The 72,089-nt window shown below is 37.9% G+C and overlaps 2 protein-coding genes across 3 annotated transcripts; both read left to right on the top strand.

The window, feature by feature from the left end:
* The first annotated feature begins 312 nt into the window (after positions 1–312).
* LOC149814876 (uncharacterized) lies at positions 313–32,117 on the top strand. Of its 2 annotated transcripts, none has more exons than XM_089988587.1 (4): positions 313–436; positions 19,957–20,014; positions 20,140–20,257; positions 31,665–32,117. In XM_089988587.1, exons 1-4 carry the CDS (start codon positions 357–359, stop codon positions 31,718–31,720), a joined length of 312 nt encoding a protein of 103 aa, XP_089844713.1. In that variant the 5' UTR covers positions 313–356; the 3' UTR covers positions 31,721–32,117. The 2 variants fall into 2 exon arrangements, with proteins under 2 accessions (XP_089844713.1, XP_089844712.1); XM_089988586.1 differs by having other exon boundaries at positions 20,159–20,257.
* Positions 32,118–49,711: 17,594 nt separating this feature from the next.
* Positions 49,712–56,496, top strand: LOC149814877 (hexokinase-1-like). The gene is made up of 9 exons (XM_089989019.1): positions 49,712–50,104; positions 50,950–51,100; positions 51,196–51,378; positions 53,765–53,839; positions 53,952–54,107; positions 54,320–54,418; positions 54,504–54,634; positions 55,684–55,765; positions 55,935–56,496. The coding sequence occupies exons 1-9, from the start codon at positions 49,851–49,853 to the stop codon at positions 56,280–56,282; spliced, it is 1,479 nt and encodes a 492-aa protein (XP_089845145.1). The 5' UTR covers positions 49,712–49,850; the 3' UTR covers positions 56,283–56,496.
* Positions 56,497–72,089: the final 15,593 nt, after the last annotated feature.

Here is a 72,089-nt window from a genome sequence, read left to right on the forward strand (position 1 = left end):
TGGCACTTTGTATAGGCCTTATGACCCTACTGGATCTCTATTGATCAAGCACTGGGCATGGTCTTTGACTACAGGAACCTGCCATAGACAGCTTAACATTAAATTTACACAAGGTCTTAGTCCAGTCAAACCAGACCGGCTCCCAATCTATGAGCCTGGGCTCGCTCGCCTTTGCCAACTCTTTTACCAAAGCGTGTTTTCACTCGACTGGGAAAATCACTAGATTTCCGAGTCGAATCGGGAAGCTTTGCTCGTTGAATCGGAGGACGTTTCGTTAAATGGAAGAGCGCTTCTCTGCACCCATTTCAGTGGGGGGAGGTGAGGAAGGTTGGTGTTGTGGGAGAGAGAAAGAGAGAATGGAAGGCAGAAGACCCACGAAAAAGGCAAGGCCTGCTCCTGCTCGATCCATAAATACAAAACCCAAAGCGCTTCAAAGGTCTCTCTCTCTCTCTCTCTCCCCATTTGATTGTTCCTTTTCTCTAAACTTGTTCCTCAGTTTTTATCGTTTCCGATACATCACATTTTAGTTGGTCTGTTGGTTTTAGGCAGAACAGAAGTTGAACTAAAGTGAATAGAAACTTGGTTTTATGGGTGAATGCCTTTTAGTGGGTTTTATGTTTGAGGAAAATCTGAACTTGTGGGTTTTGTATTTGGGGAAAATCTGATGTCGGTTTAATAGTTTAGAATGTGAGGGGATGCTTCAATTCAGTTTTGGAGGATGTGAATAAGATCCGGATCGGTGGAGAGTACTTTTGTGGATGGGAAGTACTTCTTGAAGTTAATAATCAGTTTTCTTAAGGGAAAAAAGAAGAAGAAGAAAAGATAAGAAACCTAAAATTCGCCAAGATTTTATTGGGATGAAATGGCAATTCCAACAGAAGGTTAATTAGATTTATTACAATGTAAATTTTGTTGGTACTACAGTTGTTAGTTATGGGCATTCAACTATTTAGAAGGCTTTAGAGGTCATCCAAGCGACTCTCGCTCATGAGACGAATGAGGGCGAGGATCGCTCACTTGCGGATAGTCAGAAGCAGGCAGCCTTACCCGCCATGGTTGCTCTTCGGCTTTCTTCCCTCCTGCACCCCTTTTCAAAGACTTGCAGGGCTCTAATAAGGATCTCACCCAACACATGCTCTGGCTTAGTGGTGGGTCACTTAATGAATGTTAAATGGGTTTGGGGATCGAATTCCACCTCCACAAAAATCTTTTTACAAGATTGTTTATGGAATACCATTGAAGCTCGACTCGGCCCGAGTTCGGAACAAAGCCGAGTCTGGACAATGCCATACAAGCTCAACTCCGAGCTCGAGCAAAGCTTGGACAAAGACATTTTGAACTGAGCTGAGTTCGAACAACCCAGGCTCGACTCATGTTCATCCCACACAAGACAACCCAATATGGCACAAGCACAACAAGGCACTAAGGGCTAGGAAAGAGAATTTAAAATAAATAAATTTATTATATGTAATATGCACATAAAATACATACCACAATAGGGTATAAGAAGTCCCCTATTTATACATGATATAAGGGAGAGAAAGAAGCTAAGTCACAGGGATTCGACCAACTAGGTGCCGCACCTGGTGCGGTCAACCCGACCCTGGGTGCGGTCAACGCACCCAAGGTAAAAAATGTCCAATGTTTGGACTTGAGAAAAAAAAAGGAAGCCCGATCAAAAAAAGGGCTGAGAGGAGGATTAGGGCAATTTTTTTTTGCCGTAATCCTCCTGACGACTCCTTCAGACCTCTCCTCTCGACCTCGACTGTGCGATGACCCGACCCTGACTCGACCCCGACGCCGGCGACGACCAGTCTTCCTACCCCGACGCCGGCGACGACCAGTCTTCCTACCCCGACGCCGGCGACGACCTTAAGCGACACCGTTCGGTACACATTCTCTCTCTCATTGTCTCCTTCAATCTCTCTCATTTAGATGATGCAAAATCTGTATTTTAAGATGATGCAATTTATAAGGATGATGGTAAAGAGATTTGGGCCTGTGACTTAGATTTGGTCTTATCGGTAGCTTTTGGGTATGCAAATCAGATGGATTCATGTCGTTTTTGAGTTAGTAAGCCTTTGAATGTGATTTGGGTGCCTAATATTGAGATTCAAGTGAGTTCTATTGATGGTTTGGGTGTTTTGTATTGGACGGTAACTGGTTCTTTATTCTATAGTCAAGTTTTGGTGTTGCTGGTGTCTTGATATTACTGTAGGTAGTAATAATTGCCTACTGGCACCGGTATTGTGATATTTCTGCTGGCATTACCTATTGTAGCATTTTGGGTGGTGACTCTTGTGTGGTTCTTGTGGGTATCAGTTTTGGCTTCCCATCGGTAGTGCTTATCCTTAAGTTTTGCGGTGTTTGCTTGCTGTAACTATGATTCAATTTTCTGTACTTTGTGCCTTGTGCAAGATTTTTGAATATTGTTGTTGGTTGTTTGGTGAGTTATGGAGAAGAAGGAAACCATTCAAATCATTCCCATCAAACTTGATGGCACAAATTATGGCTGTTTGCTTGTTTTTTTTTTCTATTAGCTATGTATATCTGCTGTTATGCAAACCTGTATGTGAAGAGGTATATGCGTTTCCTCTAAAAAGCCTATGTACCTGCATCATTGTTGTTGCATATTTCCATACAATTTTTATGATGTATGTGTTTTAATGAAGCGGTACATGCATTTTCTTTTTGTTGTGCACATGTATATGTGTTTTGGATGATGCCATGTACATGCAGTTTTTAGTGCCTATGTACATACGGTTTTGGTAACACTTATACACGCAGTTTTTAATGCCATGTACATTGTCATGCAGTTTTTATTTAAGAAACCTTTTGGTATTTATTTATACGTACTACTACTATATTTTTTAGAACTTATTGTATATGTTATTGACCTTGCACTCAATATTTTTAATCTTGATCCTGTGCATAATTGATTTTAATATAACAAATTTTTTTGTTTTCAGGGCAAAAATGTCAGATAAAGGGAAAGGACTTACGTCATCCTCATCCCCACACGTGAGTTCTGCTGCTAGTGTTGCTGGTAGTTGTAGTGGGAGTGTTGATTCAAGTTCTTTAGCTGCAACATGTGATGATGGGGGCCCACTATGGGCACATGTAGATAAGCTTGCAAAAACTGGAGGAGGTGGTGGAAACAAGAGATTTCGATGCAAGCTCTGTGAAAGAGATTTTGTTGGGTCTTACACAAGAGTTAAGGCTCATTTGTTGAAGATACCAAGACATGGCATTTCAGGATGCAAAAGAGTTGATGAGGCAATGCGAAAACAATACAAGAAAATACAAGAAAAATATGAGAAGAGAAAGACAATGAGTGATTCTTGTGAAATTAGTGTACCATTTTTAAGCCACCAAGAAGATGCTAAAAAGAAAAGAAAAGTGAATATAGGTGGTAGAGGAAGAGAAACGATACAAACAACATTCAATACATATGGAAGAGAGGAGAAGGATAAAAAAGTAGGGAGGTATTTTTATTCTAGTTTACTCCCATTTAATGCAGCTAGAAATCCTTATTGGAAGGATTTAGTTACTTCTCTGGCAAATTGTAATTTGAGTGACTATGTACCTCCAAGCTCAGAAAAACTACGAACCACACTTCTTGCAGAAGAGAGGGCAAATGTTGAGAGATTGCTAGAGATTAAAAAATATTCATGGGAGCAAAATGGAATTTCTATTGTTTCTGATGGGTGGACAAATATTCAAAGGCGTCCACTAATCAATTTTATTGCGTCTTCGCTTAGTGGCCCAATATTTTTGAAAGCAATTGATGCATCTGGAGAATATAAAAATACTGAGTATTTGAAAGGGTTATTTATAGAAGTAATAAAAGAAGTGGGTGATCAGAAAGTAGTACAAATCATCACAGACAATACTCCAGTTTGTAAAAGTGCCGCATTGAGTTTGGAGAGCGAGTATCCTCATATTTTTTGGACTCCTTGTGTAACACACAGCTTGAATCTGGCCCTCAAGAACATCTGCAACCCCAAAGAAGAAGAAAATTCACCAGCATATGCTCTATGTTCATGGATTGAGGAATTAGAAAAAAATGTCAAAAGCATTAGGAATTTTGTTGTCAACCATCATCATGCTAATGCTATATTTAATAGGTATTCTGACATGAAATTGTTGAAGGTCGCTGAAACACGTTTTGCGTCCATCATTGTGATGGTAAAGAGGATTAAGGAAGTGAAGAATGCTTTGATTAACATGGTGACTGATGAGAATTGGACATTCTATTGTGCTGATGATGATGTCAAGGCTCAAGAAATTAAGAAATTCATTGTTGATGATGAGTTTTGGGATAAAGTCTTATATTTTCTTCAATTTACGCAACCTATTTGGGAAATGTTGAGAGAAGTTGATAAGGATGAGCCCATGCTTCATAAAGTCTATGAAATGTGGGATAATATGATTGAAAACATACAAGTTATAGTTTTCAAGCATGAAGAAAAAAATCTTGCATTGGATGATTCAGAATTTTTTAACCATATTCATTCAATTTTAGTCAGAAGATGGGATAAGAGCAACACTCCTTTACATTGCATGACACATTCTCTTAATCCAAAATATTATGCAAAACAGTGGCAGGAAGGTGGTATTGGTCGTGTCCCTCCACATTTAGACCCAGAGCTATCAAGCTATAGAAATATGTGTATGACAAGACTTTATCCAGAATCACATATTTTAAATCAAGTCATACAAGAGTTTGGAAAATTTGCATCTTCGAGATTACATGAACAAGCATTACTCGCGAGAGAGGATGATAATATAGATCCTATTACATGGTGGTCAACATTTGGATCAGAAACACCTCTTCTCCAACGTCTTTCATTGAGATTGCTATCCCAACCTGCTAGTTCATCCTGTTGTGAAAGAAATTGGAGCACATATTCTCAATTCCACAACATTAAGAAAAACAAACTCACCAGCAAGCGTGCAGAGGATTTGGTGTATGTTCATTCAAATCTTCGATTACTTTCGCAAACCAATGATGAATACAGGTACTAATTTGCTCTTTTCGTTATTTGACTATTTCTTAGTTTTTTCTTTTAAATATACTTGTATTTAACATTTTCAAATTGGGTTTGTAATGCAGACAAGGATCGTCCAAATTTTGGGATGTAAACACAGAAGAGTGTGACTTAGAGGGAGAACATGATTTCAACATTGCAAACATGGATTTATCTGAGCCCAGTCTTCTTTCTGATGATGCATTTGATGATGAAGAAGACAATTATTAGGATCCATTACCTCATCGTCATATACATTGTGTAGGATATACTTTTGGTATGTAATTATGCATTTTTTGCTTCTTTTGTTAGTATACTATATAATTTACTTCTTTTCTGCTTTACTTATTTGATTGTTTTTATAATTGTGGTGTTGGTTTTTATGATGTAGAATGAAATTGTAGATTGTTTATTTGATTTATTACATGCATGATGATGAATTGATTTGATGATATTGTGATAATTATTTTTTATTTCATTAGTGTTACTGTTGTTAACTGTTAAAACTTAAAAATTATATATATATATATATATATATATATATATATAGTTTTTTATATTTTTGCCGCACCCCCACATCCAAGTTTTTTGAAAGTGCTGCACCCGCACCCATGTGACATAGGAAAGAAGCCAATATAGCTCTTGGGAGGCTCCCAACGACTATATTTTCAATGGCTCTTGCCAATGTAGTCGTTGAGAGCTCTCCAACAACTATAATGGCAAATTATAATTATACTCCTTATAATATAAGGAATTACAAAAACCTAGATATATTCTAAAAGATATATAAAATATATAATTATATATATACAACAACAACAACAACAACTACGCCTTCATCCCAAAACAATTGGGGTCGGCGATATGAAAAAAAAAAAAATCACTCTGGGTCTTCCACATGAATCCTTCTCCTTCAATCATTTCTATCCAATGTCATGTCCTCGGTGAGGTTCAAAGCATTCATATCCTTTCCTTTCACCTCCATCCATGTCTTCCTAGGCCTACCCTGACCTCTTTTAACTAATATATTTTCCCATTTCTCCATCCTTCTAACTGGAGCATTGTTAGGCCTTCGTCAAATATGTCCAAACCACCGTAAACGAGTCTCTCTCATCTTATTTTCAATGGGTGCAACACCTACCTTCTTACGTATCTCCTCGTTCCGAATTTTATCTTTTATTGTATTTCCACACATCCATCTCAGCATACGCATCTCAGCTAAACTCATTTTTTGAATATGATGTCTCTTGGTAGCCCAACATTCCGTACCATATAGTAAAACGGGTCTAATCGTCGTCCTATAAAACTTTCCCTTCAACCGCAATGACATTCTACGATCGCACAACACTCCAATTGCACTCTTCCATTTCATTCACCCAACCTTTATCATATGATTTACATCTCCATCAATTTCTCCATACTTTTGAATGATAGATCCCAAATATTTGAAACAATCGGTATTTCTTGCTCACCAAGCTTCACTACACTCCCATCACTACTTCGTTGCTTACTAAACCGACATTCCATGTATTCTGTGTTACTCTTACCCAACTTAAAACCTCTTGCTTCCAATGTCTGTCTCAGGGTTACCGGAAGCGCCTAGCTAAAAGGGGAAGCGCGGAACGTCGCGCTTCCGAAGCGTGGGGGGAAGCGCCCCCCTTTTTTGGGAAGCGCGTTTCCCTTTAATGGGGGACTCACTTCCCTTTAATGGGAAGCACGCTTCCCCCTCGCTTCCCCCTCGCTTTCCCTGTTTTTTTCAATTTTTTTGTATTTTTTATTTTTATTTTTTTTGCTTCCCCCTCGCTTTCGAGACACTTCCTAGGTCGCTTCCGAGACACTTCCCGAATCGCTCCTAAGTGGTCCCACGCTTCCCCGCTTTCTAAAATTTTGAAAGTGCCTCGCTTCCCGCTCCCGCTTCCCGTATCGCTTCCCGCTCCCGCTTCCTCAACTGGCAACCACTCTGTCTCCATAATTCTAACTTAGCATTAACCCCAGCTCTAGACTCATCAATCAAAACAATATCATCAGGAAACAACGTACACCACAACACATTTTCTTGAATTGATCTCGTAAGCTCATCCATCACTATAGCAAATAGGAAAGGGCTTAAAGCAGATCCTTGATGTAACCCAACCGTTATAGGAAAATTGGTTGTCACCCCTCCACAAGTGCGGACATTGGTTACTACTCCTTCATACATATCTTTAATTATACTAATGTACTTGAGAGAAACACTTTTCTTCATCATTGTCTACCAGAGAACGTCCCTAGGTACTCTATCGTATGCCTTCTCCAAATCAATAAAAAACATATGCAAATCTTTGTTCCTCTCTCTATTCCTCTCAATAAGTTGTCTAAGAAGATGTATAGCTTCCACAGTTGATCTTCCAGGCATAAAACCAAATCGATTCTCCGATATCATGACAACCTTCCTCAACCTAGACTCAATCACCCTCTCCCAAAGTTTCATAGTATGACTCATGAGTTTTATACCACGCTAGTTTGTGCAATCTTGTATATCACCCTTATTCTTATATAGAGGCACCAAAGTACTCTTCCTCCACTCATTAGGCATTTTATTTGTCCGCCAAATATTGTTAAAAAGATTTGTCAACCATACATATATATGTGTATATATAATTACGTATATATTTATGTCACAGGGACTCAGCCAATCGGGTGCCGCACCCGCATCGACGTGACGCAGGTGCGCATGCGGGTGCGGCACCCTGTGTAGTCAACCTGACCCTAGGTGCGGTCAACGTACCCAGGGTCATTTGTGTCCAATTTTTGGACAAAAAATGCCCGATGAAAAGGGCTTAGGGGAGGAGGATTAGGGCAATTTTTTGCCCTAATTTTCCTCATGCCTGAGTTTTTCTCTCGACGCCGACGCCGACGCCTTCCGATCTCTCCTCCTCACTCCTCAGGTACTCTGTCTCTCTCTTCTCGCTCATTCGCTCTCTCGCTCTCACTCGCTCTTCGTCACTCTCACTCGCTCTCTCTTCTCTCTGTCACTCTCACTCGCTTTCTTTCTCACTCTCACTCGCTCTCTTTCTCACTCTCACTCTCACTCTCACTCGCTCTCCGTCTCTCACTCTCTTCTCTCTGTCTCTCTCACTCGACCTCTGTCTCTCACTCTCTCTCTCTCTCACTTTTTAAAAATTTCATAGCCTATTTCGATACATTATGAAGAAGATGAATGATGAAGCCTGCAATGCTTTTCCATGGTCTCTCTTCAAACAGACTGATCAATCCCATCAAAATCTGCCATTCTCTGCAATGTTACACATATTTAAAAATTCTTCTATGAGATGGGAATTTACAAATTATTTTGTATATGCTCGTTTTTTCCCGACCTACTGAAATTAGGCGTGAAGTTCTTTTTTCTTGCATGTCTACCATCATCAATACACCCTTATGAAAATCATTCTCTCATTTTTGATAGGATGATTCCCAGGGGACCCATTCTCTCACGTGACTGCAAACGTGTGAAATGATTCCCCAACTCAGAGAGAAAGGGAGCCACGGGGTCGGGACTGATTCTCAGAGTGGTTCAAAATCACATTTGCAAAGTGCTTGAAGACGTGTCCTAAGGATCCGAATTGCTTTTCTCACGAGTTATTAATGTTCATCGAAACTTGCAATCTACACGATCTCTGTTTTACTCTTCAATAAGAGAAATTTTACTTGGATCCTTATTTTTACACGACTCTCTTTTGCTCAATTTCCTTTCTCCGTGGAGGTCTCTCAGAGTGATTCCCTTTGCTTTTTTGCGTTTCTTGTGTTTTCTTTTTCTCTCTTTTTTTTTCCTTTTTTACATTTGCGCTTGATGTTAGTTGCGAATGATGAATCCCTAAGAAATTTCTCAATTGTCTTCACGAGTTATTTGTGCTTTTGCTTCGAACTGATTGGCCTAAAAGTTTCAATCCTCCACACTTTGAACATTTTAACCTGCATGTTGCTTTTTTGAACATTTTAACCTACTTGTTTTTTATTTCACCAGTGTTACTGTTGTTAACTATTAAAACTTCAAAATTATATATATATATATATATATATATATAATTTTTTATATTTTTGCCCTCCCAGACCCCTGTACCCGAGGTTTTTTAAAGTGTCGCATCCCCGCACCCATGTGACACAGGTATATATACTAAATACATATTTTAACACCTTCCCTTAAACTCATGGTGTCATCAATGAGAGTTTGCCAATGAGAAAGTAAAATCTGGGAAAGAGAAGAGCTTTGGTGAAAAAGTCTGCCAATTGATACTGAGATGTTACATATGACAAGGTAATGTCGAAGACAATGACAGTTCATTTCAAGGTAATGGTCTTCTTCAAAAACTCTTATCGAAGACAATGACAGTTCATTTCTATGTGTTTGGTTATATCATGGAAGATATGATTGCTTGCAATGTAGATTGCACTTTTGTTATCACAATATAGTCTTGAGGGTGCTACTATGTGAACTCCCAAGTCCTCTAGCAATTGCTTCAACCACACCAACTCAAAGGTAGTAGTTGTCATAGCTCAATATTTTGCTTTTGTAAAGGATAAAGATACCTTTTATTGTTTTTTGCATTTTCACGGTATCAAGGAGTCACTTAAAAAAACATAAAAACTTGTGGTTGAGCGATGGTCATTCACATCCCCTCCTTAATCAAAATTGAATAAATAATTACTTCTAATGGGGAGAAAGATGATAAAATAATCCATGATTAATTGTATTCTTAATATATCTAGTAATCTTCATTACAACACACTCATATGCACTATAGTGGGAGAATGTTGAAATTAACTAACAAAATGAATTGTAATTGCAATATCAGGTCTAATAATAAAAGGATAAGTTAATGCTCCAATCATTTGTTTGTATTGAGTTGGATCTTTCAAAGGTTCTCCATCATCCTTTTTTATTTTTTGCATTTATGACAACTGAAGTATCAACTCTATTGCCATCAGAGATTCCTGATCGGACAATTATCTCTGCAACATACTTTGTTTGTAACAACAAACAATCACGAGGTGAGTATGTCACTTCTATATCAAGAAAATAACGAAGAAAACCAATATCTGTCATATGAAAATTAGTTTTAAGAAGATTTTTAATATGATCAACCCCTGTCTGTCACCACCTATGATGATCATGTCATCAACATAAAGAAGTAAAACCACCATTCCTGCATTAGAAGACTTAACAAACAGAGTTGTGTCAGTATAACATGATTTAAATCCTAATTGAATCAACACACTGCTAAACCAATCATATCAGGCTTTAGGAGCTTGTTTCAAGCCATATAAGGCCTTAAACAAACAAAAGACCTTTTTATGTGCCAATTCTAAGTATGGAGGAGGTTCCATATAAATTTCTTTATTAATGTGTCATTTAAAAAATGCATTTTTATAACCATGTGATAGATAAGTCATTTCCTAATTGATGCTAGGGCTATAAGTGTTTTAACCATAGCCATCCTACCAACCAAAGCAAATGATTCTTCAGTCTATTCCATATTCTTGACTATATCCTTTGGCTAGTAACCTAATTTTGTATCTTTCTAATGATCCCATTTGCTCTTAACTTTATAAACCCTATATACATCCTGATGGTTTCTTTCCTAATGATAATGTTTGAACTTTCTAAGTTTTAGTCTTTTTTAAGGCTTCCAATTCATTATTTATAGCTTCAATCTATTCATCATGATTTTTAGCTTCATTAAAAAAGATGGTTTTACGTAAAAGTGAATGACTACAAGGCATACTCAATACTCAGGTTCAAAAGATTCATAGGACACAAATCTACTAGGTGCTTTGGATATTTTCACCGATTTTCTAATGCTGGATTAATTTACATTTAGATTTTGTGAATATTTCTCTAAGGCACGTGGAGGATGATCATCAATGCGACTCCTATAAATGTAACACCCCAAAATTTATCCATTTTTTTTAAAATACACAGCGGAAGTAAATGAGGCGAAGTTGGAAAATCTTGGGCAATTACAGGTAAGTGCATATAGGTTAAAGTTATCGAAAAATAAAGATCATCTCATTAAGTTTCAAAAGTTAATACATTAAGCAATTCTTAATTTAACAAGAACATTAAATTAAATAAAAATGGATCCCAGATCAACAAGGAAGAGGTGAATACCACGAGTCCAGTCCTACCATCTCGCAACAACTCCCCATCATTTATGCTTTCAATGTGGGAATGAAAACCGAGAACCGAGATGTGGGTAGAGGGTTTAAACCATATTAAAAAAGAAGTGGCGGTCAATGTAGGGTGGAGGTGTTGAAGGAGAGCAAAAATGAAGAGGAAGATAGGGACCCACCTAATCAAGGTCCGACTGTGGTGGTTGGAAGCAGAGGAGATAAGGTTACTAGCTCAAGGCATGGTAAGGACATAGGTCCACCTGCAGGAAAGAAAGACGATGGGGCGGCTGAACAGGCCCCAGATAATACTCCCTTAAATGTTTCGCATGCAGATCATGAGTTAGAATGTTAGAGGGCTGGGGAGTAAATGGGCCCACAAAGCTATATCGGAGTCATTCAAGAACATAAGGTCGATGTGATCTTTATGTTAGAAACTAAGATCCCTGAAGGGATCATGTCAGGGATGCAGAAGGAATTTGCAGACATGTGTATCGTGGGTTATTTTGAGGCAACTGAGAACAGTCGCATCATATGCATGTGGGATCTGCAGAAAGTATCAGTAGAGGTCCTATTGATTATGGATCGGATTATGACAGTCATGGTGGAAACAGAGCATGAATTAATCATGGTGTCTGCAGTGTACAAGCAGAATAAAGTTAATCTCAGGAAGCACTTATGGGACTCATTAAAGCAACACCCCAGAGAGGAGCCATGGCTTATTTTGGGGGATTGGAATACCACCCGGGGTGTGGGAGAAAGGCTCCGCTCCCATATCGGCCACCAGGACTCGCATGCTTTCAATGAGATGATTAGCGGATGTGAACTCACAGAAGCGGTTCATGCGGGCCCCTCAATTCACTTGGCAGAATGGGCAACAAGGCTTAGGCTTCCGTGTGGGCCGTCTCAATAGGGCTCTAGTTAATGGAAATTGGATACAAAAGTTCCCCAATACTGTGGTGTCCATCTTACCTCGCATGATTTTGGATCATAATGGCCTGTTGCTTTGTAGTCATGCCCGAAGTTTGGTAGCTTCCTCCTTCAAATTCTTTGGATTATGGACTTTCAAAGATGGATGTAGGGAAATCATTAAATCATGCTGGGATAAGAGTGTACATGGATGCCCGATGTATAGACTTGTCAGGAAACTAGAGGCGGTCAAGAAAGGGCTTAAGGAGTGGAACAGGAACAACATTGGCCATCTTTCGATGATGATTAAAGATATATGAGGGGAACTGAAGGGGTGCCAACAGAGCTTAGAAGAGGGGGACCATAATCAAGTTGCCATTAGAGCTTCAGCTAAGAGATTGGCTACAAAACCTGATGCAAATGAAAGAAGATATGTGGAAACAAAAGACTAGATGCAAATGGCTGAAGGAGGGGGACACAAACACTAGATTTTTCTATGCTATTGCCAATAAAAACATCATGCGTCAGAATATATCTTTCCTCATTAGAGAGGATGACACGGAGGTCAGAGGGAATGAGGAGATAAATATAGAGGAGGTAGAATACTTTCAAATTTTGTTTATAGTGGATGCTCAAAGTGAAGAGGGTGGAGGAGAGATGGATGAACCAGTGGTATCACCAGAGGATAATTGGGATATGAATGTTGAAGTGAGGGAGATGGAGATTAGAAAGGTGTGTTTTGAGTTAGATCCCAATAGTGCTCCGGGCTCAGATGGTTTCTCAAAGGTTTTCTTCCAGAAATACTGGGACAGTTGGAAACGATGTGTGCAAGGCGGTTTTCAACGTCTTCCTAACTGGCAAAATGCTTAAACAAATAAACTTGTCCAATATCGTCCTCATTCTTAAGGTAGAAAGTGCGAGGAGGCTTAGCCAGTTTAAACCCATCAGTCTCCGCAACTTTGTGTACAAAGTCATCACCAAGATTATAGTGAACAGACTGAGCAGGGTTCTTGAGAGGTTCAATAGCTATAATCAGATGGCCTTTTTGAAAGGAAGATCGATCCAGGATAGCATCCTCTTAGCCCATGTAATGGTGGACTCCATGGCAACAGGTAAACGAAAGTGAGTATTATTTAAAACAGATTTGGTGAAAATGTATGACAGGGTGGAATGGAGTTTCCTATCTGACACAATGAAATGGTTTGGCTTTAGTCACAGTTGGGTTGAGATCGTTATGCAGTGTGTCAGCACTCCTCAGTTTGCAGTTATAATTAAGTGGTTTGTTCCCTAGACAAGGGGACCCCATGTCACCGTACCTCTTCCTGATGGTCATGGAAATATTGACCTGGCACATGAATCAAGAGACAAGAGAAGGTCGAATAACCCCTGTGAAAGTTAAAAATTTCAAATGGCACCTTCTATGCAGATGATGCTCTTTTTTTTGTCCAGGATAAGAGTTACTCCCTTCCAAATTTCTTGGCCTTATTGGAGAATTTTGAATAGCAATCAGGCCTGCAGATCAGCAAGGGTAAGTCCATCTTCATCCCCTTTAATTTATCTCGGGCTCTGGCCTCACAAATCCAGCAATGGACAGCTTGGCAGGCTGTCTTCTCATCTCTTATTTGGGTCTTTCACTTTTCAAAGGGATGCTTAAAAAAAGTGTGTGGGAAGCTAATAGAGAAATTTCGAACACAGGTGGAATCATGGCATGGTAGACTCTTAGTTATGGCAGCGAGGATTGTTCTGATTCGGTCAGTCCTTAGCTCTTTCCCTATTTTCATAAGGAGCATTGAGGAGACAAACAGAGTGGCTCTTGCAAAGCTTGCAAAGCTTGCATGGAGAATCTATCAAAACGCGAATAGTCTGTGGGTGAGTTTAGTGAACATCAAATACATGCAAAAGGAGTCGATGTGGACACCGAAGAAACACCTAGCAGTGTCGCATGGATGGAGGGGGATTCAATGTGGGGCGGGGGCCTTAGTGGAAGGATTACATTGTTAGGTGGGAGATGGAAGAACTGAATTCTGGTTCGATCCATGGACGGGGAAGAGACCTATTATGCGTCAACTGCCGATTAACTCCCAACAGATTTTATACAATGAATTGCATCATATTATGGTGGGAGAGGTGGTAAACGTCAATCACTACCCAGACATCAAAATAGCTGGCACTAGAGTCAAGTTGCCACAGCAGGTCATGAAGGAGGTGGAGGAACATATATGGAATCCTAGTAGCAGGGATGAAATTCTATGGAAAGCGAAGGAAGGTTTCTCTTAGAAGAGTGTATGGGATTTACACTAGACAAAAGGACAAAAGAAGGATTTTTTAAAAAAAGTGTCGCATAAAAGAGCTCCCCCTCGAGCAGCTATCACTGTTAGATTGGCCTTAGAGGGCAAGCTACTCACACAGAGTCGTCTAAAGAAATTGGACTTCCAGTTGCCAAGTAGGTGTGAGTTGTGCAAAAAATATGAAGAATCTGAGAATCATCTGTTCCAACGATGTTCATGGATAAAACAAGTATGGAGAAAGGTATCTAATATGTTTGGTGTGCAATGGAAACCCGCTGAGGGCGTGGATCAGGGTCTAAAAAGGTGGTCAAGCAGGAAGTTTAGAGAGAAAAAGGTCATAGAAAGCTGGGACATAACATACCACGTGGTGATATGGCACATATGGATGGAAAGGATTGAAGCTATTTTTGGGGAGAGAGCCAAATCTCAGAATCAGATAGGCAGGGATATGATTTATGGCGTGCGAGAACAGGTGACGTATTCTTAAAAGTCACTCTCACCCGGTGGCATATATATTGCGATTTATGTGCCAATGCCCCCCCCCCCCCCCCCCCCCCCCGATGGATGGGTGAAATTAAACATTTACGGCATCTATAATCATGGTTGGCACATGGGATATACATTGCGAAACAGTTTAGGTGACATCTTAAAGGCAGACTGTTTTACCAAGAGAGGAAGCTTGAAAGACAGGGAATGGGGGGCATGGGGAGAAATTATAAAGAGGGCTAACAGGAAAGGTAATGGTAGAGACGGGTCGGGCTGACCTGGTTGGTGCTATACACTGGGTTATGGAAGGAAGGGGACCCACTGTCGGAACTCCCCTCCCTCATTGATACTTTGTACAGTTTTGATCGATTCAAAATTAACTATAGATATTGTAGAAATGATTTTTTGGGGCAGGAATTTAGCTAGAATTGCTATTAGGGGCAGTCAACATGATGTGGAAAGATAAACCCCTGGATTGGCACCCAATGATAAATGGGTGAATTTTGTAAGTACTTCAGTGCTTTCAATGAAATTGGTAGGTGTCTGCCTAACCCCAGCTTAACTATCCAAAAAAGAATATAGGTAAGAAACTATCAGAGAAAAAAAATCTTTTTAATCCCTTAAAATCAGGATTAATCACCTTTCAATAAAAAATGTACTATTTTTCATGTGGTAAATTTAGATTAAAAAACTATCAAAAGAATAATCCCATTAAGCTAGCTGTTTTCAAGTAGTGAAGGAGATGTGCGATGAAGGCAATTTTTTTTCTCATCATAGCAAAATTTCTGCACAATTTTGAAAAAGACATCTACACCGCAACATACCTCAGGTCATTAAGAAAAAGTTATAACGCCCTTACTATTTTGCTAGTCATTGCCCATCGTCCCAATATGACTGTTTAGTTATACACTGCCGGTCCCAAGCTCGGAAAAAGGAGGAGGGTTGCGTTAGGCCAGTGACAACCAACATAAAAACTTGGTCACACCCTATGAATATGAACCAATATGAGAATTTCGTTGGGGCGTTCCCTACTGAGCGACGCGCTGTACTCTATAGGCCCGGAGGCAGTGATAAATGGGCAAGGGTTGCTAGGTCGTCGCCTAGAAGCGACGCGTCACACCGACGCCCGGGTGTGGTGTCAAATAGGCAAGGGTTCCCTCACTTTGTTGGACGGGTGGGGGTAAAGAAGATAGTTCAAAACCATAAAATTAGGTTAGCCACTTGGAACATAGGGTCTTTAACTGGTAAGTTGGTAGAGTTAGTAGATGTTATGTGTAGGAGAAAAATGAATATTTTATGTCTACAAGAGACCAAATGGGTAGGTGAGAAAGCAAAAGTGATAGAACCTTGGGGATATAAGATTTGGTATACATGAATAAATAGGAATATGTATGGAGTAGGGATTATTATTAGTTGTGAGTTTATAGATAATGTAGTTGAGGTCCGTAGGAAGGGTGATAGGATTTTACTTATTAAATTAGTATTAGGTACGGATATCATTAATATTATTAGTGTTTATGCACCTCAAGTAGGTTTAGATGATTCCATTAAGCGTCAATTTTGGGAAGATTTAGATGAAGTAGTACAAGGGATATCTCATGGAGAAAAGCTTTTCATCGGCGGTGACCTTAATGGACATGTAGGCATTAGTAGGGATGGATTTGAGAGTATCCATGGAGGCTATGGTATAGGAGAAAGAAATGAAAGTGGAGAAATGATTTTAGATTTTTGTGTGTCCTATGATATGATCTTAGCAAACACTTGGTTTAGGAAGAGGGAGTCTCACCTAGTAACATTTAAAAGTGGGGTTAATACGAGTCAGATAGATTTTTTCCTACTTAGAAAGAGAGATAGGGGTTGTTGCATCGATTGTAAGGTTATACCGGGAGAAAGTGTAGCTACACAACATAGAGTCTTAATTTTAGATCTTAGAATTAGACAATGCCGCAAAAGGGATAGACATAGGATAGATCCTAGAATTAAGTGGTGGGCACTGAAAGGAGCTAAACAAGGAATGTTTGTAGAGCAGGTAGTTAAGGAAGTTGATTGGTGTCTCGAGGAGGATTCAAAATCAATGTGGAATAAGATAGCGGGTGGCATGAGAAAAGTGGCTAAGGAGGTATTGGGTGAGTCTAAAGGCGGTGCACCACTAGGTAAGGATACATCATGGTGGAACGAGGATGTCAAATTAGCTATTAAGGTTAAAAGAGAGTGTTATAGAAATCTAAGTAAGAGTCGTGATAATGAGAATTTGGAGAAGTATATGATAGCAAAGAAGGAAGCTAAAAAAGTTGTTCGAAACGTGAGGGCTAAGGTATATAAGGAGGTTTATGACAAGTTGGATACCAAAGAAGGCGATAAGGATATTTATAGGCTTGCAAAGATGAGAGATAAGAAATCGAAGGATCTAGGTATGGTTAGATGTATCAAAGATGAAACGCAAAGGGTTTTAGTCAAAGATGAGGAGATTAAGGAGAGATGGAAAGATTATTTTGATAAGCTATTTAATGGAAGTCATGCTCAGGATCTTGAAGACTTCTCTATTCATTTTCATAAGATGAACCGTGACTTCATGCGCATGATTCAAAATAAAGAAATTGCAGAGGCTTTGAAGAAAATGAAATCAAGAAGGGCAGTTGGCTCAGATGGTATACCTATCGAGGCTTGGAAATGCTTGGGTGAGAGGTTTAGAATGATTGACAAATCTTTTTGACAAGATTTGGCAGACAAATAAGATGCCTAATGAGTGGAGGAAGAGTACTTTGGTGCCTCTATATAAGAATAAGGGTGACATACAAGATTGCACAAACTATCGTGGTATAAAACTCATGAGTCATACTATTAAACTTTGGGAGAGAGTGATTGAGTATAGGTTGAGGAAGGTTGTCATGATATCAGAGAATCAATTTGGTTTTATGCTTGAAAGATCAACTATGAAAGTTATACATCTTCTTAGACAACTTATTGAGAGATATAGAGAGAGGAACAAAGATTTGTATATGGTTTTTATTGATTTGGAGAAGGCATACGATGGAGTACCTAGGGATGTTCTCTGGTAGACAATGATGAAGAAAGGTGTTTCTCTCAAGTACATTAGTATAATTAAAGATATGTACGAAGTAGTAACCAATGACCGCACTTGTGGAGGGGTGACAACCAATTTTCCTATAACGGTTGGGTTACATCAAGGATCTGCATTGAGCCCTTTCATATTTGCTATAGTGATGGATGAGCTTACGAGATCAATTCAAGAAAATGTACCGTGGTGTATGTTGTTTGCTAATGATATTGTTTTGATTGATGAGTCTAGAGCTGGAGTTAATGCTAAGTTAGAATTATGAAGACAAACATTGGAAGCAAGAGGTTTTAAGTTGAGTAAGAGTAAGACAAAATATATGGAATGTCGGTTTAGTAAGCACCGAAGTAGTGATGGGAGTGTAGTGAAGCTTGGTGAGCAAGAAATACCGGTGGATGACTATTTCAAATATTTGGGATCTATCTTTCAAAAGTATGGAGAAATTGATGGATATGTAAATCATAGGATAAAGGTTGGGTGGATGAAATGGAAAAGTGCAACTGGAGTGTTATGCGATCGTAGAATGCCATTGCGGTTGAAGGGAAAGTTTTATATGACGATAATTAGGCCCGCTTTACTATATGGTACGGAATGTTGGGCTGCCAAGAGACATCATATTCAAAAAATGAGTGTAGCTGAGATGCGTATGCTTAGATGAATGTGCGGAAATACAATAAAAGATAAGATTTGAAACGAGGAGATATGTAGGAAGGTATACGTTGCATCCATTGAAAATATGACGAGAGAGAATCGTTTACGGTGGTTTGGACATATTCGGCGAAGGCCTAATGATGCTCCAGTTAGCAGGATGGAGAAATGGAAAAATATATTAGTTACAAGAGGTCGGGGTAGGCCTAAGAAGACTTGGATGTAGATGATAAGAAAGGATATGAATGCTTTGAACCTCATCGAGGACATGGCATTGGATAGAAATGATTGAAGGAGAAGGATTCATGTGGAAGACCCCGAATGATCGTCAGTTTTTAAGTAGTAGGAATTGTGTTTGTTTTCACTCATATGCTATGTCACAGGGACTCGGCTAGCAGGGTGCCGCACCCGTGTCGACGCGACTCGATGCGGGTGCGGCACCGGGTGCGCCGGGGGGAACCCCCGGACCCCCCTTATATATATATTTACATTTTTGCCCCTGCCGCACCCCCGCACCCGCACCCGCACCCATGTGACATAGCTCATATGGGATTCCACCCTTACAGCCATACGTTTCTAAAATAGTTCTTACTACTTAGAGGCGTCTACAAGGATTTCTATGCATTTTATGTAAATATTAATCATATAAACTTTTTCAAAGATTGAAATCATCCTTGAAATGGCTTTTTATTTATATATTGCTTAGTTGCAGTGGCTACAGGATGTGAAAATTTAGTGCATACTGTTGTAGCTATTGTATGTGCACAGATAGACACAGTATCCAGGCAGATATGTAAAAGCTATTTTGACTGCATTTGAATTTCAGACCCTATCACTGACTTTCTGGGAATCACGCTGCACTAATCTATTAAAAATCAAACAATTTTTGTTGAACAATTCAGCACATTCTTCATGTTTTACTGCAAGGTTATGTTCTTCTATAGCCCATGCAAAGGTTCATGTAAATCACTCATTTGTGCAGTTCAAAATACAATTGCCATCTAGTGTATAATCAATTTCATTTGTTGGTTTAGAACATTTTTTTTGGTTAATTTTTTACCAAATTTGAATTTGGGATCCTCACAGTGTTTTTGGAAATCAAGCACGGTCCATTAAAGATCAAATGTTTTTTGTGGGATATTCTGCACATTTTTCTTTTTCTTCAGGATAATGAGATTCTACATAGCCAGAACATTCTGGTATGCAGTTCAAGAATACAATTGCCAAATATTGTAAAATGCAATGTGGTTCTTTGTTTTTCATAGCAGGATTGATTTAAATGTCAGGTTATCTGTCACTTCTTCTGACCTGGTAAACATTTAGTAGGATGATATTCGATTCTCTTTCCCTTACAAGTTTCATTTGTCTGCAGGAGCATTCCTTTGACATCCACAGTGGACAGAGTTGAACATAACGAACAAGACTCTGTAGTATGTATTCCTTGGTGACATTTTTGTCTTTGTTTTCATTATTTTATTTTTTCATGTTGTGACCGTCACCATCACTTATTTGTTTTATTTTGGCAAAATTCACCTTCTAATTTAGAGCTAAACAGGGATCTTTGTCACATGAAGGAGGAGACAGTCAACTTCAATTGTCTAAGAGATTTGCCATTGAACAAGCTCAGAATGAGGGGTGTACAGGCAGCTTCAGGAGTTTCAATTCTCAGTTTGGTAACTTTCTTGTGCCTGTGATTCCAACTCTCGATGACCTGATGATGTAAATAAAAAACTTTCTGTTCATATGGATGCGTGGTTGTTTTTGCATTTCATTCTTTTTGATGGGGTTATCTTTCTAGTAGGGTTTCAAATGGGTCGGATTCAAGAAGGGACATTTGCAAATTTTGGCTGTCTCGGATCCAAACTGATCTGACTGTCTTATTTATTTTGGGATCCGAAATCCGAACCATTTGCATCCCTACTTCCTAGGCTGCTTCTGAGGCCTTGGGTTCTATATCACACGCTTAGCATGTGTCCACAGCTTAGACACAACAGGCCAACATAGACACTTCATGGGCATGGTCAGCAATATGTTTTAATTCCCTTTATGCTTGGCATAATTTCGATACTTTTATTTGTTGCTACTTTCATTTTAAAGTTTGTCATTGGTTATGTACATTAGAAATTTTTAACTTAGATTTATTATCTAAAAATTTATTGATCATAATGGCAATGATTAGTGTTCAAGAATTTGTGCTTTAAGACAGCAATCATGCTTTATTCCTTTAGATGATCAATTATAAATATTCAATTACGTGTGAACGTTCAGACATCCACGTGTATGGCCATGCCTTTGAATCTCACTTTTACAAAACCCTTGTGTTGTGCTAAGTGTCCATGGTTCTGTACCCATGTATGTGCCTGTTAAATAGTAACTAGTAAGTTCTATGTTGACTATGCACGTTAGAGGATCTTGTGTGTGTTCTAGCCCTTGTCCATTGTCTGTCTCTGAATGCTGAATGGTGGTGACAACCATGGAGATGAAATTAAAAACCTGAGCCCCTCTGTTCTTTTCTTCATGGTGCTGATGAACCACATGCTTTCTTGGTTAATCAAGCTTCTGAAATGAAATACAAAAGAGATTCAAATGTCACTTATGGACATACACAATCACAATGACCACTTATGGGTCAATTACATAAATACAAATCCACACAAATCAGCCACTTAAAGAGCACACAACATAAAAAATATAGGATTGTATTGAGAAATGCTCTAAGCAAAAGCATTAAAATGAGGAGGGGTTTCAACCCCTATATATATAATGAGGACCATATAGCCGTTGGGGAGATCCCAATGGCTCATGGCCTATTTTATATTTATAATACCAAATAAAAAACAAAAATTAAAAATAGAAAACAAACCATGACATGTACAATGGCCATAATACCCCCTGTATAAGTAAAAGAGAAAACAAACCATTACATTGACACTCTCTCTCGAACTCTTGGTGTGATCACCGAAAGTTTGCCTAACAAAAAATAAAATCTAAGAGAAGGAAGAGCTTTAGTGAAAAAGTCCTCCAGCTGATACTCAGATATAATGTGGCAACGGTATGGTTTTCTTCAAAAAATTTTCTCTGATATAATGAGAGTCCATCTCGATGTGCTTAGTGTGTTTATGAAATGTATGATTTCCAACAATATATATGACACTTTTGTTGTCGGAGCATAATCATGACGGTGTTGTTGATGGTACTCCCATGTCTTCTAGTAAGCTCTCTAACTAAACAATTTCTGATGTTGTGGTGCTGATAGCATGATACTCGACTCCTGTGGACGATAGAGACATCCTTTTGTTGTTTTTTACATTTTCGAGTCTCTTACAAAAACATAGAAACCAGTGGTTTAATATCGATCATTAGGATCTCCTCCCCCATCAGAGTTAGAATATGCAATTAATTCAAGAGGGGAGGAGGATGACAATAATAATCATTAATTAACAAAATTTCTTAAATATCTAATAATATGCATAGCAATACTCTGAATATATGGCAACACTATTTATATGGAGTAAAATCATCCTACTCAAGACTTGGAGTTGGCAATAATGGTGTTTGCTATAAATATATGGCAACACTACTTATATGGAGGATAATTCAAAGTGTTTATTGAACACAAAAGCCTTAATTACCTGTTCTCAAAGAAGAAGCTGAATATTAAGCAAAGATGGTTGTTGAAATTCATAAATGACTATAATTTACTATTTTCTATGATTGGAGAAAGACAAATATTATAGCGGACGCTCTTAGCTGTAAGGTTGGTGATGCTTTGGCTACTCGAGTGGGAAAACGATGAAATTTTTTGAAGGATTTTGTTTATTGAAGGTTTTTTTTCTGATGATCATGGTGCTATTAGGTTGTCCAGCTTGACCGTCCAGCCTGAAATCATTATGAGGATGTTTTTTGCATTGAAAAAAAAGTTGTATTTCATATTTTTGATAAAGTGATCATGTCTTTGGTGTCTCTTTCGCGATATTAGTTTTAGTGGGCTATTCAATGCTAGTACTTACATAGAAGCTGACTTCCTAGACCATAAAACAATCATGGCATCATCCACTTTCTTTAAAAACAAATCATGTATTTTTTTAGGGTGAATTTGAGGTCATTACACCTACAAGTGTTATTTGTCCTAGAAAATTTTGTAGGATAGAACTAATCCCCAGAAAACACATGAGAAAACCTAAATCAATCATTTCAAAATTTTGTTTAAGTACATGCTTAATTTGATTTACTTCCTGTTTGTCTCTTTGATATAATCATGTCATCAACATAAAAGTGCAACATTACAATACCTGCAATAGATTTCTTAATGAACAAAGCAGAGTCAGTATAACATGAAAAATATCCAAGACTAGTCATAAAAGAACTAAAGCGATGATACCAGGCCTTCAGTATTTGTTCGAGTCCATACAAGACCTTTTTAAGATGAATAACCTTTTTATTCAGAATATCATTTTCAAGTGGTGGATTTATATACACTTCTTATTTTAATTCTCCATTAAGAAAGACATTTTTGACATTCATTTGAAAAATAAGTCATTTCTTAATAACTGCCACAACTATAAGTGTTCTAACTGTAGTCATTCTAGTGACAACAACAAAAGTCTCATCGTAATCAATCCCATATTTTTGTGAGTACCCTTTGGCTATTAGTCTGACTTTATGTCTTTTCAGTGTTCTATCACTCTTAGTTTTAACTTTGAAGACCTATCTACAACCTATTAATTTCTTTTCAGGTGGTAAGTTGGTCAATTCTCAAGTTTTATATTTTTTTATTGTTCTTATTTCTTCACACATGGCATTTTGAGAGTGATCATGATGTCCACCACACTGAGTATGCATTTGAGGTTCATTATTATCAATTTGATTCTCTTCTGGTATCAAATCACTATCTTGATGAGTTGCAGTTTTAAAAGCTTAAAGCACATTTTGGATTTTCACACCACACAAGAAAAACAATTTTAGAGTGGTCCAATCAATGTGACCTTCATCCACTATAGAGCCTCTCTATCTCTTTTGATTTTCATGCTCCAGAGAGGGCTTCTCCCCTTTTTATTCATAATGTTAAGGCACACGTTTTGGGGGTCTCCTCTTGATTTGGGAGACCCAATTGCAATCCGTCTCTCTTTTGTTACATGTTTCTTGTTTACAAGACTCCTTTACTTCAATCTTCTTGATTATGAGGAGTGCTTGTTTAGAATAACTACCCACATGATAGGCTAATTGGGACTCATGATTTCAGTATTTGGATCCACATACAGATCTGCTTCAACTTGTAGATTTGCCTGCTAGAGACCCAGTGCAGGACGACTTGGGTCTGAATCCTGTATTCACTCTAGATTTAGATCTTCCTTAACACCCCCCCCCCCCCCCCCCCTCAAGCTAATCTCTTTAAGATTCAACTTGTCTCTGAAATACTAGAATTTTGGACCAAGCAGGGCTTTTGTAAGAATATTTGCCAATTGATTCTCGGACAAGACAAACTGGACTTCAACATCCTCGTGAGCCACCTTTTCCTTGACAAAGTGAAAATCAATTTTTATGTGCTTTGTTCTAGCATGAAAGACAAGATTGACTGTTAAATTTTTACCTTATATATTGTCACACCAAAGTATTGGGACTTGAGGACACTTGAAACCCAAATCCCTTAAAAGTTGCTTAAGCCACATTTATTTTGAAACTGCTCCTCCAATGGCCTTATATTATGCTTTTGTACTTGACTGGGCATCCACGTATTGTTTGGAAGAGCTCCACGATAGAAGGTTGGGTTCCAGATATATGAGGTACCCACAAGTAGATTTTTGATCATTTGGGTAGCCTGCCCAATCAACATCAGAGAATCCAGCTAGCTTGAGATTGTTGGATTGTCTAATGTGTAATCCATAATCGAGAGTTCTTTTGAGATATCGCATGATCCGTTTAACATGTGTCCAATGATCCTGTGTAGGTTCATGCATAAACTGATAAACCTTGTTTACAACAAAAACTATGGCTGAACGGGTATATGTAGCATGCCAATGGGCTCCCATAATACTCATGTACTAAGTTGGATTTTCTAATAATTCTTCAAAAATTTTTGAGAGGAAAATATTAGCTATTGTTGGAGTAATAGAACTTATCATACCTGATTTAATCAGAAAATCTTTGATATATTTTATCTGAGTTAACATTATGCCAAATATGTCTTTGACAACCTCAATGCCAAGAACATAATGTAATGGCCTTATATTTTTGACTTCCTGGGAAGAGTTTCTGGTTACTACCATGTCATCCACATATATTAAAATAAACATTTTCACACCATGTTCTTGGCGAATGAATACAGACGAATCTGTATGAGACTCTACGAAATTGAGTTTTTTCAAATACACCTTCAGCCTTTCAAACCATGCCTGTGGAGCCTGTTTTAAGCCATATAAGGTCCAATCGAGCTTTCTTACATATTTTGAATGTGGATTGTCTTTGAAACTTGCTGGTTGACTCATATATACTTCTTTTAAGAACCTATGAAAGAAGGAATTGTTGACATCTAGCTGATGAATTTGCCAACTACAACTTATTGCAATAGAAAACATTGACATGACTGAAAGTCTCAAAAGAATCCACACCTTCCTGCTGACTGTACCCTTGGCAACTAGACAAGTTTTATACCTGACATCAACATGATGTTTTATCTTGTATATCCATTTACGTCCTACTAGGTTGAGGTTATTAGTGGGAGAAACAAGTGTCTAGGTCTGATTTTTATACAAGACAGATCATTTTCTTCTTGTAATACTTCAGTTAATAGACACATAGGAAGAGGGTATTTCATGGACAATAAGGTCTTGAGTTTCAATGTGTCATCCTGGGATCGGGTAACCATATGGTGAGTCCTAGTAGAGATCAAATAGTTCATGCATAATTACTGGATTGGATGACTCATGGACAAGTGTTGGGTCAGTTCCAATATGTGACACACTGTAAGACTCCTAATGAGTTGGAGAGAGTCTTCATTTTCAAGGATTTCAATTTTTGACTCTTGTGGATCACTGTGAACGACTAGCGTGGGACCATGCAGGATGACATGTAAGGACGTTTCAGGGGATTTACCTGGTAAGAGTCCTGTATCCAAGCATAGGTTTCCTTATTATCAACATATCTCTTATTTTTTTTTCCAGCATATAGAAAATTAGATTCATAAAAGACATGCCTGAAAATAAACACTTTCCTGAAAACAAGATCATAGCATAGATGGCCTTTATAATTTGAGCCTTATCCAATAAAGATGCATGCTTTGGACCTGGGTGACAGTTTTGAGTTAACATATGGTTTTAAATATTGGTAGCACGTGCATTCGAAGATTTTGAGATGCTCATATTTAAGAACACGATTAAGCGATAATTCATATGACTTATCACCTAGGTTTGAACTTGGAAGCCGATTTATCATATATACAACAATACAACACCAAAGGACTCATCCCTATCTCTCGAACATGTGTGTGTTTGTGCTTAACAATGTCGTTTTGTTGAGGCATATGTGGCAAGTGAGACATCTTTTATTTCATGTTTATTCAAAATTCAGAAAAGGTACCACTGACAAACTCTCCGCTCCTCCATCTCTGTGAAACTTTTTAATTTTTCTATCAAGTTGATTTTCAACTATAGCCTTGAAAATTTTAAAACAAGACCAAGTCATCTGATTTTCTGATTAAAAGATAAATCCATGGAAAACACAAATAATTATCAACCAGAAGCATGTAATACTTATATCCCTTCTCTGGAATGAGAAGGGGTGGTGGGCGTCCGCCGATCAATGTGAACAACTTCAAGTGGGGAATTGGTAGAGAACTTTTCCTTTTCAAATAGGGGTTTGTGAAATCTTGTTCACAATGCAACTGGAACATAAACCATTATCACACAATTTTTGTGTTTCATATGAAATCAAATTATTTTGTTCAAGAAAGTTTAAACTTCTAAAATTAGCATGTCCTAAGCGACCGTGCCACACATTTTTAGAAAACTTGAAAGAAAAATAATGATATTCTTTTCTACTGGGTGTTTGTCCTGGCCAAGGGTATAATCCTCCTTTGTGCGGTCCTTGTAGGAAAATAATCTCGTTCTTTGGATCCTTCACACAAAATCCGTTAACATTGAACTCAAGAGCACAATTATTATATTTTCTTTATAGTAGAAACACGAAGGACATCTAAAAGAACCAACTGATTCAAGAAAACATTACCTATGCTCGAAATTGATAGGTTTGCACCATTACCAATCGTGACACTCCTGGTCATGATATTCTACCTTGTTCATCATGTCTTGATCATGTGTGTCCATGTGATGTGTAACTCTCGTATTTGGATACCACATGTTATCTTGCATATTGTTTAAGGTCATAGCTACTAGGGCCTTTGAAATATTGTAACACATTCATGCCATGTGGCTCTTTCACCCACAAAACTGACACACCATCTGTCTGTCTCTACCATCACGTTCAGGGGTTCTTTGTCCCTGATTCTCTGGGATCTGTATTTTGATAACCTTAGAAGAAAGGGCTAAACTGACCATCCCCTCTCCCACAACCACCACATTCTCTACCTCGGTCTCTCTAAGAGAAGACGATCAAGGAGGATTCAACTTAGTGTGGTGGCGGGGAGTGAGGACTCATTATCTAGAGCCTCTTTTCTTGGTTTAGTTCACTCAGCAACTTCACCCATGCGGATTGGTGATTGACGAGGTCTTCCATACAGGGTTTCGTATAATGCCTTCTTGATGCTAGCGTTATAGCTATTATTGTAGGCGAACTTCGCCAATGCTAGGTGTGAATTCCAATCTTCTTTCTATTCTAATATACATGCTCACAACATATCTTTTAGAGTTTGTATGGTACATTCAGATTGTCTGTCAATTTGGGTATGGAATGCTATGCTAAACTTTAGTTTTGTCTCTAAGCTCTTTATAGTTGCTCCCAATGTTAGTGGTAAACTTTGGGTCACGACCAGAGATAATTGAGACTGACACTCCATGTAGTCTAACTATCTTCATAACGTAGAGCTTTGCTAGTTTTTTCGTTGAGTACAGCTTGGTATTGATTGACAAAAGGTGAGGAGACTTGGTGAGTCTGTCCACCACAGAGTTACCGGAAGCGCCTAGCTAAAAGGGGAAGCGCGCTTCCCCGAAGCGCGCTTCGGAAGCGCGGAACGTCGCGCTTCCGAAGCGTGGGGGGAAGCGTCCCCCTTTTTTGGGAAGCGCGTCCCCCTTTTTTGGGAAGCGCGCTTCCCTTTAATGGGGGACGCGTTTCCCTTTAATGGGGGACGCGCTTCCCTTTAATGGGAAGCGCGCTTCCCCCTCGCTTCCCCCACGCTTCCCCCTCGCTTCCCCCTCGCTTCCCCCACGCTTCCCCTGTTTTTTTCAATTTTTTTGTATTTTTTATTTTTTATTTTTATTTTTTTCGCTTCCCCCTCGCTTCCGAGACGCTTCCTATGTCGCTTCCGAGACGCTTCCTAGGTCGCTTCCGAGACACTTCCCGAATCGCTCCTAAGTGGTCCCCCGCTTCCCCGCTTCCTAAAATTTTGAAAGTGCCTCGCTTCCCGCTCCCGCTTCCCGTATCGCTTCCCGCTTCCTCAACTGGCAACCATGGTCCACCATCACCTAGATTGAGTTGTGTTGTTTCTTGGATTGAGGTAATCCTATGATGACATCCATCGTAATGTCTTTCCATTTTTATTATGGAATTTTGATCCGTTGCATCATACCGTTATGTCGTTGATGTTCTATCTTGACTTGCTAGTAGGTCAAATACTTTGAGACATACGTAGTCATGTCTTTCTTGATATCCCTCCATCAATATTTTTTTTGTAGATCTTTGAACATTTTGGTGCCTCTTGAGTGGATGATATATTTGCTATTGTGCCATTCTTGAAGTATTTTTTCTCTTAATTTAGGGTTATTTGAGACCCATTTCCTTTCCTCCATCCATATACTCTCATCTTTCTTTAAATAGAAAAAACATTATCTTTCGTAGTCCTTACTTTCAATACTGGTGATCCTTGGTTTGTTCGACTACGATTCAGGTGAAGATCTCAGGTTGCATTGTTAGATTCGATAGTTGAATCTTCCTTGGATATGTTAGAAACTGATTTCAGTTATCAAAATCTTCCATCAACCTCCATCGTCTTATGAGGCCGACAAGAGTGCTGACAACCTTGCGACTAAGGGCATTGGTTACGATATTCGCCTTTTCAGGATGATAGAAAAACATGAATTCATAGTCTTTAAGAAATTTCAACCATCGTCATTGTCGTATATTTAACTCATACTGAGAAAAGAGGTACTTCAAGCTTTTATGGTCTAACATGACCTCAAACTTCTTTCTATATAAGTAGTGTCGCCATATTTTGAGTGCGAATACCACAACGACAAGATTCAAGTTGTGGGTTTGATATTTTTTGTCGTGAATCTTCAGTTATCGTGATGCGTACACGATCACCTTTCTGTGTTGCATCAATACACAACCCAGATCCGTTCTCGAGGCATTGATGTAAGCCACAAAGCCTCTTTGACTAGAAGGTAAGGCAAGGACAAGGGTTGAAGTAAACCTATATTTAAGAATTTTGAAACATTATTTGCATTGGTCGTTCCATTCGAACTTGACTCTCTTCTTCATGAGCTTTATCATTGGCAAAACGATCTGAGAGAAGTCCTATATAAGTTTTTGGTAGTATCTGGCAAGACCCAAGAAGATACAGACGTCGATGATATTCTATAATTGTTTTCAATCCAACACAACTTTTACTCTAGCAGGATATACGACTATTCTATCTTTGGTTATCACATGCCTAAGAAACATCACTTGAGCTAAAACTTGCATTTCGAGATTTTGGTGTATAACTTATGCTCTTGAAGAGTTTCCAAGACAATCCTAAAGTGTTCCCGGTATTGTTCTTTTTTTTCAAAGTAGATAAGGATATCATCGATAAAGATGATGATGAAGGTGTTCAAATAGAGCCTCGATACTCGAGGTCCATGAAGACAACAAAGACATTAGTGAGTTTGAAAGAAACCCTAATATTATGCAAAAATAGTCTTCAAATGTAAAACATAACTTTTATACTTACGCAAAATTATATTTAATGCATATACACAACTTTGCAAACATAACGTGCGAGGGACATGAGATTCGCACAAAGAGAATCAAAATATTTGCAAAACTGACAAGTTCGAGTGTTGAATATGAAAATGTTCAATAGGTCTGCAACTGAGGTCAAAAGCTCTGCATATACGAAAGAGGTTCGCAAGTCGCATGCACGAATGCCAGAAGAACGTTCACCAATGTATGGTGTGAATATGCCGAACTCAAATAAAAAAATATGATGAGGCAAGGACATTCATATGTTAAATATATTTGTGTTGCATTAACAAAGAGGTTCATATATAATATTTACTAATGTCAGACTTTTGCAAAGGCTACAATATACATTTGCGGATATCCTGACTTTATCTGAATTTTTAGTTAAAAGAGGTTTGCATGTCATCTGTGTGAAGGTTAGGACGTCCGTAAATGTATGAACCGAATGTGTTGGGCTCAAACTTTCCGAATGTGTTGGGCTCAAACTTTTAAATTCTAGATGCTTCACATACAGTATTTGTGAAGTCATGTCATACATTTTCTAACTTTACGTGAGTTTTTAGTTAAAAGAAGGTTCACATGGTATATGCTTGATGGTCTGAACATATGCAAATGTATGAGGCGAGTCTTTTAAGCTTGAACTTTTGAATTTTAGAAGGTTCACACAATGGTTGCGAATATCAGAACATCCATGTATTTCAGATGTGAATCTTTTCTGTTGGGGATTCATGTTGGACATGTTTGTAATTTTTTATGAGAATTTTATTAGGTGGGCAAAAATTTTATGTGAATTTTCTTGTTATTGAGATGTTGCGACCTCCACACAGTGTACATATCTATCGTGTGAATATCAACAGGTTTGCTTGTGCAAAAGGTAAAAATGTCTTAAAAAAGTCAAGAATAGGCAATGTTGAGCATTGGGAGGATTTTGGCAAATTTGTCGGCATTTTAAAAAATACACTATTTTTAAAGGACATACTATCAGTTTCTGATATTTTTTCTGATAGTCGGGAAAAAACCCTCTTCACTCCTAAGTTCATTGACATGAAACCCCATGTCTTCTACACCCAGTTTCAGCCTCGTGTCAAAGGATGCGCAAGTTAGTTTCGAACTCGTAACATCCCATCATTTTGGTGACTTTCACGAGCCACCATTACCAGATGAACGGAGCCCTTGTAGGTAGGGACGTAAATGGACAGGATCTGATCAAATAAATACATAGAAAAGTAGGATCCCAATCAGGTCGTAACAGCCAAAATTCATAAAAGTTCCATACTGGATCTAATCTGTTTGCATTCCTATGCGGTAAAGAATGATATTTATGTTCCTGTTTATCTCCTCTTTTTCTTTTTCCTTTTTCCTTTTTCCTTTTAAGGGACTTAAAAATGTTACTTTTGAAAACATGGTTTGCTTTTGGAATATAAGGTAACAGATAGGTGCCACATAGAAATTTTTCCAAAAAAAAAAAATACAAAAAACCCATAATTACATGTATGCGTCTCGTGACCGATTACGGAGAAGACAAAAATGTCATCATCATCATCATCATCTCCTCAAAGATCCTTATCCACCAATTTCATTCACACCAACCACAGTCGTTGAATTTTGCACATCCAGACAGAAACCTATCCTTAGGATGGGCAAAATTCATCGTATATAATATGACTTAGATATTAATTAAATGTTGATATGGTTAAATATATGAACAGAAAAGGAAGCATAGACTTCCACATTTCTTTTGGGTCATGTGAAGAGAAAAAGTTATGCAGATTTTATATTCGGGCCAAATGAAATGAGATCCATGAGCCGACAGTTTGATCCACCCTGACCGAACTTAACCTGATCCAAATAGTTACAGGGTTAAGTACGGGTATGGCTTGTAAAACGAGGCGAACTTGAGGTGTTCAGGCTTCCCTTGTGCTATCTGAATTTTTAATTTATTGAGTACAGTTTTTTTGATATTTACAGGGAGAAACCACCCCCAGGATCAGAGATCTAGCTATACTGGCTCTGTGGCAGCGTAAAACTCTGTGGGCTTACCCCTTGCCCCCAGAGAATCGCCACTCTTTGGCTTGGGCAAGGGGTGAGACCCATGGGATTTGAACCTAGACTGCATGCCTAGCGGCCTAGGCCCCATCCCACTGTGCCAAACCCCTTTGGGGCTATTGAGTACAGCCTAAGCTGGTAAGCTGGCTCATTTACAAAAATTATAAATTGTTTCAAAACTGAAAGCTGTAGAATTTAAACTATATATAAACCTATTGGTTGCAAGCCGAGCACTTCATCAACGTAGCTATATTATGTGCTGAAAGTTATATATATCTAAAATATATTTATTACTTGTTGCCTATAGGAACCAATTTGAAACAATGTGTTGTTTATGTTTGTCTACCAAGGCTATTTTACTATTTCAAACGAGTATCAGCAGAGCCTCAAGCAGTTCATCTCTTTTTCCGGCCCTAGATACAAGTTCAGAATACCGATGCATTTAGGATTCAAGTGAGGTTTGGATTCATTGGTCATGACACAGAACCTAATTAGTTTGGCCAAGAACCTGATATATATATATATATATATATATATATATATATATATATATATATATATATATATGAGAAATGGAAACCTACTAAATACCAAACCTACAAATGAAACATGCTATTGGATTTTCATGAATTTCTGGTGTTTTTTCAAAATTCTGACTGTACATATGTCATCTAAATGCTTGTTTTTATAGGAATCACTTCTAGGATCATTTGATTTGGATGCATGGATATTTTTTATAAGATTTAACAAATCAACTGCCTACAATTTTCATAATTTTTGAGGCTCCAAATACTATTTTTTCATCCAAAATGCATGATCCAAGTGGCGATTTCAAGCCAATCAATCATGCTGAACACATCTATGGGGTCAGATATCTGAAAAAAACACCAAAAATCAATGTTTAGTAGGTTCCTATCCTCCCCCCCTCCCCCACATATATATTCACACTCTTTTTTTTACATATATCTAAGCTCTAAATGCAAAATCTAACCTTATGATCATGTTTAACATATTCTATTTACTATTTTCATGTGTCAAAATTATCTGAAATATGATGTTTTATACTATTTTTAGACCACCCTTATTTTCATGAATTGTGAGCCATTGATTTTTGCTGTCTTAAAAATTGAATCTTATGATGGATTAGACATCATGATGAAGCCTCCTAACAAAGTAAATAAACCATGGTAAACACGTATACAGTTAGATCTACCATTTAGTGGCTAGATCTATACAATCAAGTGCCAACCATTGTACCATATCATGGTATCACCTATATATATATATATATATATATATATATAGAGAGAGAGAGAGAGAGAGAGAGAGAGAGAGAGAGAGAGAGAGAGATGAAAAGGGAATGACCCTCCCAACTAAATAGTCTACCCACCTGTCCTCACCTTAAAAAATAGTATATAAATGTGTTTTTAGGAGAATCTGATATACAAATGTGATCTCCATAGTTGATAACCTATCAACCAAGTCTTGGATCAAGTTTTTTTAACATGCATACAATGCACTTTTGCACAAACATGGTTGATATTGATAGTAGATCATTTAGAGAGAGAGAGAGAGGTCAACTATGTGATTTCCATAGTTGATAGCCCTGGTTTATAGTAGACCATTTAGAGAGAGAGAGGTCCGATATAGTGGATGAGCAAATCGTTCACTGTTATCACATAAATATATGCCCGAATCAGCAACAGATATTTTTGAACTAAAACATGACAATTAGCAGTGGGCACGACCGCTGCTAATTTTCATTTTTCTGCCCAGACAATTAGCTGCTTTCGTGACCACCACTTATTTTTGAGATTAATGTTGGAGGTGTGTCCAGCATTTAACTCGTCGGACAATTCACATTTCTCTCTCTCTCTCTCTCTATATATATATATATATGTGTGTGTGTGTGTGTGTGTGTGACCACTTTTGAGCCTGACCAAAACGGAAGTGCGCTGAGGGTTCATTGCCCACGCCTCCATTTGATCAAGCTCATGAAGTGGTTAGGCACCTACCTACTACTTTCTCTCTCTATATAAGGAAAGTGGTAGGTGCTTAATCCACAAGTGCTTAAACGAAATGCACGTGATGGACGCTCAGTGTTTTTTTTATGCAAAAAAGCACTTTTAGCGATGGTTTTGAAGCGCCACTAAAGGCTCAGCCAAGAACACACCTGATATTTGTGTGTGTTTTTGCAGCACTTCAAAAGAAGTGTTTGTTTCATATTTTTTTGCATTTTTCCAAAAAGACGTTTGAGCATCGCACGTGCGATGGATGCTCAGGTTAGGTGAGTTTTCATTAAGCACCTATGGATCAAGCAGCTGCCACGCACTCACTATATATATATATATTGTATGTGTGTGAGGGCATTGAGTTTTGTTTGTAGAGGCCAAATGAGATAATTGAATGATCAGAGTTGCCCTATCGTAACCCAGGTTCCAAGCGCGGTTGAGGCAGCCCTAACTTGACTATCTAAAAAGTTTTTAACTGTGATTATTATGTCGTATTTTATAAGATAATAATGTTCTAAACAACATATAATAAAATTAAACATACAATCTTGTTAATTTGTTTAATACTTTTTGGATACTCAAATATACACTTATTTTTAGTAATAACAACATGGCCCGAACCAAGACCCAATAGGTTGGCTTAACCAAACCTCAACTTAAGTTCTGAACCGCACTGACACGAAACCTGTTGGGTCGGACCACTATTCTCTAGTTGGGCCAGGTCTGATTGATCGACTGTCCCAACTCCTATGTCCAAACCATGGGCTAGATTTGGATTGGGTTTCATCGGTTTGGATATCCAACCATTTCCCTACCCCACTACGCACGAGTTCGACTTTTCCGGCGCCACACAATTGACGCGTCTCTTTTGCAGATGATGTCATCTCGACGACTCCCTGACGCCCCCCGTCAAGAAAATCCGCTCTTTGACGATTCACCCTGACGCAGTGTGTAACTGCCCTAATTTTAAGTAATCGCCCTTCCCTTTTCTCATTTTACTCAGAACCGATTCGGGTACAGGACAAAGCCCTGTTGGTAATTTCGGATCTGGATTCGAGAACTTGTGGACATGGGATGCGGGTTCCACTCATGAGTTCGAAAAAATTTCCAAAAGATGGGACGCGAGGAAGAAGTTTTTAATTTTTAATCAATAAAAATCGTTGTTGATATTTTAATACCTTAAAATACTTCTTTAAAAATTATTAAATTTTAAAACAAAATATTAGAATTACCATAATCACCGCATTAATCTGCATCCACATCAAAAAGGACACGGCGCGGGTGTGCCCCTTCTAGTACAGCAATGAGAGCACGGAGTTGCTAGTGGTTAGGGATGGCAGTGGACCGGGGGACAACGGGGCCGCCTCACCCTGTTTGGATCGGGGATGGAGGCGGGGATGAAGGTTAAAATCTATTCCCGTGCCGGGATGGACTTAAGCTTTTCCCCGTCCCCAATCCTTTAAAGGATGACTATAGACTAAGGGGAAACGGGCCCTGCCCCGCCTCGACCCCATTTGGACCGGGGATGGAGGACATAAAACGGGGATGGAGGCGGCAATGAATGTTCGGATTTTGAAATGGGGCGGGGGTGGAGACCTTGTCCCCCGCCCCCGCCCACTGCCATCCCTAGTAGTGGTGAAAATAGATTGGATTTTAGGAATCGAATCACTGATACAAACCCAATAAATTGCCACAAAGTATGAAACTAAAAAGTAATTGGTAAGTTCTAACTGGCTTATCTCCTAACCACATTAACAAATATCACCGATACTTTGATAATACCACAATTTTAATGTAATATTTTCAATGGTTGTTATTGTGTGATACGGTCTAACTTTTGGAGGACCCATTGTCCCCGTCAGTCAAAGCGGATCCCAATGAAGAATACCCTAACCCACATTCATTGGCCCAAATAGATTTAATAATGGCCTACTCAAATTCAGATCCATATGTATTACATCAAGAGACTTGGATGCATCCACTTGATGTTACATGTCCAGATGTTGAAGACCTTGTACAAGTTGTAGAGGATCCAAATTAAAGTTCAGTGGTCCAAGCACATGATACCAATCTAGTGGCAAGCACATCCAAATTGACATTGGATGGAGCAAAACAGGAAGAGATCCAACCCAAATCGGCAGTGGATGGATTAGAGCAATTAGCGAAGAAACCCAGATCCACATGAGCAGTGATTGGAATGGACCCTTAAGAAACCAAATCCAAAGTAGCATTGGACAGAGAGGATCAAGAAGGACCCAACCCTCTCTTGAAAGGATTCAGATCTAAGGAAGACTTGGAAGGACCAGCTTGTCCTAGTGGGGCCCACATGAAAGTCAACGTTCCCTTGAGAGGAGCTTGGGTGGTTGGTAAAGGAAGAAATGAATGTTGGAATTAGGTTCTTATAATTCTAGCTAAGTCAAGAGATGATACCTGGGTGTGAAGAGGTCTTACCTATTCTTAAGAGAATGCTTGGGGGTGTTATCTAAGCTTACCTAGGTTTAGAATGTAATCAAATAGTCTTTTCTTCCTTTTATATTTCTTTTTAAGTAAAACTTGTAACTTGCGTAAAGGTGTTAATATCTTTTTATACACCATATAAACCACATGTATTGGGCCTTTGAAGAATTATGAAATGAAATTGAAGCTAAAGCTTTCCCTCTCCTTTTTCTCAATTCATGCCCCTCTATCCTCTCTCTCTCTCTCCTTTGCCTCTAGGCCCTCTCTCATGTTTCACTTTATCACATCCAAAAATTTTGCTCAATTTTTTTAAAGCACTTTTTTTTTTGAAATCGCAGTGGAAGACTAAATTTTTAAAACTACAAGTCCCAAGCAAGGATCACAAATATTGAATACTTTGCACACTTAGGAAAAAAACACATTTTTCATTCATTATCTCTAAAAGGTTTACACATTCATTATTTATATAATCAAGGTTCAAAAACCAAAACATTTCCCAAAAGTAGTCCCAAGTCTCCTTCTATGTCCACGAGCCTCCTGTGTCTGCCGCATCCTCTGTCTCATACTTCTGGGCACCTAAAACACATCATGTAAAAAATGAGACAACTCATGTCTCATTATAGTCCCATCACTCAAACATGATTATTAGATAGTACAATCATATAACTACGGTTGAAAAGCCCATTTAGCAAAAGTCCAAGTTCTAAATCATGAAGAGTTAACCCTTCACTCGTAGGTGTCAATCTTCAGGTGTACTCAAACCCTAGGAAAACCTCAAAAGTGTCGACCTTGCACTTCTATAGGTTGCCCCTCAACAAGGGTAAATCCAACTCCAACTAAACTTCAGAGGGGTTGACCCACCCAATTTAGGGGTTGATCCTCAGGTGTCCAGGGTACCAAACACACTAACTCATGTCATGTCTACCTACATTCATGAATATTTTATTCAGTCTTTTCATTTAATTGTTGTTGCATTACATACTATGCTCAACATATGCACATATTGTTTCAATCCTCATGAACGCCTTGAGGGCACCACTGCCTCAGGCCGCTATGGGCTCTCCCACCTATAAATAGGGGTATTTGCATTAATGTATTTTAATATATTTTAATCCCTAAGAGGACACATAGTCATTGGCACTAGAGTTCGGGATCCTTCGTCAAGACATCCCTCTCTTTATGACCTAGAGTTCGAGACTCCTCGTTCCTATCCATGTAGTCAATGTAGCGCACTACTAAACTTACGTACATAGCCGAACCTCCATCTCTCTTCGAAGAGTCCATTGTCCCCTAAGCCACAATGGTCGGGAATGAATCTACATTTGACCTAAATGATGTGATTGTACCCTTAGTAAGTCAATCATCCACACAGATCCACGGGGTTGGTGCAGACACTTGTTCACATCTGACAAGTTACTCGTTCATATATGATGAGAAAAAGGTCACCACATATGACTGACACCTTGTCTTTCATGGCGTGACCACGGTCCAGTGTAACTTGTTCTTAATTAGTATTTTTATGCATTTATTCGACATTTCAGTGTACTCTCTCCGTACTACGGATCAACACCCGACAAATCTCATGTTAATAAGCTACACTTATTCACGCATAATGCATCACAACTATGTATTGCCACACTTGCAATAACTAAACCTTGAAGAACTAGATTCCAAACATACTCTCAAGCAATACACAATCACACAACATGCCTCATGCATACAATGCACTTTTGCACAAATAGGGTCTCCCTTTGACCCACTAAACTCAAATCAATGCCTCTTAGCACCAAAAACTATGTATCCCAACAAGGACTGGTCCCACTGACTATGAACACATTATTCTTGGGATGATTCCTTGAATCTCTCATACTTTGATTGCTCTGCTTATTCAACACCTGATTTGTATTCAATGGAACTTCTATCAGATCATTATGCAACTGATCCTTTATGTAAACTACATTTTTTTTCTAACTGATAAAATTCTATTTTGAATTAGCTATAGGTAAAAATAGGTTCCAATAGAATGTCATCTCGCTGCTCACCAATTCAATAAGGATCAAATTTGGAGGGTTAACATTACACATATCAAAGGACTTACTGTAAAAAAAAATGAGGTCTAAACTCACAATATACAGGGAGACGTGAATTTTTTCTAACAGACAAATTCTGGTTTTGAACAGTTTATTACAGGAGGTCAAAATAGGTTCCAACATAATGTAAATATCTCACTGGTCATGAATTCATTAAGAGCCAAATTTGGAGGATTAAAGTTAAACATATCAAAGGACTTACTGTAAAAAAAAATCAGGTCCAAACTCGCAATATATAGGGAGATGAATTTTTTCTTAACATACAAAAAATATGATTTTGAGTAGTTTATAACAGGTCAAAACAAGTTTCAATAGAATGTAAATATCTCATTGTTCATGAATTCTTTAAGGACCAAATTTGGAGTGTTAATTACTGGACAAAAAATTTGGTTTTAATAGTTTATAACAGGCGATCAAAATATGTTCCAACAAAATGTAAATATCTCACTGTTCACGACTTCATTGACTATCAAATTTGAAGGGTTAACAATACACATATCAAAGGACTTACTGTAAAACAATCAGGTCGAAACTCGCCGTATAAAAGGAGATATGAATTTTTTCTAACAGAATAAAATTTTGGTTCTGAATAGTTTATAATAAGAGGTCAAAACAGGTTTCAACAAAATGTAAATATCTCACTACTCACAGATTCACTGAGATCAAATGTAGAGGGTTAACAATATACATATCAAATGACTTATTATAAAAAAATCAGGTCCAAACTCATAGTATATAAGGAGATGATTTTTTTTTTAACTGATAAAATTCTGGTTCTTAACATTTTATAACAAGAGATAAAAAAAGATTCCAAGAAAAGTTAAATATCTCACTGCTCATGAATTTACTGAGAACCCAATTTGGAGGGTTAACAGTACACATATCAAAGGAATTACTACAACAAAATCAGGTCCAAACTCACAATATACAAGGAGATATGGATTTTTCTCTAACTGATAAAATTCTAGTTTTGAATAGTTTATAACAGACGGTCAAAACAAGTTCCAACAAAATATAAATATCTCACTATTCATGAACTTACTAAGGACCCAATTTAGAGAGTTAACAATACATATATCAAAGGACTTATTGTAAAAAAATCAAGTCCAAAATATTTTTCTAATAGACAAAAATTCTGGTTTCTGAACAATTTATAACAGGAGGTCAAGATAGGTTCCAACGAAATATAAATATCTCAATGTTCACGAATTCAATAACTGTGTAAACGTGGTTCTAGCATGAATTTCTCCTAAGAAGCATGGTTCATATGTTCTAAAACTACATGCAAGCACACAAAATCAAGAGGCATGCTAAAAATCAAACTTTAATATCATGAAACCATCAAAAGCATGCTATTTTCCAAAAATCAAAGTCTTTTAAATATGATTTATTCAACATATAGTCCAAATAAGGCAGGAAAACATACAATTTCTTAGCATGCTATAATCTAGGTAGTGAAGCGTGAAATCATTAACAAAACATGTTAATTTCAAGGAACAAATCTTTCTAAACATGATTTTCCTATTTCATGCTTAAGAATCTACTCACATACATCATACTAGCTAGCAAATCATGGAGTTAGAGATCATACCTTCTCTAATGCCCAAAAATAACAAAGGCCACAATGCACAACCCAAACTTTGCCCCACAACTCCCAATTCGTCATTAAAACCCCACTATGCCGAAAATACACCCCTCCATTGGTCGGTCTTTACACTAGGCAGCACTCACTCGAGAAGAGAGTGACCAAAAGTGAGAGGAAAGAGGAAGATGGGGGAGAGAGGTACTTCCTGAGAGGGAGTGAAAGAGAGAGAGGATGGGGGGTGCATATGAAAAAAAACATGGGTTTTTTCAAGAGAGATAGAGAAAAAAAATAAAAGAAAAAAGTATCAATGATGGGGAGGGAGAGATGGCAAAGAAAGAGAGAGTGTGGGAGCCACATGCCCTTTATTGCAAACAAAATATCAAATATACCATTTCACTAAAACCAACACATTTTTAACAACTACCACTTATATGTTATTACCAAAATTGCCCCTTACTCTAACCAAACTTTTGTGCACATTCCTTGCCGAAAACACCCCTTATCTTTCCCAAAAAAGATTACTATGGCTTTAAATCACAATAATTGTGATTGAAATTCAAATACAAATTCAACCATTTTGAGATCTAATTTATATGATGAACCAATAGTCATCAAAATTAAACATCCATTCTCATGCAAAAGCTTATATTTATTAAATAACACAATATTACAAGATTAAAAAATTGGGGTGTTACAATCTACCCCTCTAAAAAAATTTATCCTCTTCTAGGCCATAATGCTGCCATATGACCTTCACCAGTGAAACAACCTTGTTCCTTAGCACCATCTCGCGGTGATCAATTATTTTCGTTGGCCGCTCTTCTATAGTCCAATTCTCATACACTTTCACGTTCTCATACTGAATAATGTGAAAAGGATCTCTGATATACTTCTTTAACATCAATATGTGAAATAAATCATGCACATACGCAACTTGTGGCAGTAGACCAATTCGGTAGACAGTCGATCCAACCTTCTCAAGAATCTCAAAGGGACCAATATATCTAGAGCTCAACTTTCCCTTCTTACCGAACCTATATATACTTTGGGTCGGTGTAATACTCAGAAACACCTAGTCTACTATGATAAATTCAAGCTCATGATGCCTCTGATCTGCATAACTCTTCCATTTGATCAAAGTCGCCAACAAAAGTTGTCAAATCATCTTCGCTTGATCTAAATAATGTCGTATAATTACAGGTGATTCCAACATCCTATCACCAATGTTGCTCCAATATGTTGGTGATTGACATGGCCTTCTATATAAAGCCTCACACGATGCCATTATGATGCTGACATGATAACTATTAATTTATGCAAACTTGGCCAACTTCATATGTCTATCTCATTCGCCAGACCACTCTAGAACAAAAGATCCTTGCATATCTTTCAAGGTCGGGATGATCTTTTCTGATTGTTAATCGGTCTACAGGTGAATCGTAGTACTAAATCTAAGTTTTGTCCCAAGGGCCTTTTGCAATTGCCTCCAAAAATAGAATATAAGTTGAGGATCACGATCACATGATAGATTGTGGCACACAATGCAATCAAGCTATCTCCTCAACAAATAGATCAACCAAACTTTTCAGAGTCTTGATTCTACTAATGGGCAAAAAATGTGCAGGCTTAATGAGTCGATCAATAATCACCCAAATAGAATCACTCTATCTGGGGGTATACGACAATCAAATAATGAAATATATGGTAATATCATTCACTTTCACTCTCAAATGTTCGAAGGTTATAATAATCTGCTATGTCTCTGATGCTTTATCTTTCCCTTTTGGCAGGTGAGGCACCTCGATATGAACTCTATGATATCATGCTTCATGCCATTCTACAAATAATTCCTCTAAAGATCCTTAAATATCTTTGTATTCCTCAATTGGATGGAGTACTTAGATTTGTGTGCCTCATCCAACAACTCTTCTCTGAGAGTTTGGTCATTCAAAATCCACCATTTTCCCATAAATTTAATATTTTTTTCTCATTACATATGAAATGAGGTTCCAGTTTTTGGGTAGCAATAAAAAATTTCTCAAATCTTGAACTCGATTTCGATAACTGAGAGATTTGGTCAAAGATCTTTCTCCAGACAACTATATTCGAACACAAAATTCATCCAGATTCTCCCATGATCGGTTGTCAATTGATGAAATTCTTCAATAGGTCCCAACTTTGGCCAATCAAATATGACATTGAAGCCTTCCTGTTTAGGGCATCTGTTATATCATTCGCCGTTCAAGGATGATATAAAATAGAGAAATCATAGTCCTTAAAAAAATCTCGCCATAATCGTTGCTTTAGATTTAACCCTTTCTGCGAAAATATGTACTTGAGGCTTTTGTGATTCAAAAATACTTTAAATTTTCTCTATATAAGTATTGTCCTCAAATCTTTAGAGCGAAAAAAAATCACAGCTAACTCCAAGTCATGAGTAGGATAGTTTTGTTCATAAATCTTTAATTGTTTGGAGAGCATATGTGATTACTCTTTTATGTTGTATTAAGATGCAATACAATTCAGTGCCTGAGACATCGCTGTAGACAACGAAACATCTTGATCCACCAGACAAAGCTAATACTAGAGTTGTAGTCGGCTTCTTCTTCAGCTTCTGAAAACTCTCTTCACACTACAAAGTCCATGTATTGGTTTTTTTCCTAAAAATCTTAGTCAATGGAGCTGCGATCTTAGAAAAATATGGAATGAACCTCCAATAGTATCTAGCGAGTCCCAATAAACTTCTAATTTATGTAACATTCTTAGGTTGCCTCCATGCTAACACTGCCTCAACCTTGGGCAGATCTACTCTAACCCCATTGCCAGAAATCATGTTCTCCAACAATACAATGTGAGCTAAACAAATTTCACACTTCAAAAACTTAGCATATAATTTATGTTCTTTTAGTGTTTTCTACACGATCCGAAGATGAACCTTCTGTTGCTTTTCATTCTTCAAGTATACCAATATATCATCAATGAATACACTTACAAATTGATCCAAGCAGCTCTTGAATATATGGTTCATCAAGTCCATAAAAGCATATATGGCATTTGTTAATAAAAAAGGCTTCACCAAAAATTCATAATAGCCATATCTTCTTGTGAAAGCTATCTTTTGCATGTCATCAGCCTTTATACACAACTTATGGTAGCCAGACCTCCGATCAATCTCTGAAAATTCTCTGGCTAACCATAGTTGGTCAAATAAATCTTTAATTCTAGGTAGTGAATACTTATTCTTGATCGTCGTCTGATTCAACATATGGTAATCGATACACAGTTTCATCGATCCGTCCTTCTTTACAAACAAAGCTGACACTACCCATGATGACATGATGGGTGCCTTCGAGATTAGAACAATCCCAGTTGTTTGGTGGCAAACTGGACAAATCCTTAGAAAACATGTCTTTAAATTCTCAAACCACCTCCAACTGCTTTATCGAGATCACTTCTCGATTCAATGTTATAATATTCACAAGGAATATCTGTCCTCCCTGATGAACATAGTTTTGTACCTTTAGTGCAAATATCAACCTCCTATCTATAGAAGGACTCATTGCACTGAACTCGATCACAGGATGATTGGGTCTCTCCAGCAAGACTTTCCGATCATAACATTTCAGACTAGCGAAATGGATGCATCACCAATCTACATTAAGAATTACATTATATCTCAATATCTCCAAAAAAATAAGATTTGCTGAAAACATGTGTCCCTCGATCAATACCTCAAAACTCAAGATATGCGACATATAATTTGACTTCACTTTCAAAGGAATGGCTACCTCGAGGCATACATCTAGCCCCTTCATCGATAGACTGAGGAGTCTTGCAAAATCAATTCACACGAAGGAATATGTAGCACCAGAGTCAAATAATATGAGCAAAAAAATCAACAATATAAATAATACCTTCTATTACTTTGCTGCTTGGGCCAGCTTCCCTCTGTGGTGGCCACCATATACATGCCCAATGGTCCTCTTCTATTGCTGGTTCTTTGGGGGCGGCAAGTGCTGCTGCGGCTACGACATATACTGTCGCTCCAGAGGTTGCAGTAACACTAACTTCTTCGAGCATTCTCGAATGAAGTTGTAAATCATGAAGAACCGACCCTTCACTCATAGGTGTCGATCTTTAGCTGTACACACACTCTAGAAAAAAAACTCAGAGATGTCGACCCTGCACTTCCAGAAGTCGACCCTCAACAAAGGTAGAACCAACTCCAACTTAACTTAAGAGGGGTGGTCGAACCCACCCAGCACGGGAGTCAAGCCTCCGGTGCCCAGGGCCCTAAACACACTTACTCAAGCTGTGCCTACGTACATGCATAAAAATTTATACAATCTTTTCATTTAATTGTTTTTTCATCAACATACACATGTATTGTTTTGATCCGAGGGCACCGCTGCCCCGGGCTACTATAGACTCAAAGGCTTACAAGTGAAGGTATTTTCGGTAATGTATTTTAATATGTTTTAATCCTCAACACAATTATATCATATCTCTTTTTTGTGTCTGCGTTTAAACTCAGAACTATTACTCATAATTTGTATTAGTCTTGCGCATATCTTAACTGCTTGCAGCCCTTGTTGAGATCAAATGAGAGGTTAAGTGATGTGGTTAAGTGCCACAGCCAATCACATGACAGCATTGCACGGGCCCACACTAAAATGTGCCGGCCCCACATGAAATGCTGTCATGGCATAGGCCACGGCACTTAGCGGTGCCCTTGAATCCTGCTATATATATAGCGACTAGGGTGTAATATATTTTGGGTCGGGGACGCTCCAACGGCCCCGCTTTCCCGACCAGATCCACTTACCCAGTTTGAATCATTGAGGAAGGTTATTTTCGTCATTAAGGGACCGGCTCCTCCCTCTCGTCGTTATCCTGATCTCACCGCGAGAAAAGCCACGTAGGCAAGTAGAATCCTCTTCCCCGATCATGACACGTCATCAGGTCATCTTGTCCTTAATCACACGTGGCACGGATAAGACGTTTCTTGTGGCCGTCGCCCACAATGCCCCTTACTTTTCCTTTCCTGTTCTGATGCTCTTGAAAAATGCCCTCGCTTGAGCGAAAATAACAGAAATATTTATTTTTCAGTCATCGTCGTGGAACCCCCCACCAAAGATCTCGAAGTTCGAAATGTTCAATGAAATAAAAAATAACCAAAATACCCTTTTTCTTACCATGTTAAAAAAAAAAATGTTAGGACTATATCAGTAATTTCTAAAAAGGTGGTCTTTAACATGAAATTTCGAGTGAAAGATGCATCTATATCAGGAAATTATCAAGTCTGTCAAACGAGTCCGATCTAAGCATTACAGAATCTTACCTTATCTGATTGATCTAGCCCAATCAGATTATGAGTCAGACAAGAAAAGAGTAAAGTGAATCCAAATCCGATAAGCTAATCGGATATCTTTTATAGGGACAAGAAAGCACACAGTCTAACTTCAATTATTGATTTGATTTACTTTAAGGATCCGCCTGATTGGATCTTTTATGGTTAACAATCCTACTAATTGGATCTTTTAATGTTAAGAACAAGAAGGGCGCGAAGTTTCTCTTCTTCCATGATGATGATACGCCAAATCATTAAACCGAGGAGTGAGGAAGTTGGCTCACAAGTCCGGTTATTCTAAAGTGTATTTTTTTGGGCAGAGTTAAAATATGAAATCTGAATCTAAATCCAATCTGTTGATGTCCCTGTGGACCATTAGTTTATGCCCCCCTAATATCAATTTGGAATATGCTTTGAAATCCATTTTGATCTTTCATATTTTTCATATAACCTCGGTTTGGGTGCCAGTGTTAGGAGGGATAAAAAAGGGTGATGATTCAGGTGAGATATATGTAGGGATGGCAGTGGATCTGGGGACAACGGCCCCACCCCGCCTTGCCCCGTTTGCATCGGGCATGAAACGGAGATGGAGGCAGGGATAAAGGTTAAAATTTATCCTCGTGCGGGGATGAACTTATGCTTTTCCCCATCCCACCCCGTACCTGTCCCAATCCCTGCCCTGTCCTCAATACTGGGGATGGAGGACATGAAACGGAGATGGAGGTGGGGGTGGAGGTTAAAATCCATCCCCGTGCAGGGATGAAAGCGGGAAACAGGGTGAGGGTGGAGACCTTGTCCCCCGGTCCACTACCATCCCTAGATATATGCAGAACAATGTCATGGTGAGGATGTAGTTAAATTGCTAGGAAACAAAATGGATACCAGAAGCTTAAGCGGGGAAGCAAGTATTAAAAAGTAGTATAAAGCGAGAAGCAAGATAGGTTTGCGAAACAATTATGCAAGTTCATGAAAAATGAAAAGGAAACACATATAAAGCAAATATGAAAGCACATGCTAACGCAAATAAGAAATGATGAGCACATATAAAACCAACGTGCAAGCTTGTTATTAAAAAAAAAAAATTATAATTTTTTGATATACAAATTGTAAAAAATGGGGTAAACTAGTGAGAAGCGATAAGAAACTAGAGAAACATTAAGAAAAAAGAAAATGAAAGAGAATTGATTTGGAAAATGAGGAGGAAGTGGGCTTCTCACTAAAGAGAAGCAGATTTTTCCCATAGATTCCTCTCCCTTTAGGAAAGCAAAGATTTTGGAAATTCAAAGCTTCCAAGAATATTTAATAAAGCCAAATATCTTATCATCTGTCTTTTCATTCTAAATCACACACCAAACCACGCAGACCAGCAAGGATTTAATGAATCTAATTGCTGATACAAAGGGTTGATCGCAATGTTATAAAACAAATTTGTCACTTAAAAAATTCTATTTGTTTGGATAGTTCAACATATACCCCACGCCCACTCCCCCTTTCAAAAATAAATAAATACCACCCTTGGTAAAACTCTTGAGGTCTTCTCTTTCCATTGGGGGAGTATATGTCACTCGTGGGTTTCAAACATGTGACATCCCGTTCAAGTGGTGACCTTGTCTAGTCACCCCCATCAAAGCCCATGTGGACTCCTCTTTTTTATTCTTATTAGCTGTAAAAGAGCATGTTTGATATATCCAAACAAATTCAACATTTGAGACAGTGGACACTAAGGACACGTCAACGTGTCAATGTGTTATGCCTATCATCTGCCCCGAGTTTCAGTAGTAAGTGTCCTAGGAGGGCAAGAAAAATCAAATTCCAATATCGACTCTCAAGAGAATGTGTGAAAGCAGTAGTTGTATTATTTATAGATGATTGCAACAAAGTTCAACGGAATATAATGCCTTATCCAAACTTATCCCGATTTTATTTTTTGGGATAAGTAGCCGCGTATAACTGCCTCGACGTTTCTTCTAAGAAACCTTTTTTGAGTTGAATTTGCGCACTAGAATTCAAACTTATAAATTTAATTAATATAATTTATACAAGTACCTTTTTTGAAAAAAAATAGTTCAAAACATAATTTATTATAATACTTTGTAGTTGGTAAGTCTTTTACGGGTGTCCATGCACATTGCATAATGGGACGGCTGGTGCTGGACCCCACTTGTCTAGCCCATTGTATACGTGAGATTTTTTTTTTCCTTTTTAATCCAACGGATAAGAAACCGGCCCCACATCACCGACCACCCAAATCGTAAGATCACGGGTTTTGAATAGTCGCATCATGGACTCTTACCCAAAGTCTAAATCAGTGAATCCGGCTTTCTTTTCTTTTCATTTTTTTCTTGACGTTGAGAGTTACCTGCTGACGTCAATGCACCCTTGATCTTCAAGGGTTGTTGGGTAGCGACCAAAGGAAACCCATTTGCCCAAGATTGTGACCAAAAGGGGGTCGCTCAATGGCTGGGGCAACCCTATCTACCCAAAGTTTAGTGACCTACCGCTGACGCTACACCATTAAAAGGGTTAGGCTTGCTTAATCAAGAACCGTTTGCCTCAAAAGTTTAGGTCCTATTGTCCTAAAGTGTATCATGGCTGAGGGTCATCATGCTCCGTCTAGGCTGTCCATTACCACCAAAAGAACGACCCCACAATCCCACACCAAAAAAAGGAAAAAAAATGCAACACGGAAATATGCATGATGCCCATTGTACCGAATAAACCAGCGGCGTTTGCCTCAAAAGTTTAGGTCCTATTGTCCTAAACCTGTCAACCCGCTTAATAAACGGGTTGGGTCGGGTAAACGGGTTGGCGAGTTGACCCGCCCACCTAACCCATTTATTAAATGGGTCAGCCGGGTTGGCATACTCCTAACACGAACCCGACCTGTTTAATAAATGGGTTAGGCGGGTCAACACGTTTATTAAACGGGTTCATTTTTGCCAAACCCGAACCTGCCTAAGAGGCGGGTTGGCGGGTCATGTCAGGTTTTGCCACCCCTACATGAAATGGGGATGAAAGTTAAAATAAAAAACCGTGAGAGCAAGTAGGCAAGGATGGGCTTATGCTTTCTCCCGCCCCGCCCCATCCTCAATCCTTCTATTAGGGATGACAATGAATTGAGGAAAAACTGAACCTTGCCCCCCCTTTGAATCGGGAATAGAATAAATGAAACGGTGATGGAGGTTAAAATCCAAACCCGTGCGAGAATGAAAGCAAAGATTAAAGTCAGGATTTTGAGATGAGGGCAGGGGGTGAAGACCTTGGCCCCCACCCTCTCCCTGTCACCCCTACTTGCACAATGGATGACACTCATGAGATTTGAACCTAGACCGCCTACACTCCCATCCCGCTACGCCAAACCTCATTGGGTTTTGGTAATGTCACTTAATAGCCAAAATTTCATTACTATTATATTTATTTTTGATAATTTGATGTCCTTATGTTTTTAATGCTTTTTAATTGTTATATTTTTGAAATTTTAGAAAATACAGTTGATAGTTGATTTAGATCGCTCTTTAAATGAAGTATGAAAAACATAATTTGGTAGCTAAAAGGAAATTATTTAAGGAAAGAGGATATAACTAAAAGTAACTGAAAATAAAATTATTCAAGAAAACAATAAATAAATTTTTTTTTGATCGCATGACGGGTTTCCCAGATTCTAAATCTCCTAGTCTTTTCTCATCATGGATGAGGGTTGCCAACCGTAAATGACTCAAACTTCTTATCTGCGTAGCCTTATTAAGCAGGATAAGTATTAAAAACGTACGTGGCAGATAATAAACATAAATAAATAAACAAATAAACTGATTTTTGAACGGGAAGAATAATATTAAAATAAAAGAAAATTAAAATAAAAAATTTATCCAGAAAAGGATATAACGAGTCCCAAGACAGTCAGGGGCGCCCTCTGTTTTGAGCCCTACTACTGGGATCCTTATCCACATAGTCCTCCAGATCCAGATCCAGAAGAAGGAAAGAGTGTAAAGACTGTGTTCCACTGTCCCGTTGGGCACTTTTGAGGCAAAATCTCTTTTCCCTTCTACCCTCCTCCCAGAACGAAGGAACGGTCAGCGGATTAACTAGGACATTTTCGTAATTTTCTCAAAACGGCGAGGTTAATTTATTCTCCTCCCTCCCTCCCTCCCTCTTGAAAAGCCCACCTCTTCTCGGCTTTCTTTCACCGTCATCCTTGCTCGCTTTCGTGATTTTGAGTGATCTTGCTCGTTTCCGAGTTCCGGCACATCCAAACGGAATCTCGTCTCTTTCTCCTAGAGCTCGCCGGAGAGTTACGCGGGGTTTTCTTTTTCTTCTGCTTCTTCTTTTCTTTTTTGCCTTCTGAATTCTGTGGCGGAGGGAACGTGCACAGTTCTTGTTGAGGTTTCCGGTGGAGCGACGTCCACGGGGATCTTCGCCGGCGGAGGCGGCCTCTCCTCTTGCGTTTCGCTTTCTTCCCGGTCACGTTTTTTGCCGATTTCGTCCGGTGGAGGAGGAACATGAGCTCCCTCTGAGATTCTTGGAATATTCCGGCGATCGGCGGGGGATCTATAGAGCTCTTCTTCATTACTTTTAGGGGGTTTCTTTTTTTTTTTTCGGGGGGTGGGGTGGGAAGCGATGCGGAAGGCTGCGATGGGGACGGCGATCGTGTGCGCGGCGACGGCGTGCGTGGCGGCGGCAATGAGGGGCTCCGGGCGGGAGAACCTCACCGAGACGATCTTCCGCGAGCTGGAGGAGCGGTGCGCGGCGCCGGCCGAGCGGCTCCGCCAGATGGCCGACGCGATGGAGGCGGAGATGCACGCCGGGCTCGCGTCGGAGGGAGGGAGCATGCTCAAGATGATCATCAGCTACGTGGACAATCTGCCCACGGGGTTAGTCTTCCTCTTCTTTCCCCTTCCCGCGGATTCTTTTTTTGTTTTTTGTTTTTGTTAAGCTCCCTCATCCCTTATCTTTCTTAACGTGACCGTGAATTCGTCATAAAGGTTGTATTTTTATGCAAGAATCACATTTGCTATAGCGTTTCTTTTTCTTTCATCATTTTCTGACTCTTCATTTTAGAAAACTCGAAATTTTCATTGTTAATCATTTAATGAGTAGTTTTGGCTTTGTTGCTCTGTTGAAATTTTGTTTTCTTTTGTGGAGGTTATGCTTTTGGCTCTTTTTAAGAGTATGGGATTATGACAGCTTCGTCATTTTGTGATGTTGTAGGAGTATGGTATGTGTCTTTTCTTAACCACTGAAATTTTCTTTGCTGCAATGCATGGTGCTTTGCCTTTTGCACGTGTTTTCTTATATATATATACACACACTTTGTTCTTCTCGTTTTTGTTTCTTCTTTTAGGCATTTCCGATTTCTTCCGTGTTTGATGCTGTGATGTTCACTTTCTTGGACTTGTATGTGCACTTGGGTTGGTGCTTACGTAATGAATTGGTATTCGCTTTCCTGTTTTTCGATTAGTTGTGCTATTGACGGGAAATGTGTTCTAGAAATGTGCTCATAATTAGTTCAATAGCATTAGCTTGTCCTGCTTGTCCCTTATAGCCCATTAGTTTCTTCTTATGTTTTTGAGATTTCATGTACTACTTTTTGCCTTCAAGTCAAGGTCAAATAGAGGAAAGATTTGCTCATGAAAAAAACAAACAAAAACAAAAATCAAAATTTTTGAGAGAGAAAGAGATCTTATCCTGATTTTCTTTCTCTATATTTGCCTTCCAGGGATGAAAAAGGGCTATATTATGCTTTAGACCTTGGTGGAACGAATTTCCGAACTTTGCGCGTACAGTTGGGGGGGAAGGAATCACGTGTAGTAAAAAAGGAGTTTGAAGAAGTGTCAATTCCCCCTGAACTGATGGTTGGATCCTCTAAGGTGGGTAGTGTAATTCATCTTGTATTTGCTTGAATATATCAATTCTCTTGTTAAAGGGCATTCTTGTGAAATCGAAAAATGGGGAATGATTGCAGGATCTGTTTGATTACATAGCAGCAGCTCTGGCAAAATTTGTTGCTACAGAAGGTGAAGATTTTCAATTTCCGTCTAACAGGCAGAGAGAACTTGGGTTTACGTTTTCCTTCCCTGTCAAACAAAACTCAATTGCATCTGGGACGTTGATTAAGTGGACAAAAGGTTTCTCAATTGATGAAACGGTTAGTGTGCTGATTCTCTCTGCTTTAATTTTTTTCCCATTCACTGATTGGTCTATATGATTTGGTCCTTCCGTTCTGGAGAAATTAGACCAAGTTTCTCTTACTATGTTTATATTCATCATTCATCTTTTATCAATTGGACTACAAATTTTTGGAGATAATCTCCCTTGAGATTTTTGAGTAAAATATAATTCCTTCCAAGCAAGCATTCTTTGCTTAATATCTTAATTATATGGATATGTTGCAGTAACTGGCAAGATCTTTTCGTTTATTAAGTTTGTTTCCAGCTATAGCATTGTTAAGTGATTTTGGCCATTTGACAAACCTCGCCACTCTAAAGAAAATAAAGGTTGTATAGCAAATTATATAAGACTATCGTTTTCTATTCTCTTCTTTTTTTTCCTGACACAGAAAAAATGGGAAAATATTAAAGAAAGGCAAAGAGTGCCAAAACAAGGGAGGTGACATATATAATCGGTTAATACGCCGATTTAAGTGAGTCTTAGTCAAAATTTATCAAGAACCTGGTCAATCCAATTGATTGATCAGATCTAGTGGTGAGTCTGGTAAACTCACTGGGTTTTTAAATTATGTCCAAAATAAACTAAGAGACAGGTGCAACTATTTTTTCATGGAGGAGGAGAAAAGAATCTGTGGAAAAGCAGGACGAAGTCTTTAATTCTAATGGTAGCAAATTTGCACTAAATGACGTGTGAGGAGTTGGTATTCTTGACTACAACTAATTTATAGACTCCCCAATTTTGATGAAAATAGTTTTGGTAGAAGTTTCTTTTTTAAAGCAAGGTATTTCACCCTTTCTAAAGGAAAAGTCTCAGTTCAATCTCATTTTTGGCCTTCAAAATGGCATACTCAATTACTCAAGATAAAATAAAATAAAATAGAAGTTTTCAACTTCATCTTTGAACATCGTTGCATGAATAGCATGATCTTTTTGTATCATAATTTCAAAAAACATTGGGTGTTTTTTTTTTCTTATGGTCTTTTATATGCATTTTTTTTGTGATAATGCCCTAAAAAATTAGTCATGTTCTATGCACTTTTTTCTCCTTAATAAAACTATAAAATTATTTTCTTTATAAATTTTTTAACCAGCTATTTCGTTCTTCTTGTTTTTTTAATGCATACCAGCTATTTTTTTTTCTCTTTCCAATTTTTCATGTGTTAAATTGAATGATATGTTTAAATAATTTGAGCTTCTTCAGTGCCAGTGTCATTGGTTCTTTGGCTTTGTTTTTTCATTGACGTGTTCCTTCTTCTAAGTGCCAAATGCATGTGTCATCGTCTACAGACCCAAACTGAGCTATGACATGCATCAATTGAAGACCATGAACATCGACTAACTGTTGAATGAAATGCAAGTAGTTTATAGTATTTGACAGTTTCATTTCCTTTTTCCTCTTTTTTCCCCAGTTGTCAAATGATGCCCATGGTTGATTTGTTTTGAATCAATTGCTGTATTCATCATATGTTGCTTGAAAACAATGGCTGCTAGGTTCTCTACCTAAGGTGGAGAACCTGTTTTGGGTGTTTCTTGTCCTACTACATGGTCTTCCACAGCTTATCAGTGCATTGTTTATCCAGCCATACTAATCATGATATTTCCTTTAATTATTTAAGTGTATATTTTAAAAATAAGTAATGATGTTTTAAACACACACACACACACATATATATATATATATAGTTTATATATATATATATTTGTGTTGTTATTTATTTATTTGTCATCAAAAGATTAATATAAACACGATTTATCGAGGCCTGGCCATATGGACAGGCTGTTAAATATATAATTAGAATGAAGCAGGAATCATCCAAAGGAGAAAGCCCAGCTACGAAAGAGGGTGCGCTAATTATAAGGTATCAGTGAATACCCGGTTAGCCCTGAGGGAATCCATTTTCAAAGGCTAGAAGGGCTAATAGGGCTTCAAGGGCTTGTGCAAAAGAAGAGAAGGGGTATTCTTATGACCTGAATAAATGTATTCTATTTTTCAGTGTGCAAATCATGATCATCAACGTTATTTGGAATCAGCTATCTACTGGGAAGTGAGGCGTTGAACAAGTTATTGATGTGTGATCCCCTGTCATGTTTGTGAGATTTGTTTTATAACATTAGCTTTATATATTTCCGCAAAAATTCAACCAATTCATGTTTCTACAATCTTTGGAGACTGATGTCAATAGCAAGGAAAACTAAAAGTGCATAATATTCTTGTAAATTGTAATATATGTGAAGCCAATGACGTTCATTGGATATACATATCTTCCTGAGTCGTGTCCTACACTCCTACCATTCTTAGTATGCATTATCCACTGTATGTGGTTTTTTCTTTCCCTGATTGTGATTTCATGTTTTTTTCTGTAGGTTGGCAAAGATGTAGTTGCTGAACTGACTGCAGCACTTGATAGGCAAGGTCTTGATATGCGTGTGGCTGCACTGGTACAAAACATGCCCTTGTTTCTTTTGGGTTTAGTTGTTGGATTGGTCGGTGGTGCTTAAGTTTTTCCTTTATTCATTTTTAAGTTGTTGGTACTTGGTTCATATGAATTAGGTCAATGATACAATTGGAACATTAGCTGGAGGCAGATATAATAACAATGATGTTGTTGCTGCTGTGATCTTGGGTACCGGAACAAATGCTGCATATGTGGATCATGCACAATCAATTCCTAAATTGAATGGCCCTTTACCTAAATCCGGACAGATGGTTAGAAACTTTGAATCCTCCTTCACCTTGTGTATCTTACTCAGTTACTCTTTATTCTGGGACTGATCAATATCTTTTCAAGTCGCATCATTTGCACATGTTGCTTGAACGAGTTGCATGTATTCTTGCTTATATATTGCTGGAAAACAGGAAACCAGAAAATGAGAAAAGACAGGAAAATTTAATGCATCACTGTGTTTTGCATGCTGCAGGTCATCAACATGGAGTGGGGGAATTTTCGATGTGCTCATCTTCCATATACTGAATATGACGAGGCACTTGATGCTGAGAGTCTGAACCCTGGTGAACAGGCAAGTCCTTGAAATGGCTATAATTATAATCTTTGCAAATACTTGAGATGCTTTAAATATTGAAACATTTTGTTGTTCTCGACAGATATATGAGAAAATGATCTCAGGAATGTACTTGGGTGAAATTGTTCGGAGAGTCTTATGGAGATTGGCTGAAGAGGCTGCTCTATTTGGTGAAAGTGTTCCACCCAATCTTGAAGTTCCATTTATCCTACGGTAGGATATCGTCTTTGATGCCTTCTTTGGTATTTGGCTTTGGTTTGTACTGGACGGTGACTATTGTGTTGAAATTTGGAAGCTTTTCAATAGTGTGACTTGAAGCATAACTAGATTTGGACTTTGTCTTCATCTTAGAATTGCATTGTCCATGTCCAGATGATCAATTCCCACTCTGAAATTCCCAGATTCAAAGAAGCAGGATGCCGTTTAATGCAGTGACCTGTTCGTTGACAGTAGAAGTTTGTGGTTTGGTGGTGTGTATTTAGGGTTATGGGGCAACAAACCAACTCAAGTATATCTCTAATTTCATCAGACCCACTCTATCAGAAAGTAATATGATCACTCAGATATGTAGGTCTCAAATATGATCCAGAATCCAAGTTGATGTTAAAAAGGCTCTGGGAGTCTTTTTTGTGTACAAAAATGACATAAAAATAAGAAACGGACAAAGATCATTATATAAACCCCTGACCACATTCGTTTTTTGTGGAGGAATCATCCCACTTTGCACTTCCCCCCGCCCACACATTCAGAGCCAACCTGCATTTTGACTGTTAAATAGGCCTTTATGATGAAGCATGTTCTATTGAGATCTTTGTTTTGCAGTTCAATGTTGGCATTTTTCTCATTATTTGCTGAGATTCTGTTTCATAATGAACTAGTTGTGGACATACTGTTTACTTCTTTTCTCCGGATTTTAGTCATTTAGATACTGAAGCAATTTCTATGCACAAGCTTTCAGGTGTCTTAAATGAGAGTCATCCTTGATCATCTAAAATTTTTTGGTGCTGCCATCTTTAATATATATATATATATATATATATATATATATATACACACGAACTTTCCTTTTGTCACTTGGAGATGCCAAGTATGCCAAATAAGTGCATACATTGATGGTTTTTTCTCAAGTGTTTCGTTAATTTCTTTCGACAACATCCATTACTACTGATATATAGTGTTTAGTGCATAATGTGTTCAGACAACTTGCATATATACTGTGCTATGAATATGATAATTTTGCTTTTGTTTGTGGCTGATTGCAGAACACCAATCATGTCAGCAATGCATCATGATACCTCTCCCGATCTGAGTGTTGTTGGAACTAAACTGAAGGATGTGTTAGGGGTATGCTTTAATCTTCTTTTGTTAAGCAGAATTTTATGGGTGTGATCTCTTTTATTAGTTCACCTGGTGGAGCCCAGTATAAATCATTAGCTTTTAATGCATATGAATAATGTCTAGTGTATTGATGGATCTCTGTTCCCTTATTGTCTTCCCTTCTTTTCTTTTTCAGATATCAAATACTTCTCTCAGTACTCGCAAAGTCGTCGTTGAAGTTTGTGATGTCATTGCTGTAAGAGGCGCCCGTTTGGCTGCGGCTGGAATCTTGGGCATATTGAAGAAACTGGGAAGGGATGTGGTTGGAGATGGCGAGATGCAGAGAACAGTTGTGGCCGTAGATGGTGGGCTTTATGAGCATTACACCTATTTCAGAAATTGCTTAGAGGACAGTCTCGCGGAGCTACTTGGTGATGAGGCCTCTAAGATGGTGGTCCTTCAACATTCCAATGATGGCTCTGGTATTGGAGCAGCATTGCTTGCAGCCTCTCATTCACACTATCTTGAGCTTCAAGAGTCTTGATAAGCTTATAGATTCCTTGGGCTCCTCCAATTTCAATAAAGCAGGAAGTAGGAGAGGTCTGATTATCGATTTCTCTAAGCAGTGGGAGTCTCTTACTCCTTTGTAATTTATGGCCCATTCTGCGAAATCATGTTTCACTGGTTGTATAGTTTGCAGGGCCGGTGTATTTCTTTTTTCTTTTTGCTATATTCGAAGAATAAAAAGTTGCTTTCTTTAAGTTTGCTTCTCGGGTTGCTACGGTTATGTTTATCCAAATGAAGCCTTGTACGAGGACCTAGAGGTGCAAGAATGGGTTCATAAATGTTTATATATCTAATTAATGGACCATCCCAAAATCAGCCGGGGGTCCACAATACTTTGTACAGTAAAGTTTTAAATGCATTGTGAGCGGTTGATTTTTCATGCCTTTGTGTAAAGCATGAACAAATATATGAGGTCCGATTGATTGGAGTCAACCATAACATATGAGGTTCGATTGATAAGATGTTCAAGCATTGAAGAAGTGGGGTCATCTTATTTGGAGATATTGGATCTTTCTTTGGTTGGATGGTGTATATATATATATTATATTTTTCATCAAAATAATTTAAAATAAAATATGAATTTTAATAAATAAGCAATGATAAAAACACCTTAAGGTTAAGGTCGAGCTTTAAAAACCTCAAATGGTCCTTGTTTTTTTAACATAAAGATAACGTTTCATTAAACTCCCAAGTGCAAACAGTTACAAGGATCAGGGACTGAAATAATTTAACTTACAGGAGAACAATGGTTTCAGCCACTGGATAGTTTGAAAGTCCGCCATGAATAAAACGTCAGTGAGAATCCTGGTATATATATTTGCCAAGACGTATGGCCCACGTCTAGGCAGAGGCACCACCAGGGGTGCGCCAAACAAAAGCCCAGTACTTGGACTGGGTGGCTGAAGGTAGGCCAATGAGGAGAGGTCTGTTGGCCATGAGTTCTATCAAACTTGGATGTAGAGCTCCATCCACGAGGATGCAAACATTTTTTTATTCGAACGAATAAAGCAAAGCTGGGGTAAGGCAGATCCCTACCTACCTGTTTATTAGAAGAAAACAAAAAGATAAATATTTATACGGGGGATCCAATCTGGATTCATGTCTTGTAATGCTTGTGATTTTTTTTATAATTATTTAATAAATAAAGATGAATTTTAAGTTCCAAATTTGGTTCGATTTTTCATTTGAATTTCAATTTTGAGTTGAATTTTATTTGAATTATAATTATAATTTAGAATTAAAATTTATTTGAGATTTAATTTAAATTAGGAGTTAATTTCAATTTTGGATTTAATTCTATTTTGAATTTGTGATTTAATTTTGATGTTCATTTAATTTGGTATTAGATTTGGATTGGATTTAATTTAAAATTTATTTGGATTAATTAAGAAAGCTTAACCCATAGGTGGGATGCCCCCCTCATACTTTCCGAACATCCTATACTAAGCTAAAGTCAAAAGTTTCAATATTCTTTAGGAGACTTAGTTATTAATGGGTTCAATTGTATCCTATTTCATGTAAGAATCATAATTAGCCTATGTTCAATACATTTACAAGTAATATAATAAAAATTCAATTAAGATGACGCTAAGGTGGAGTTTCTTAATGAAAATCGAAAACTCAAGATAGATTATAAAAGGAGGCCTTAACCTCCCTCCTCTGACATGTCCCCTATAATTTCTCTCTCTAATCTCTATTCTCTACTGCTTTCCCTCATCTTTCTTTCTCCTACACTCCTTCCTTGGATGATAGGCTTGGTCGGGTGTGGTTGCTCAATTGAAGGTGGTGCATACGTAGAACGATCCTGTTAGTAAATACGTGTTATGAGAGCTTTTTTGGTTGATTTGGATTTTGAATGGTTATGGGTTGGGAGATATGACCTTTGCAAGTCAACAAAGAATTTCTATCCCGATAGAAAATCTGTGTAGGCTATAGATTTTCATAAAAATTATCTCCCAAACTATTTTAGATTTATGGCTGAGATTTTTATATATATTAGTCTGAAGATTAAAAAACACACGATAAAAATCTTGTACGTTGATTTGTCACAGTTTGAAAATTAAAAATCAAGAAAGTTTGGTCCAAAACCTATAATTTCTAGAAAATAACATGTTAAATAATAGAAATAGCCTGTATCATAGAATTTTTAATTATTTGTGAGAAACAAATTTAAGTATAAGTTTTTGAAAACTTGTGTTAGACATATCAAGTCACCCATAGTGAAAATCTCAAAATTTATTTTGTTTTGTGATGCACGTGTGATTTTTCATTGGAAGGACCGAACTGGAGAGGGTTGTTCTGGGACTAAAAAATAGTTGTTCTCTGAATTTTTATTCCCTAATCTGGAATGGGTTTAGGTGTGGGTTTTTTTTGTAGACAACTAACATAATGAAACTACAGTACAAATCTCAGAGTCAAAATTATTTTTTATGATTTATGAAAGAATTTTAAATGATTGAGAAATTTTGTAATTAAGTTTCAAATTGAGAACTTATTCTTGAATGTATGTCATGGTTCTAAAAGTGAATCAGATGAACATGACTTAGTTCTAGAGGTGAACCAAATGGACACCTGACCTGCCAAGGTACTGTAAGTGGGCCTATTGAGGCTAGGCAATTGTGTCATCACTTGTGAATAATTTTTTAAATGCTATATTATAATTTTCTGTCATAAAGTTATAATGGGTTGTATGATGTGTTAATGTTCAACATGATGTGATGATGTGCAACATAATATGTTGATATGCATCATGATGTTATGATATGTAGCATAAGGATTATATAATATTATGATATACTATAAGACATGAAAAACATGCATGCATGTGTAGAGATACTCATGAATGCGCTTATGGTTTAAAAGAACCAATGTAGTGCCATGAGGGCATAAATATATTGTGTGACATATGATGATATTTGTATTGTAAGACATGAAAAATATGCATGCACACGAGATCGCTCATGAATGTGCAAAGGGTTGATGAGAACCCATGGAGTGCTAAAAGTGCATCAAATTATAAAAAAAGAATACATGCATACATAATAATTTGAAGATCGCTTTCACAGGGAAGATGCTCAATTAATTTAAAAATACCAAAGCATTCTAAATAAGTTATTAAAATGAATGAGATAATATAACTGTGTAACTACCATGAATGCGTAGTATAATACTTATGTCATAAAAGACAATATGAAAAGCTACCCTGGAGGAGTACTTGGGCTATTGAGCCTGAAGTGCTAAATGATAAAAGGTACATATGATGAAAAACAGTTAAACATTGTTTTAATAAGAACACCCAATAACTCATTTAGACCGGGCTCACCATGAAGATGGTAGGTGGTACAAAACTCTATTGGAGTATTACGTGCTATTTTGAGAGCAAGATGTCTCATTTGGTCTCCAGTTCTCAAAATTAGGTGGCTGGACTACCAATGTGTCATAGGTGATAGGTGTATATCTTTTGTAGAAGTTTAAGATGCATCATTGGAATCTCAACCACTGGATAATTCTCTCTTAGTTATGGACTGACCCTCAGTAGATTTGTTTCAATAAGTCACTCAAAAAATTAAAATATACCTTGCACATGCCTGTATAAGTGGTAAAACAAAAAAACAAAAGCCTTAAACTTAAACACATTTATTTTATGTGAAGACTTGTATTGAAAACATGTCCTAATAATGCAAAAGCTCAATTATGGATATGTTCATGTGTTGAAATATATTACATAAATTTATTTGTTATGTTCGTAATGGTTATGTTATGAAAAAATGCATTATGACATGATATTGCATTAAACATAATCTAAAGAATGTATGTATTTATATATGTTTGGTTTTATATACATATGCATGGTTATTGTGTTCTTATTGAGTCTTTGATGAGTATGTTGCAGGTGGTGTCAAAAACCAAATGCAAGATATATGCCTACTTATAAATTGAAAGACTCATTAATTTGTTTGATAATTGTTTAACAATGAATTATTTAATTGATGAATAATTTTAAATTGATTCATAAACTATATGTATCTTTTATGTTTAAGATTCAGATTCGTGAGTAAGAACCAAATTATGAGTTGGACCTGAACCCAAATCTAATATAAGAAATGAATCCAATCGCATACAGTGTTTAAATACTTATAACCCACTTGAAATTTTAACAAAAATGCAAAGTAAATGTTATCGTTGTATTTCTGTTTTTCTTTAATAAAAGGGTTCTTGTCTTTTGTTATCTACTTCTCGAACTTAGTTCTAGTTAGCTAATATATACTAGCGCTTGCGTACAAGTGAGCTCTTTAGTGTTAAGTTCAATTGGAGCAATGTCATAACTAAGGTTTTGCATAAAAAAATCATGTATTTTTTAATTAAAATTTTAAGTCATTACATGTTCGACCATTGTCGATCCTCTTCAGTCCATTCTAGCGAGAAATTGAGCTAACCCATTCAAGTCTCTTGAAACAGGTCTAACAATGACTAGAAAAAAAAAAAGATCTTCGACACCAGACGATCCAAGAGGCTGTTGGGTGCCCCTCTTCCTTCCAACCGACTGTTTGATTCGGTGAACCTGATCTCTACGAAAGGCTTCTATCAAAATGCTATTGTCTTCAGCGATATTGTTCAAGACCTCCCAAACTTCTCCATCCCTTTTTGTGCAAATTCGAGTGATTTATATACCAACCTGCTTTCACAAAACGTCCTTGATCATCATGAATGGTGTATCCACCTACTTTTGTATAAGCTGACCAATAACCCTTTAAAAAATGATTGCATTGCTGCCTGTTGCACCAAATAGGGTGGCCATGGTGCATCTTGCTATGGTGCCTCCGGGTGGTCTCCCATGCTGATTTAGTAGAGAACACTGATGGCTCGGTCCTAAATATGCTATCGTTTAGCTCTGGTTGTTGTTTTGCTCCCTTTATCGGAAACCTAGATTAATTCTTCTGTATGTCTCACGATCGTGAGAGGGATATCAATATCCAAACCAGCATTGGGGTCCCATACCTCAGCCACTTTGAGAGGTTGCAAGTATTTAATAAGGGGCATGCTTACCAGGTATCCAGTATGTTCGATCAATGGTGAGTGAGAGATCCACAGATCCAACCAGAATGAAGTGCACTACCCATTACCAATGTGCCATTTGGTGTTCCCTCGTCCATGACATTGGCTTTTCTATTCATAAGAACCATTCTTAAGAATCTTAGGGAACCAAACTGATGTAGATTGGAGGTGCTTACACTGAATGATACTGACTCAAGGATTTGGAGACTCCTGTAAAACCACCCACCCCAAGTTTGCTAAACAAGCGGAATTGTGCTCCCATAGGGATTTGATTCCCAAACATCCTTCGTCTTTTGGCCTACATACCTTGTCCCAAGGAAGCAAATGGAAATGGTGATTGGATGCCGAGAAATTGGTTCATAATATGCTTCATTCTCCATATCATGGAACTGGGCAGAAGGAAGCAAGGACATCCAATATATGGGAAAAGAGGCTAGGATCGATTTAATGAGCACCAACCTGCCTTGCATAGAAAGGATTTCGCTAATCCGATTTTCCAACCTGCTACGAAACTTTTTTAACAAGGGATCACAAAGAGATAGCTTCAGTTGTCCTTAAAAATAAGCAAACCCAAGTATTTGATGGGAAGATGGGCTCTTTGCCACCTACTGAGGCAACTGACAGGAATGCATCAGACTAGAAGAGAGATTGAAAGGAATATAAATTTGACTTTTCTGGGCTAATTGTGAGACTAGATTTAGCTTCAAATTCATGAATAATGTCCAAAAAATTACTAATAGAGCTCCTCTAAAAAAAAAAGGCATCATCCCCAAAGAAAGAATGACTCTAGCAAAATCCAACTTTTCTGGGATAATCATGAAATGGTTGAAAACATATGAAGAGACTCTTGGATCAAACTTTTTTTTTATAAATAAATAAGATTTTACAAAGATCCAAAAATTAAGGGTTTTGAAATTTCTAAAATTCTCTCCTCTAACATACATATTTTGAAGGGGAGGGGAGGGGAGGCCAAGGACTGGATCATCCCCTTCTCATATATATTAGTAATGCTCTCTATGGGTCCGTCCGGGCCAGGCCAGTGTCCACCTCCAGGTAGGATTTAGTATGGTTCTTAGGTTAGAATGGTTTTGGTTTTAAACTTTTTTTTTTCTTTTGAAAGGCAAGCTGGGGTTAGGCGGACCCTACCAGAACACCACCCGCCCCATGTGGCAGAGGGATTCTATCCTGGGTTTTCAGCTTGTCACAGGACCCCCCGCTTACCACATGGGATCCTGTTTTGGTTTTAGACTTCCTAAACTCAAAATAGAACGTACGCGCCTATCCAAACCAACTTGATTTTTCATCTGATTTTTTCTAGCCTTCGTGCTCGTGCTCGTGCATGCCACAGTTGGAAAACTCGGTGAGTCATATCGTGGCACGGCTGAGTTGTATCAAACACATGGCTTGGCTATGGACTGAACTCAGCCCAGTTAACCAGTTCCATCGAGTCTTCTCTTGAATTTTGGGGCTAAAAAAATATTATGAGAAGAGAGAGAGAGAGAGAGAGAGAGAGAGAGAGAGAGAGAGAGAGAGAGGATCAACATTATCACTCATGAAGATCAACAAAATGTTGAACCCATGAACCAAACAAAATAGAAAAACAAAACTAAAATATAGAAAAACAAAGCAAAAGAAAAAGAAAAAGAAACTACAGCCAGCTAGCAACAAACAACAAAGCCAAGCTCAACCAGGATCCTCTGGATAAGAAGGAACCACCGATGAGTGAACGTTGTTCAGACGAAAGGAGAGGTTCTAAGATGCATACGTAGAATCGCGTATACATCAACCAAGATTTTATGGACAAGATTGTTAAGGATGACCGGAATTTGACGGAAAGTAGCATCATTGCGTGCCATCCAAACAAACCACCAAGTAGTAAGCAACCATGTCTTCCAGATCAGTCTCCACCGCTTGCAACGTCTAATTTCAATAGGGCCTAGGAGCAGCTCAAGTGCAAAAGACTCCTCTTTGACAATTACGTTCGGAGATCTCCACATGCTATTAAATAAGGCCACGAAGATTGGGCAGGACCAGAATAAATGAAAAGTAGTTTCTTCAGCAGCTTGACACAACACACACCAACTTGGAAACTGAAAGCCCAACTTCTTTAAATAACTGTGAGTCTGAACCCTATCATGCAAAATTAACCAAGCTAAGACCCGAGATCTTGGGGTAGGGCCCTTACCCCATAACACACACTCAGGGAACCAATCTGCCCCTAGGAGGAGCAACGATATATACACTTTGTGGGTGTGGAACACACCATTTGGTGCAATAGCCCAATGCAACCACTGATCATAATTACTTGCATCCCCAATTTGATCTCTGAAGGACGATAAGGCTCTCAGCCACATGCTTCGCAAGTGCGAGATCGCCAGCCCCCGGGTTCCATGACGAAAATTAGATAAATCAGGAACACCATATTTAACATGAAGCAAACGAGCACAAGGAGAACCTGGTTGATGGGCCATCCAACATTGCTTGGCCACAAGAGCAATACTCCTCTGTCTTGGAGCAAAAAACACCTAAGCCATCCATATGCTTAGGTAACACCACCATTCGCCAACCAACCAAATGACGCTTACTCTTAAGCTGACACCCAGACCAAAGAAAATCCGTCATTAAACGGCAAATCTGCTTCTCCACACCCACATGCATCACGAACATTGACATGAAGAATTCATGGATAGAAGAAAGAACATGTCCGATTAAAGTCAGACGGCCAACAATGGAGAGATAAGACGCCTGCCACGAAAAAAGCTTGTTTTTCACTTTTTGAATAGTTGGAGCCCAAGCAGCGGAAGAGAGACGCTTCACTTGTAACGGCAGACCCAAATACGTCATCGGCAACTCAGAGATTGCACAATTGAAAATCCGTTGACCCACTGCAAGCATAGGATACTGAACATTGAACATAGTAATAGAGCATTTGCTATCATTTAGGGAAAACCCAGAAAGAGAAAGAAAGAACTGTAGAATAAGCTTGAATCTAAGCATTTGCTGCACGTTTGCTCGCCCAAAAATAATCATATCATCAGCATAAATAAGAATATGGTCCAAAAAATCCGAAAGATCTAGAGGATCTATCAGGCGCTTCTCTGCAGTACGCTTGAGCAACACCACGAGACCCTCATCAATGACATTGAACAACAAAGGCGATAGAGAGCAGCCTTGCCTTAGTCCATGCCCCAATTTGATCTGACCACCTCTAGTGCCGTTAATCTTAATCATGGCCTGAGCATTAGAGACCAATTCCCTCACCCACCCAGAAAAACGACGACCAATGCCAAAATTGGATAACATTTGAAATAAGAAGGGCCAATGCACAGAATCAAAGGCTTTATGAAAATCTAATTTAAGAGAAAAATCTCTCTCTCCTAGGTGTGTTACCTAGGTGTGGGCAACTGGCCGGGCGGCTCGATGTACCAAGCTGACCCTGCCCGTCTTGGGTTAGGTTAGGATCAAGGTTTTAGGCTCGTGCTGGTTAGCTAACGGGCCAAAACACTATAAGAAAAATGAGGATTAGCGACGGACGCTATCCACCGCTAATTAGTCGCTAAATGTGTTTAGCGATGGATTGGAGACAGCTTAGCGACGGACAACATTCGTCACATATCCTTGGTCGCTAATTAGCGACAGAACTGATCTGTCGCTACTTCCGTCGCGAGTTCGTCACTAAATTTGGTTTTGAGACAGATAAATATTTGTCCCTAATTCGTCGCTAAATTGATGATGGATATTAGCGACAGATATTATCCATTGTTAATTCGTCATAAAATAAAAAAAAAATAAAAAATAAAAAATTAAGAATTAAAAATTTTAAAAAATTCCTTGCTCTTTTCTTTCTCCGTTTCAGTAAAATCTCGAATTCGATCTGGCATCTTGGTCTTCTTCTTGTTCACCACAACAGTTGAAGGCAGAGCTCACCGAGCTTAACGACCTCCCCTGATTGAGACTTGATCAGCAATTGCCTATTGTCCAAGTGGGTCACTATGAATTGAAAACCACAGAGTGCTTCTGTTAGAGAAAGAGTGTGCTCCACAAATTAAGAGGTCGCCCCCCTTCCTTTTGAACGTCGGATGCTCCTTTTGTTGCAGAATGAACACTATGTCGCCCCTCATCATGTTTGGCTGTGATCACATAAGCATCAAATCAGAAAAGTTTCAGACAAAATCAACGAGAACAACCACGAAGATGAAGAAGAAGATGATGAAAATTAACATACTGCTTCATTTGCCTCGCCCGGAAAAGTGATCTTCTGGCCATTCTGCATACCCTTCTCGATGATGACCTCAAGCACCTTCTTCTCCTGGACCACCTTCTCTCACCTGCACTGCGGGCACCGATCCTTGTCGCTGACCATCTCGCCAGTCCCTTTACACTCATTGCAGGGCTGCTGCATTTGCTGGATCATGGAAAACCCCAATTGACAGACTATGACCTTCATTCCACTACCTTGGCAACCGCGACATTTCATTGAAGCCCCCGATTTTGATCCTTTTCTGCAAAAAAAAAAAGACGATGGCAATGTTAAAAACTCGCTCAAATTCAGAGAAACACACAAAACATAAGAACCAACTATGCACTTATATAGGTTTGAGGTGCACGACATACTCTGATTGGTAGAACGCTGCCACACACGGATTGCCAACATGGCGATCAATATGAATTTTCGACTACAAATTAGCGATGACTTAACGACGAACAAATTCCGTCGCTAAGTAGCGATGGATTTTGAGACAGATTTTTTTCGTCGCTAATCCATCGCTACATAGCGACGAATTTTGAGACAAAAATTTTCCGTCGTGAATCCCTCACTAATTAGCGACGAATTTTGAGACAAATTTTTTCATCGCTAATTTTACAACTAATTTCAATTTTAGGGACGACTAGTTTTCTCTAGCTATTCCGTCACAAATTTGCAATGGAAATAATCCGTCGCAAATTTCCGTCGCTAATTAACGTTTTTCTTGTAGTGAAACCCGACCCATTATATATGCATGTCGAGTCCAAGTCGACCTGCAGGTCGAGCTATTTATTAATTTTTAATAACAATAAAAATTATAAAAAATAATTAATTGTATAGTAATTTGGTAACTATTATTATTTACCTTAATTAGTTGCATTAATTTTATAAAATCTAGAAATGTAATTAGTTGGCTACATGGAAACTAATTAATTATTTACCTAATTAGTTTAACTATTTAATTGGGTTTGGGCTAGACCCGACCCGCTTCACATTGGCTCATTGGGCCAATGGATTGGGTCACAAGCTGATCTTCAAACCTGAACTCGTTAAGAACCAAGCCAAAGCCCGACCTGTTAGTAAATGGGTTTGGCCATCTCCGGACAGATTAGTGAACAAATTTTACTTGTTTGTGTAGTATGAGAAAAACAAAATGAAAAATCTAAGAAAATGAGAGAGAGATGAGGGGTTGATCAGGCCCCTCTTAGAGAGAGAGAGAGGAGATGAAGATGGAGGAAGAACTAATGGCAACTTATGGGATGAAATGTGTGACCCGTGAATGGTTGTCCCAGTTGAGGAATTTTTCCTATACAAAATCACACTTTTTAGAAAACTTTTTTTTTCAAAAATTTTCTATCGATTGGAATGATTGGAAAAGTTATCGTGTTTTTCCTACTTGCATTTTTCTTACCATTTTCTCACTTTGAAACGTGCCAATAGTGATAATGAAAACTCTTGTTGCTCTGCCTCTCGGTCCTTGGAATCCTTCTCTGTCCAATATGGTCAAAATGAAAACCCTTTGCTTCTTTTATCTTTTGACTTGTCGACCATGAGTATGGACGTCAATGGGTCCGATGTAACCCGATATCCGAACCAAATCCGAGTAGTTGGATTCGGTAGCTAAATCCGGATACTAATAAAACCCAGGCTTGGATTTCAGTATTAATTTTGCATTGAAATCCGAATCTGATTGAAACCGGAATCCGACTAAAATCTGGATCCTTTTAAGTGTAAAAAACAGGTTTTAGACTAGTAGGATATGAATTCAATTTTATCTTTTTCAATCAGACTCCAACTCTTGATTCCAAATTCAAATCCGATTAGGTCATATCTGATTAAGTCGGATTCGATAATGTCTAGATCCGGCCCGTTGACACCCCTAACCATGAGATACGAGTAAAGAGAGAAGGACAATCAAGTGTTGCCTCAAAACCAGGAAGTGCATGGGAGGGATCGTCATGTTTTGAAGGAGAATGAGGTTCAGTATTCCATGTTTTGAAAATGGGAGTGGAAAATAAGATCCTCAAAATTGATGGTCAGCTTTGTTTAAAGGCTTTAAGGAGTTGTTCAAACTTGGAGGTGAGGAGTCAAGGGTATTCGTCCAGGTCAAATCTCTTCCTAGAAACCATGCTAAAAAATCTCAACTTTCAAAGTGTTCTTATGGTTTCCAACGCAAGCATTTATAGTTTATTCATTATTTTGGATTTTATGCATTATCCCTTGTTATCCCATTCTCTGTAGATGAATTTGCATGGAAGAAAAAAATGTACTCTCTCTCTCTCTCACACCCATAAACGTGTATCAAAATCGGTCGACGTAAAATGAAACCATCCCCCAATTCAAATTTTGTTCGTATAATAGACTATTTTCAAGGCCACTAATCTTAAATTTCAGTATTCCTTATTATCCCATTTTCTACGGATGATTTTACAAATAAAAAAAAGACTCTCTCTCTCTCTCTCTCTCTCTTTGTGTGTGGCGTGCGTGTGCAGGCGTGTTTGTGTATGTAGCCCATGCATGCACACACACAAGTGCGAACACATCAAAGGTTTGGTCCAAAAATAAAACCACCCTAATTCAAACTTTGTTTCCAGGAATTACCATTAATCTTGGTTTTTCCCCGAAGTACCTAACAGCAACAAAATGAGAAAAAAAAAACGTTTTTCTTTGAAGGTATATTTCAAGAATAATTTTCTGGACACTAGTAAACCATTTCATGATTATCTGAAAGGAAACAAATCTGTAAAGACTGCTTACTATTTCTTATGTGTAAAATTAGCCGAACAAGAACATTGGTGCAAACAAATGGTAAAATGACTAACCACGTACTACGAAACAACTCTTCTCCCACCTATTGATATTCGTGAAAACTTTCTTTTGGACAACTCGAGCACCTTATCACTCTATGGCATTGGCAGGGTATCTTCTCCCTTTGGTAGGTGTTTCCCACAGAAGCAAGCTTATGGTCACGCGTGCAACTTTTCAACTTCAAGTCTGCACCAAGTATAGCCTAGACTCTTCGAATTCAAGGGAAGCTATCAGCCTTTGCTAACGTTTAAGGGACTTGCCTGCAAGACTCCACCTTGCTATCTTTCGCTTGCATCGATTGGCATAAGGCACACACACACTTGCTTGCACATACTTAACCAAAAGGCTTGATGTCTTGTTTGTTTTTCTTAAACTTTGCACAAGATAATCAAAAGGCTTGATGTCTTGTTTGTTTTTCTTAAACTTTGCACAAGACAGATACAAGATGCTTACACCGTGTCTATGCAGGGACTTATATACATATTCTATAGCCACTTTAACCCAGAATGCACCCTTTCACTTAGAAAGGAATGCACAGGCACAGGGTCACAGCCCTTAAAGGGTCGCCCTTCTTTATGCATAGGTACAAGGGAAAGCCCCTTCACGCACAGGGGTCCATCATCGGCACCTCATTCTTGCCAAGTTTAAAGGGTCTCTTCTGCATGCATCAGTCTACCCTACACCTAAGTGTGCAACCTGCAATGCCACCCCACGCTGCACGGCTCTTCCTACGCACTTACAAGTCGGGCCGGGTCTTACAAGCCTCCCCCACTTGTGTTGTTCAATGCCCTCGTTGAACCTGCAAGATACTCTCCTACTTGCTTCTCGAACTGTCATAGTGAGCTATCACGCTCCCAACTATTTTTTGAGTATGGCAAGCCCTTCCACTTGACAAAAAACTCCCATTAATAGCTGCTCTTGTTGTGTCCTTTCATCCGGTGCGCCATTATTCACTCGACCTCATGCTCAAACTGAGCTCTTATACTTGGTGGGGGCACATTCCCACATAGACTTTCCCAGGTCATCCATATCTTCATAGTGAGGTTTGAGAAAACTCACATAAAAACAGGATGAGACTTGATCTGAGTGGCTAAGTCTAAGCAATAAGCCATGTTTTCGATCTTCTTTAACATTGTTTGACTTGGTTTATTTTTTTTCTTTTTCAAACTTTCCATATCACTATTATTTTATTTTATTTTTATTTTAGCTTGTCAGCCCATCCTTGAATTTTCTAGGATGGGACAACCCCCCTCTTGGGAGGGTATCTATTATGACAACTTTGACTTGTTTTCTCAAAAGCCTTGTAATTTATATATTTAAATTTATTTTTTTTCAATTAAACTTTAAGGTGCCACATAGGATGGCCCCATAGGGAATGCCCCTCCTTTGGGCTTCTACTTTCTTATTAAATTTGCTTAAATCTCATTTTTCATTTTATATTAATTAATTCACTAATTATCCTTATTTGATATTTTGGATTTCAAAATTTTCAAAACTAATTTACATTTTTAAATGGAACGACACTACATGTAAAGCAAATTATTTCAAATTCACATTAAATTCTTTCAAATACTAATGTATGTTAATTATCTAAATTCTCTTCTCACAAATGTCATTTTTACTGAAATTAATTTCGAGTACGATTTTCACTAGGGTCGGTAGGACACTTACTCATTTTTATTTTTTTATAAATTAGATTTCAAACTCATGAAACTAAATTCAAATTTATTAAAATTACATTACATACATATCAAATTATCTTAAATACATTTGAAATCATATTCGACTTTATTTCGATAAAATGTATTAATTATTTTATTAAATTCTATCTTTTTCATAAGTTTCATTTTGAATGTGAATTTTACTAAAATCAACTCAAATCAACTTCAATTTTTTATAAGATATTTCTTATAATTCATCTTAGGCTAATTTGCATTTTTACACTTCTTTCTCATAAATTTCAATTTAAATTCATCGATTTCAATTTCAATTTCAATTTCAAATTATTGTATAATTCAAACTTGAATTGACATTCAATTAAGTTTTGATTTAGATTCGAATCAAAGTCAAATCTAATTTTAATATTTGAGACATATTTATTAAATTCGAGTTAAATCCAAATCCGATCCGAATTCAGATTCCTAAGTCGAAATCCAAATTCGATAGAACTTCAGAAATCAAAATCGAAATCGAAATCCAATGAGACTCCAAATTCAAATACACACTTAATTTGAATCCGGACTAATATTGAAATTCAAATTAAATTTCATTTAAGTTCAACTTAAATCTAGATTAAATCCGATTATAAATCAAAAACCTGATTCAGAATAAATTCTCAGTTTAAAATTTATTCTAAATCCTAATTAATGCTCAAATTACAATTTAATTCTTATCGTAATTTTAAATAATATTTTAACTTTAAATTCATCATTTTTTTTTCGTAAAAATATAAAAAATTTATGGGTTTTACATCGAGGTGTTACATTATTGGCACTAATTTAGCGCCAGTAAAGCTCTGTAAAGTACCAATAAAACTTTTTACTGGCACTATTAAAGCACCAATAGTTTCGCCAATAAGATGTTCCCAGTAAATCCATTTTTATTGGCTCTAAAATAGCGCCAGTAAATATTGCTTTACTGGCACTAAAATAGTGCCATTAAAGAGATTTCACTACCTTTTCCCCCGGCCCCAGAGAAAGGTTTTTTTGGCTCCATTTTGCACCAGTAAAGGAGGAGTTTTTGCAGTTAATTTAGCATAAAAAAGAATCTAAAATAGCACCAGTAAAAGCCTCTAAGAGAAAAAAAGTCCCTGTTGCATGCATGCATAATTGCATTCACTATTTGTTGAAAGATTTAATATATAATAGTTTTTTTTGCTAATGCATCTCCTTGCTAGCGATATTTCAGTGGTCACAGCAATAACTGAAATTGTATACAACCAAAAACCAAAAGTTAACTAAATTAGGCCTAAACAGTAAAAGATCTTTCCAAACAACTGAAAAACCTGAGTAATGCAACAGGGAGGGAAATGTACCAGATCATACAATCAGATGACCCAAACAAGCAAAATCTGCAAATTAAAATGGGACATGTCACTCTTTTAGCTAAAAAATGACAAAGATCATAATAGAATCCAATTATATACATCCAAGAATGATCATGCATGCATTCAAATAACCCAATTAATTTATAACTTAGAAATGATAAAATGGAATATGACCGCAACAATAAAAAACACACATGTATATGTATTCATGTGCATGCGCCAGTACGAGAAGTGAAGTATTTCAGACAAACCACCAAAATCTAATAATGGTTTTGAATCATGACAAATTCCCGTCTCGTACTATTAACTCTTGAGTTATTACCAAATTTGATATGAATATTAATTTTATTGATTTATAAAATCCCTTTATGTAAAACCATCTAAAATTTTCTTGGTTGAATCATGTATGGACTTCTACAATTTGATTTCTGCATAGCAAAGAATAAGCACTATCATCTCTAAATTAGCCTGTCATTCAATAGTTCCTTAGTTTATGTTAACATAAGGTTTCATAAGGATTTCACTAAAAATGGTACAGAGACAAGTCAAATAACTCAACTTACAGATGGCTAATAATGCTAAACTGAACATAAAAAAAAAACTCCACATATGCATGTACACAGGGATTC

This window comes from Nuphar pumila, chromosome 15 (genome assembly GCF_984573655.1).
Source record: "Nuphar pumila chromosome 15, dmNupPumi1.hap1.1, whole genome shotgun sequence".
NCBI lineage: Eukaryota > Viridiplantae > Streptophyta > Magnoliopsida > Nymphaeales > Nymphaeaceae > Nuphar > Nuphar pumila.

Bases quoted from the DNA above. Each gene is read 5' to 3' on its own strand.
- LOC149814876 (XM_089988586.1), top strand. From the start codon at position 357: ATGGAAGGCAGAAGACCCACGAAAAAGGCAAGGCCTGCTCCTGCTCGA. The intron at 437-19,956 runs GTCTCTCTCTCT...ATTTGTCTGCAG, and splicing joins AAACCCAAAGCGCTTCAAAG to GAGCATTCCTTTGACATCCA. The intron at 20,258-31,664 runs GTAACTTTCTTG...TGATATTTACAG, and splicing joins GAGTTTCAATTCTCAGTTTG to GGAGAAACCACCCCCAGGAT.
- LOC149814877 (XM_089989019.1), top strand. From the start codon at position 49,851: ATGCGGAAGGCTGCGATGGGGACGGCGATCGTGTGCGCGGCGACGGCG. The intron at 50,105-50,949 runs GTTAGTCTTCCT...TTTGCCTTCCAG, and splicing joins GTGGACAATCTGCCCACGGG to GGATGAAAAAGGGCTATATT. The intron at 54,419-54,503 runs GCAAGTCCTTGA...TGTTCTCGACAG, and splicing joins GTCTGAACCCTGGTGAACAG to ATATATGAGAAAATGATCTC.